This window comes from Trichosurus vulpecula, chromosome 3 (assembly GCF_011100635.1).
Source record: "Trichosurus vulpecula isolate mTriVul1 chromosome 3, mTriVul1.pri, whole genome shotgun sequence".
Lineage (NCBI taxonomy): Eukaryota > Metazoa > Chordata > Mammalia > Diprotodontia > Phalangeridae > Trichosurus > Trichosurus vulpecula.
Genome location: NC_050575.1, coordinates 200065862 through 200137950, shown reverse-complemented (window position 1 = coordinate 200137950; position 72089 = coordinate 200065862). Strand labels below are relative to the sequence as shown.

General features: G+C 42.0%; 1 protein-coding gene across 1 annotated transcript; it reads left to right on the top strand.

The window, feature by feature from the left end:
• Positions 1–30045: 30045 nt before the first annotated feature.
• Positions 30046–62019, top strand: LOC118845076 (somatomedin-B and thrombospondin type-1 domain-containing protein-like). Its single transcript, XM_036753104.1, has 5 exons — positions 30046–30304; positions 49774–49968; positions 55006–55084; positions 60729–60905; positions 61771–62019. The coding sequence occupies exons 1-5, from the start codon at positions 30073–30075 to the stop codon at positions 61886–61888; spliced, it is 801 nt and encodes a 266-aa protein (XP_036608999.1). The 5' UTR covers positions 30046–30072; the 3' UTR covers positions 61889–62019.
• Positions 62020–72089: the final 10070 nt, after the last annotated feature.

Here is a 72089-nt window from a genome sequence, read left to right as displayed (position 1 = left end):
AAAGCACAAAGTATGCTCATGCACACAGACACATACTACTGATAGAGACACATTCATTCACTTGCCCACACAAATATAAAGAGACATACACACAAACATAATAAATTCTACCACCTATTGTTCCCACTTCTACCCCCAAGGGCAAGAAGAACCGTTTAATTTCTTTTCTAAGCACTAGCTCTTCAGATATTTGAATATAACCATCATGTCTCCCCTCCCCCCAACCTCCCAAGCCTTCTATTCTTTTTTTTTTTTATTCAGAGAACTTTATCTGATAAAATGTTACAGAAGTCAGTGTGGATTTGTTGGCTCTTGCCGTTTTAAAAAATAAGTTAATTTATTTATTTTTAGTTTTCAACATTCACTTCCATAAGTTTTAAAATTTTCCCCCCTCTCTCCCTTCCATCTCCCCAAGACGGCGTGCAATCTGATATAGGCTCTACATATACATTTCTATTAAACATATTTTCACATTAATCATGTTGTATAGAAGAATTAGAATGAGTGGGAGGAGCCATGAGAAAGAAAAGCATAAAACAAAACAAAACATGAAGCCTTCTATTCTTTAGGCTAACATCTTCAGTTCCTTGTGGGCTTTTGGGTTCTCTACCAACTGTGGGATTTTGAGTTCCCTCGTTTTCCTGGTCTCCCTCTTCTGTACCCTCACCCACATGGTAACTTCCCTGGAAATGTGGCACCCAGAATGAGACATAATAGAAATAGTATGAGTTGCAGGGGCAGAAGGGCTAGAAGTATCCTGCTCTCTTATTCTGGCCACTAGCTGTCCATTATACATACAGAGTCATTTTCTTGTGTCCTCTAATAATTTCCTCTGTTTAACATTTCCTGAGTTCAAGTGAAAGCTTTTCAAAGCTTATATCTTCTGCTTTTGCTGTGGCCTCTATAGCACTAGCACAATTCTGGGCACATGGTGGGCATTTAATAAGTATGTGATATCCTATGAACAGGGGGCTGTCCCCAGTACAAAACCAAACTTTTCTAGGGTGTAGCACCTTTTTTGCTCCGGTCCTGAGCTATTGGGTTCAGGGTGGTATTGCCATTTAAGGAATGTGGTGACACATCACATAGGTAGGCAAGTGAGCGAAGGGACAGGAAGTAGGAGCATCCCATGACTGCCCAGAGTCAGAGAGGCAGCCAGTAAGCAGAGGAGGGTAAAACAAAAACAAAACCTTCCCCATTAAAAATAATATTTTATTTTCCCCCAATTACATATAAAAACAATTTTAACAACTTTTCTTTTTAGTTTGGAATTCCAAATTATATCCTTTCCCTCCTTCTTCCCTGAGAAGTAAGCAGTCTGATATAGGTTATACATGTGCAATCATATTAGTCATTTTGTGTGAGAAAACTAGAACAAAAAAAGAAAGTGAAAAATGGTATGCTTTGGTCTGTATTCAGATGACATTAGTTCTTCCTCTGGAAGAGGAAAGCATTTTTCATCTTGAGTCCTTTGGGATTGTCTTAGATCATTGTATTGCTGAGAATAGCTAAGTCATTCACAATTATTCATTGTTCAACATTGCTGTTACTGTGTACAATGTTTTCCTTGTTCTGTTCATTTCACTTTGTATCAGTTCTTATAAGTCTTTCCAGGTTTTTTTTTTTTCTGAAATCATCTTTTTTTATAGTATATAGTATTTTATTTTCTTCCCAGTTACATGTCCAGAAAATTTTTACAAGATTTTGAGTTCCAAATTTTTCACCCTCCCCTCCCCTTTTCTGAATATGGTAGGAAGTTTGATATAATGTCATGTAAAAATATTTCCATATCAATCACAGTTGTGAAAGAAGAAAGATAAAAAACACAAGAAAGAATAAAGTAAGTGAAAAAAATATGCTTCAATCTGCATTCAGGGTTCATCAGTTCTTTTTCTGGATGTGGCTAGCATTTTCCTTCCTGAGTCCTTTGTACTTGTCTTGGGTCATTGTGTTGCTGAGAAGAGCTGAATCATTCATAGTTGATTATCACACAATGTTGCTGATAGCATACTGAGTATGCTATTTTCCTGGTTCTGCTCATTTGACTTTGCAAATACAAGTCTTTCCAGGATTTTCTGGTCTGCCTTTTCATCATTTCTTATTGCATAATAGTATTCTATTGCATTCATATACCACAACTTGTTAAGCTATTCCCCAATTGATGGGCATCTCCTTAATTCCCTATTCTTAGACACCACATAAAGAGCTGCTATAAATATTTTTGTATAAATAGGTCCTTTTTCCTTTTTTTGATCTTTTTGGGATACAGTCCTAGTAGTAATATTGCTGGGTCGAAGGGTATATACCTTTTGTGCATATGCACAGTTTTATAGCCCTTTGGGCATAGTTCCAAATTGTTCTACAGGATGGTTGGATCAGTTCACAACTCCACCAACAATGCATTAGAGTCCCACGTTTCCCCACAACCCCTCCAACATTTATCATTTTCTTTTTTTATCACGTTAGTCAATCTGTTGGGTGTAAGATGGTAACTCAGAAAAGCCTTCTCCTTTTTGTGGGCACGATAATGTTCATAGGCTTCATCAGAATTAAGAGGCCATACCAGATAGTGCCCAGAGCACCAGGTTTGGAGTCAGAGGCTCTGGGATCAAATCTCAGCCCTACCCCCTGATACCAGTGTGACATTTGGAAAGTCACTTAACCCTTCTAGGCCTCTGAGGGGAAGGTGGATTAGATGAACACTAAGATCTCTTCCCGTTCTAGATCTTTGAGCTGGTGGAAGGGCTCTCAGAGATAATCAAGCACAATCCACTCATTCTACAGAGGAGGAAACTCAGGTCTTGACTGGGAAAGTGACTTGCGGGTCATTGTGTACTAAGCCAGAAAGAGATGCCCAGAGAGCCAAGTTGCACAAAGTTGTTAGCCTCACTCTCTCTTCCAGAATCATCAAAGTTCAGTGGCAAGACAAAAGTCAGGACAACTGAGGATGGCCTGGGATATAGTGGATGACATTGGCATCTTCCACATCTGACCAAGTGTAACAACAATGTTGCTAGCAGCTGTTGTGGAAGTAAAAGACCAACAACAGGAGCACACAGGAGGGCTGCTAGCACAGGTCCTTTGATCCGCTTTTCTAAGGAAAGTAACTTTAAGGGGTTAACAATCTCACTTTAGTTTAAACATCCATATATCATTCCCTTAGTTCAGGAGGAGAAACCAGCACCCTGAACTTCAGAGAGTATACAAACAGAAAATATAAATAGATCAACAAACAGGCTTTTGTCTGATCATAGCAACACATGCATAGTTATCAGAGAGAAAAGCACCACCATCTGGGTTTTCAAAGGGGGTGGGGAGGGGGCTCTTTCAACGGCTACCCAGAGTCTCGTCACCAACGTTCTTTCAATGAGTGTACCCTCAAAGGCAAAACGCTAACCTGTACACATGTATGTACACTTCTTCAGGGTCAAAGGGCGTCACAACCATGGGACTCAAACCCATGTGAACTAGGCCTTCCCTTGACCATAAGCAGGTCATCAAAGACTCCCAATTCAATCAAAGATTCCTTAGTGCTGAGAAGCACTCCAAAACAAAGACAACAGAAAGTCCACTTTGCTTGCCATTACATTTGAAAAGCAAGACTCATCAAAGGTACTTGATTACCTCAGCATTCCAAAAGAGAAAACAGTAAAAAAGTCCCACCCTAATTATCTTAACACCAAGGCCTAATGGCTCCATAAAACCTGCTTCAGCCACCTTCATAGCCTTTGGAACAAATTGTTCTCATCTACCCATTCCACTAGGGCAAGTCTTCACATGCTTGGGTTAGACATCCCCCAACTCAACAACAAGCTTGAGGTCTGTTGGTTATCCTCAACCAGGTTTAACCATCTGCTGAGATGGTTTACCAGAGTGTGGCTGCTGTACATGCTACAGTTTGAAGTCACAGGTGAGAGCTGGGTGAAAATCGCATACCAAATGTGGATGAGCAGCCTTGTAAAGGGCTCAGCAGGCCCTCCCACCAGAGCTGCTAGTCCTCCTTGAACACGCTGTACACCCTTAGACACTAGGGTATAAGCCGAGTAGTGACATATTAGAGGCCACACTCATGTGACTAGGGAGCTGGTACACATATTTAAAACCAACCAGATGACTAAATGCCAAGGAGTCAGAAAGTCAGGCCACTTGAGCTTAGGCAGTGTGTCAATACCTGGAAAAGATAGGATTCTTAGCCTGGTCTCAGGAGAGGCAAGCTAGAGCATCAGAGTCAGATGCCTGGTTAAATGATGTTGGACGTCTGGGGGCCCTGTCTTAAGCCCTGTGAAAAGTAGGCATTCGTAACAAGTACTTTGATGAGGCAAGTTGGAGAGCTCACCTCCTGCAGTACAGGTCAGCTAATTTTTGTGCATTTATTTCTTAGGCTAACTGTGTTATCTGTGAATTGACGTCTTGACTATATAATGTCAGAATTAGACAACTCATTTTTGTAGTACTTTTAGTTTTACAAAGAGCCCCCCAACCACAGCCCTGGGAGGTAGGTAATAATGAAAATAATATTAACATTTAATATTGATACAATGCTTCAGGGTTTACAGTATGCGATATTTTATAATATTACAATAATTTATAATATATGCATTGTGTCATCTGATGTGGAGTGCACAGTGTGTGTCCCCAACCACATGAAGACTTCCCTGGGCAGAATGGGCAGATGTGAACAATTTGTTCCAAAGGCTATGAAGGCGGCTGAAGCAGGTTTAGTGGAGTGCTTAGAGCTTGGTTAGACATTGAAGATGCCAAGATCATCCACTGCATCCTGAGCCAGCACCGGTCATCCTGACTTTTGTCTTGACGCTGAACTTTGATGACTTTGGAAGAGAGAGTGAGGCTGATGACCCGGATCAACTCTGACTCACTTAAATACAATTCATGGCCAAGTCAAGACATCACCCTGTGATGTTCCTGGTCCTCTTCTACAGGAAGGAAGAACAACAGTGATAATAGCAGCCATCTGATATGCAATCGAAGCCCAATTAATAAGTCTTAGAGCCAGGATTTGAACTCAGATATCCTGATAACAAGTCCAGAGCCCTTTCTACCACCCCAGTAGTTCTCAAATTTTTGGGGCTACCCACTGTGTTTCCAATTCCTTGGTACAACAAAAAATGCTACTATAGTATTTTTATATAAAAATGAGTACTTTCCCTCTTAAAATTTATATTATTAAAAATTATTGAGGAGCCCCTAGAAAATTTTTGTTTATATTTACTGCATCAGAAATTAAAATGTCTTAGAATTATTATGAAAATAGTTTTGACCTTGTGGACCCCCTGAAAGGGTATAGGGCCTCAGTACCACAGCTAGCAAAACCATAGGGTTTCTGTGGGATAGTTTAAACATTCAAGGGAAATACAGTAATACTTGACATCTGTTGAACACCAAGGTAGTTCACAATTCCAATAGTAGATCATGTTACCTTCCTTTTGATGATGTTCACAAATGTTTGAGATATGTTTTTGTATGCTTGTTCTTTTGACTATGCTGGTAATATCTCAAACTTTCGCATTTGCTACTTCATATCTTTTCAGTGCTGAGTTTTTAGTGGTTGCTGTGATAAAAAGCAATTACTATGTGAAAATCAATGTGGAACAGTAAATGAGGGTGATGGTGTCCAATCTGGTTCCAAAGTTGGAGAAGTTGTGTAATACCCAACAAGCACACACATCTCATTAGTAAGCAATTGTGGTAATTTAAGAAAGAATTAAAATATTTTTCTTTAAATTTATGTGTCTTAATCTTTCAAAAGGCTACTAAATTGTTAGGACACAAACGCTAAGTAAGTTGTTTGGACATGATTACCAAATAGACAGAACAGTTAAATATTTCTTTTGACCTAAGGGTGCTGCAAAAAAATTTCTGAGACACTATGGATGCTGTGAACTGAGAAAGAAGTTCTCTGGGCTACAGGATGGTTCCCAGACCACACTTTGAGAATCTATTATATTATACAGTATTGTCATATTAGAGCTAGAGAAGATCTTAAGACATAGAATATAGGATATCGGAATTATAGGGGACCTTGGAGATGACTTAATGCAGTTCCCTTATTTTGAAGATGAGGAAGATAAGGCCCAGAGTGGGGCAATGACTTGCCTGAGGTCACATGATATGCATATAACAACAAAAGCAACAAGAAGAGTGACATTCTTCTCAAGTGAAATTCTTTATTTTTCACAAAGTTTGCTACCATCTATTTTCTTATTTGATCCTTAAAACAACCTTGTAAGGGAGTCAAAACAAGTATTTTTATCCCTATTTGTTGGAATAACCCCCAGAAAACTGGGAATTTAAGAAATTAAGTGGTAAAAGCAAAGGGGTGAATCTTTGCAGCAAGTCTGTCTGATATCCAAGATATTAAAGAATTGATAAAAATACATAAGAACAAGAGGCATTCCCCAATAGCTAAATGGTCAAAAGTTATGAATAGGCACTTCTGAAAGGAAGAACAGCAAGCTATCAATAATCATATGAAAATTAGAACTTCAGTTTCCTTATCTGAGAGGGTTGGACTAGATGAGCTCCAAGATTTCTTCCAACTCTAATATCCTATACTGCGTATTTCAAGTCCCTTCTAGCTCTGCATTCTGTGTTCTGTGCTTCAAGTATAACAAGTACATTCTGCTGCACTCTCCTGGAGGCAAGGCAGTTTTTGCCCCTTGAAGTGCTAGGGATATTCTTGGAAATTTAGGGTATTTCTTCATAAATTTTGTGAGCTAGGATTATGTTCCTCCCCATTGTTAGGGTCCTGTAGGGATGTAGGATGTTCAGGAAAGACTAGTACCTCTGGTGTGAGGGCCCTTTTCAGAGCTGCTCATCCACCTTTGGTGTCCACCATTTACCCAACTCTTACCTGTGGCTCCAAGAAGTTGTGCTATGTGCAGTGACCACACCCCAGTAAACCATTTTGGCAGATGGGCTAAACCAGGTTGAAGGTAACTGAAAACTTCCCCTGGCCAAATGGACAGATGAGAACCATTTTTCCCAACAGCTGTGCAGATCACTGAAGCAGACATTGTAGAGTGCTTAGAGGTTGGTTAGACATCAAAGACACCAAGGACATTCACTATATCCTGAGCCATCACCAGTCATCTTGACTTTTGTCTTGTCACTGAACTTCAGTGACTTTGGAAGAGGTTGAGGCTGATGCCTTTGTGCAACTCTGCCTCCCTTAAATCCAATTTATGCCTGAGTCAAAAGACATTACCCATATCATTTTACCATTTTTACCTACCTCAGAATCCTGTGGTAACAGGCAAGTAATGAAGCAGCAGGTGCAGATACATTGGGAGCTGTAATCACAACCCTGCATACAGGCAGCCCAAGCCATAGGGTCATCTTCTCACTGGACTGAAGTAGCAGTGGAATCTGGCAGCCCCTTGGGTGTCTGAACACCTTTCTAAAGAACTGTACTGTTCACTTCCTGGCATGAAGGACTAGAAAAGGTGCACTAAATTTTGTCTGCTTCGCCCAATGCTGACCTGCTGTTTTAACAACCCAGCTAGCAGCTTCTGTGGGGGCGTAAGATCCCCCCCACAGCCGGCACCCAGGAGGCTGCCGGGACCCAGGAGGCTGCCGGAACCCAGGAGGCTGCTGGGACCCAGGACGCTGCCGAGACGCCGGGAAAGCACAGGTTCTTTTTATCTGCTTAAACAAGGAAAGCATGGTGAAGGGGTTGACCAGCTTACTTTAATCCAGCATTCAGTTAGCATACAGACAACATTCATTTAGTTCAGGGGAAAACGCCAGCATTCAGTTAGCATTCAGTTAGTTCAGGGGAGCAGAGAGACAAGCATCAAGAGATATACCAAATACAGATTCATTCACATACTTCAGGGGAAAAAGCCAGCACCCTGAGGTTCAAAACATTCATTTAGTTTGGGGGAAAACAAACTAGCATCCCGAACCTCAAAACCAAAATACAAACAAATTACAAATATCAACAGACAGACCCAATACAATTCATAGTTACCAACATCTGGGCTCAGCCCGAGAGCAAGGGCTGGCCCAGAGTCACGCTCCCCGCTGCTCCCACACCAACTGGAAGAGGAAAGAGAGCTCTTCAAGCTGTCTTCTCCCCTCTTATAGAGTTTTTGACATCATCAAGCACCACCTGAATGACCAGAGCCAATTGGTTCTTGAGCTGGCCCCTCCCCCTAGCGTAGACCAGGTTAACACCCAATAGGGTGTGGCTCTGGAGCTAACACCTCCCCTCAGCCAGCCGCATGACTCATCACACAGGAAGTTCTGATTCCTGGCATGGTCGCTGGACTTCCTGCCCCAGAAGAGCAAGCCACAGCATCCAGAGGCTCAATGAGGTAAGCTGAGCCACTCAAAGAAAACAAAGGCCATTCTGGTTACACCTGCTTGCTGTGATAGGCAGGGATCCCACCCTGTGGTTGAAACAAAAAATTGTACAAAAATTTTTGTGAAGATGATTCCACTCATCATCAATACATGGAATGTATGCATGCTTATGGACAACGTGAAATCCAGTAGATCTGAAAGATGAACAGCCCTTGTTGCAAGAGAACTCAGAAGGGATCGCATCCAAATAGCAGCCTTGAGTAAAACAAGGCTAGCAAACAAAGGCCAGCTCACCAAAGCCGCAGCTGGGAACACATTTTTCTGGAGTGGCTGCAGTGATGGGGAGTGCCATGAAGCTGGTGTTGGTTTTGCAATCAAAATTAATCTAGTCAACAAGCTTGTACGCCTTCCAAAAGGAGTGAATGACAGTCTCATGACAATATCATTGGCATTTTCAGGAAAAGTACCATGCTCCCATATGATGGAGCCACATTAATAAGTGATAAGGACATGATCCTGGAGAGATGGGCTGAACACTTCTGAGGTGTTCTCAAGACACCATCACCGCCTAATGCTGAAGCCACTGACTATATACCTCAGATTGAAGTCAATCCCTCTCTAGTCAAACTTGGTATTGAGGAAGAGGCTTTGAATGCTGTTAGGTTCCTCTTGCATGGCAAAGTGTCTGGTGCTGATTCTATTCCAGCTGAGATTTACAAGGCAGGGGGTCCACCACTCATATAAAAACTGGCGGAAATTTTTGAGGTTATATGGCAAGAGGAGGTTATTCCCCAAGAGTTCAAGGATGCCTCCATTGTCCATCTCCATAAAAAAGAAAGGGAAATAGGTCGTCTTGTGGCAATCATAGAGGTGTCTCTCTCTTGGTCACTGCTGGCAAGATTCTTACCAGAGTCCTCCTTAGGAGACTAATCCTTCACCTGGAAGATGGTCATCTACCTGAGAGCCAATGTGGCTTCAGAAAGGGCTGAGGAATGGTTGATAAAGTGTTTGCTGCTCAACAACTCCAAGAGAAATGCCAAAAGCAGAACAGAGGACTGTATATAACATTTCCTTGATCTAATAAAAGCCTTTGATGCTGTCAGTCATGAGGGCTTGTGGACAATTATGGCAAAATTTGGTTGTCCAGAGAAGTTCATTAGTATTGTCTGTCAGCTTCATGATGACGTGCTTGCATGGGTTCTGGATAATGGACAATGTTCTTGAGCTTTCCTGGTCACCAATGGAGTGAAGCAGGGCTGTGTGCTTGCTCCCATGCTTTTTAGCATGATGTTTTCAAGGATGTTGGATGCTTTCAGTGAGGATAAAAACAGCATCAAGGTCAGCCACTGCACTGATGGTAAATTATTTAACTTGAAAATGCTACAAGCCAAGACTAAAGTGGTGGGAGAGTTGGTGCATGATTTTTTGTTCATTGCTGATTGTGCACTCAATTCTCTCTCTGAGGCTGAGGTGCAAGAAAGTATGGATCGGCTGTCTGCTGCTTTTGCTAATTTTGGCCTAACAAGGAAGCAGAGGTTCTCTACCAGTCAGCACCATACCATCTATACATGGAACCATTGGTTATAGGAAGTGGAGAAATTTTAAATGCTGTTGGTAAGTTCATTTACCTTGGTTGTATACTTTCCAAGGATGTCCATATAGGTGATGAGGTTGACACATGCAGTGCCAGTGTTTGGGAGACTATGAGGGAAAGTGTGGGAGAGAAGAGGTATTAGACTGCCCACCAAACTGAAGGCCTACAGAGCCCTTGTGCTGACCTTAATGTTGTATGCCTGTAAAACCTGGACAATATACTGGTGCCATGCCAGGAAACTGAATCCCTCCCATTTGGATTGTCTTAGGAAGATTCTGAAGATCACCTGGAAAGAAAAGGTGCCAGACACTGAGGTCCTTTCTCAAGCTGAACTGATAAGCATTCAAACTCTACTGCAGAGAGCACAACTCCAATGGGCTGGCCATGTTGTTCAAATACCAAACATACATTTGCCTAAAAGACTATTTTACAGAGAACTCACACAGGGCAAGCTCTCACATGGAAGTCAGAGGAAGCAATACAAAGACACTCTCAAGGTCTCTCTGAAGAACTTTGGAATTGACTGTGAGACATGGGAGACACTGGCACAGAACCGCCCAGGATGGTGTGCCCTCATCAAAAAACACATTGTACTCTATGAGCAAAGCAGAATTTCGGTGGTTCAAAGGAAATATGCGGTGTGCAAATTTAGAGACATTTCCATTTCAAATGTTCATATGGACTACGTGTGCCTGATCTGTGGTAGAGTCTTCTGAGCTCATATTGATCTGATCAGCCACTGTTGGACCCCCAACATAGTTATGTCATTTTGGTCCTCTTTGAGAACAAAGGAAAATAACCAGCTTCCAGTAACCAGCTCCCTGGTTCTATTTTAATACTCAACATCAATTAACTTTAACAAAGAGATATTTGCTTTGAAGATATCATAAGAACAAAGTACAAACCTTTCCTCCCAGTACTTGGGACCACACTCTTAGCTTGGTTCTGACATAATGTTGATTCCACCAAGTTCATGTCTAAAGGTGGCACAGCTTCCAGATGAGTTTTTGCCTCAGTTCCCATTGGATTGGGTTCTAAAGGTCATTCCTTGTTGCTTGATGCTGCGCTACCTTCAGAACCAGATTCTAGAATTCCAGGATGCTGAGACTTTCTTTTGATCTTTGGAAAGTCACAAGATCCGAGGCTTTAATTCAGGAGTAGGGAACCTGCAGCCTCAAGGCCACATGTGGCCCTCTAAGTCCTTGGGTTCAGCCTTTTGACTGAGTCCAAGTTTTGCAGAACAAATCCTTTTATTAAGGTGATTTGTTCTATGAAGTTTGGATTCAGTCAAAGGGCTGCACTTGAGCACCTAGAGGGCCACAAGTAGCCTTGAGGCCTCAGGTTCTCCACCCCTGCAAGTCTAATCCCTTCTCCCAAATGGGCAAAGAATAAAAGCTGAGGACGAGGCCTGAGGCCGATTCCTCATGGGGCCACATCTTGGCCTTGGTGAGGGGCCTAAGATTTCTCCTCTCACAGTAATGTCTCTCACCAGAAGTCATGAATGAAGTAGACATCAGGCCAAAGATGACTCAGGGCTTTTGAATGCCTCTGCAGCCAGTTAAAAAGAGCCTCTCATTTGGTTTCCATGGTTATAGCCTATTGGAATCAGTTAATAGAATGTCTACTCATGCTTCCCAGTCTTTGCAAAACACTTCCACCTCACATGATCACAACTCTCCTGGAAGCAGGTTCCTTTCCACATGCAGAGATGCTAACCAAGGCACTCTTTACATATGCCAGACCCCTGTTATACAAGCAACCTCCCAGCTCTAGCATTCTGTCTTCTAAGGGCCCCTCCTTTTTCTGAAATTTTGTGTTCTAAGCTCCCTTCTGGCTCTGACATTCTTTGTCCTAAGGTCCTTAGAGCTCTGACATTCTGGGTTCTAAAGCTCCTCTGAGCTCTGACATTTGATGCTCTGAGCCTGGGGCCCTTCCTTGGTCTGAAATTTTACGTTCTAAGGGCCCTTTCTGCTTTGATATTTTATGTTCTCTATTCTGAGGTTCTTTCTGGTTCAGGAATTCTTGTTTTAAGGCTTCCCTCTGATCTGATGTCCCCTGTATCAAGTTCTCTTTCAGCTCTATGGTTCTAAAACAATGACTTCCCATCACTTTACCCAATACAGACCATCTGCCAAAAGGTAAAGTTCGATTTAATGTCCTTCATCTTCATCTTCATTCTTTGCCAATTCTCTGACCTTTCCAGGCATGCCTCATGTTGCATTTCTTACTAGAAGCTCAATAAAATACTTTGTGTTGTGTCCCTGAGACACACACTTTGGCATACACACACACACTCACACACTCTTTGAGGCATGCTTCACAACAGGTACATCGTAGCTCTCTAGGAGAGCTTAGCAACAGCACCTGCTTCATCATCTGCTTTCAAGCATTAAACAGGAGTTGAGGTCACTGCAAGCTAAGCAAACCCTGCATGCCAAGGACCTTAACTGTTGGCAGGTGGAGAGGGAAGAGGTTTCTTTCTGCACACTTTAGTACATGGGACAGGAAGCCAGAGGAGCATGGGTATTAGAATACTTGCTGAGTGAAGTTCAAGGCTTACTTTATTAAATGTTCAGGGGATATTAGGGAGCAACAGTGATTCTAACAACTTTGTAGTTCAGGTTTGGGAATCGTCAGAACATGATTTTTTTAAGAAGCAAATATTTGTTGCAGACCTTTAGGCTGCGTTTTTTCTTTTTTTAAAATAGTATTTAACTTTTTTCCAATTACATGTAAAGACAATTTTCAACATTCATTTTTTGAAAGATTTTGAGCTCCAAATTTTTCTCCCTTCTTTCTCTGCACCCCCCACCTTCCTGAGACAGCAAGCAACCTGATACAGGTCATACATGTACAATCATGTAGAACATATTTCTACATTAATCATGCTGTGAAAGAAGAAGCGGAACAAAAGGAAAAACGCTATGAAAAACAAAAAAAGTAAAAATAGTATGCTTCGATCTTAGGTTGCATTTTAAAATGTGTTAGCTTGCTTCTGCTAGATTTGTCCATCGGAACTGCAAATGGTGCTCTGCCAGGAACTTTTGACTTGTCCTGACTTAGCCTAAGGAGAAAACTGAGGTACAGGGAAGGGAAGAAACTGGCTCCATGCCAGATGGGCAAGAGGCAGAGCAGAGAACTGGACCCAGGAGTCCTGACTGCCAGCTCCATGGTCTGGCCATTAGTCAATTCTGTGGATGGGCAGAAGAGCATGTCCAATAACTCTAAGCTCCAATTGCTTGGTTAATCATTTTCACATTCATTATTAATGCTTGGTAATGAAAACCTGATCCGACAGAAGGCTGGCCTCAGACCTCATTTAAAGGAAAGACTGAACACAGTCCTTGAAACTGAAGAGGCCATTGTGGGGGGTGGAGGAGGGGAGGGAAAGAAATGGCAAAAGGGGAATGGGATCAACGAATTAGTTAAAAGGGATCTTAGAGAACAGTTAATCCGAATCTCCATACCCTCTTCCCATAGCGAATTAATCTCCTCCTACAACATCCTTCGCAGGTCTTTATGCTACTTAATAAATAATAAACATTCATAAGTGCGCATTTGTGGTTTTCTGGTGCTTTACACAAGTTGTCTCACTTGATTCTCACAACTACCTTGGGATGTAGGTGCTGTGATCACCCCCATTTTATAGATGAGGAAACAGAGGCTGAGAGGTGGTGAGTGCCCTGGGTTACACATTTCAATTTGGTCTTCCTGACTCTAAGTCCAATGCCTTAATCACTTTGCCACCTACTTGTTTCAGCCAGTGAGCAGGAACTGATTACCCTCCCCATTCCATAATTGGACAGTTTTGTTTCTTAGACATTCCTTGTGACAATGAGTCAAAATATGCCTATCATAACTTTTACCCACTAACCCAGCTCTCCCTGCTAGGGGTAACCAGAATGCATCTCATCCTCTACTTTCCAACAGCTAACCTAGTCAGTCAACACTATATTTTAACCTCCCACTATGCGCAGAGCTAGGTGGCAGCTTGGAGTAATAGATAGTTTGGCCTTGGAGTCAGGAAGACCTAGGCTCAAGACTTGCCTCTGACACATATTGTCTGTGTGACCTTGGGCAAGCCTCAATTTCTTGTTGCTTTAGGAAACTTTCTGTGAAAATAAATTGCAGAGCACATGGTGATTTCAGTTGGCAGAAGGAGTGTCCTCACTGGGAGTTCCCTCTACTCAGTTTTGGTCCAATGTGTAGAGTGGGCAGCTTTTAAGTCCTAAGGGGCCTTCTCGTACGAACATTCAATATTCTCTATTCTTTGTTCTGAGGACCCTAGCTTTGGGAGGCTTGATCTTACAGAGGTTTATTGTTGTGGGCTAGAGGTGGGTGGTAGGTAGATGGGATAGAAGAGAATTAAAGAAGAAGAAAAATCAAGATGGGCTTCCAGAGAGTGGGTGCTGGAAAACAGAGTTTGGGATGGAGGATAGACCTGGCCCTTATGGCTCTGTATTATTTGGGTTCTTCTCTTTGGAGTGAAGCAGCACTCTGGAGGTGGGCAAGGGACTCATGGAGGGAAAGAAGATGGCTTTCCTTGTGGATATGAAAAAAATTGAAGGACTCACATGCATACAGTTGATTCCCAGTAAAAAGAGAATTGGACCAGTCAGTGGTCATGAGACCTAGGTTCTACTGGCTCTGCCACTAACTAGCTGTGTGGCCTTGGAAAAGTTGTTTCCCTTGGTTGAGTCTTGTCCATCTCAGTAAAATGGTGGAGAGTCCCTTTTGGCTCTGACATTCTGTGTTCTAAGGCCCTTCCTAGCTCTGAGATTCTATAATTCAAATCATCTCCCCTTGCCACTCCCCACCCCCCCGCACTGAGAAACAGGAAAAGCAAGGGGTTGTTCTTTTTCATAAACTCTTCAATCCTGCCTTTTCTTTGACTGCTTTCGGATGTGAAACCATTTTAGCCAGATATCATATTGATCATAATGGGGCAGGGGAGGAGAAGGGAAAGAGGGGGAAGGAACCCACAACATGACTTTCTGGGACTCTTAGGGACAGCCCTACTCAGAGCCCTAAAGTAGGAAATTTGAGAACACAAACACTGCCTTTAAGGAGGCCAATGAAGTGGAGATGGGGCAAGTACCAACTGCGAACACGCAAGAAAACAAACTTGGAAATATTAACAAAAATTATGCATAGCTTTATAGAAGTGTCAAGGCATTTATTGGTTAGAGGGGTGAGGGTGGGAGCAATCACCAACCATAATCCCCTTCTCCCCTTCCCGGACCCTGGAAAAACTGCCCAGTGTGAGCCTGTGATGTCCTCAAGTCACCTCATGACGGATCCTTACCTCAGGACTCCAGTGTAGGTATATGCGAGGCTCAGGGCTCTGTTTGTCTCCAGACAGTGGTGACTCGAATAGGGAATTGCCAGCTGGTTTAATTACCCAGATGGGAAGTTGGCTGTGACAAAACCATCTCCTACAGGATTAATGACTGCATTATCTTCATGGGCAGTCATTTGTCTCAGAACAAACTTAGGAATGTGGATATAAGTTGGAAATAGAGTCTTGTATGCCAGAGAGTAGGGAGAACATTCTTTATTGTCTCACAAAGGAAATTCATTTCTACCCTTCCCCTCCTTTCCTGAGAATCTCAGGAAAATCTGACATAAATTCAGAAATCACTTTGTTTTTGCAGAAAGGACTTGGCTCTAGGTTTCTTTAAGCTGAATTTTGTCACTGTGAGGTTTTTACCATGTCAGGGAATTTGCATGGTTGACCAAGTCTTAGAAACCTTTAGCAAGTGACTTTAGACTGTGGTGGTAAAAGTAGAATGGAAAGGAAGAAAATAAGCATTTATTAAGCACCTACTAGGTTCCAGACACAGTGCTAAGTGCAGGGGATACAAAGAAAAAAAAAAGATAGTACCTGCCCTCAAGGAGCTCACAATCTAATATTAAAAGAAATTGAAAAGAGTGGGAAAGTGGGAGAGGAAGAGGACATTCCTAGAGGGGGAAATAATTAAGTTTCATTTCCTACCTGCAGCCAGTTAGGAATTGATGATGTGGCTTCCTTGGGATTCTTCCTTAAATAGAGGATCTGAAATGCCAATGTTTTCCTTCCACCCTTTCCAATCAGAGAGATGGAGGAGTCCAAGGAGAAAGGGGTACTGAGGAGGTGTGAGTTACAGAGCTAATGTGATCTTTCCAGAAAAATTTCTGAAAACAATGAAGAAGATGAAATGACTTTCCTAGGGTCATGTAGTTACTAAGCATTTGAAGCCAGATTTGAACTCAGGTTTTCCTGACTTAAGGCACAGGGCTCTATACACTGGGCCACTAGACTTGAAGGGAAGGGGAAGGGAGGTCACAAGTCTCGGGTTTAATCCACTGGTTCTGACAGTTATTGTGTGACTTTGGAAAAGTCACTCCTCTTCTTTGGGGCTCAGGTACTTTCACTGGAAGATGAATGAGATGAACTGGACAGGAGAGAGGCAATATAGTGTCATTGAAGGAACCCTAGATTTGCAGTCAAAAGACATGGGTTCAAATTCCACCTTTGACACTTACTACCTTTGTGACCTTGGGCAAGTCACCAACTTAACCTACTTGGGCCTCAATTTTCTCATCTGCAAAAATGGGGGGGGGTGTTGTACTAGATGGCCACTTAAGTCTTCTCCAGTTTTATGTCTATGATCTGTGATCGCTAAGATTTTTTTTTAATTCTTGCATTTCATATTGTAATACTCCATCCATTCATTTAATTTGATAAAATTTGACAAAGATTGATTAATCAACTTCTACATTCAAGGAACTGTGGTAGGCACTGTTGTCAAAGGTCCTTTCCAGTTCTGGCATTTTGGGGTCTAGGGTCTCTCAGCTCTCACATTTTATTTTCTAAGTTCTCTTAAGCGTTGACATTCTATGCTTCCAGGCTCCTTCCAGCTCTAACGTTTTAGAAGTCCTTGAGACTTCTCTGGACAGAATTGGAAGAAGTTAATTAGAGACTGATTTTTTTTTGGCCAAGGATGAGGAGAAAGGCAGCAGTGAAGCTGCGAACTATGCAAAGAGATGAGCAAAGACAGATGCCTCTTGGGGGAATCAGAGGGATTGGCTGCAAAATGAATTTGAGATTAGAGGAAACAGGTTCATTTCTTAGGGTCCAGGCAATATTTCCTAGAAGCTAAGGCATTCTGAGGCAGAATTTACATTAGCAGAGAAGTGTGGCTTGTTGGCTGCATTACCCATTGTTTTTCTAGATGTGAGCCAGTTTCTTACAGGAAACATTTATTTAAGAAAACAAGAGCCTTCAAAATTTCCATGCACTTAATAATATCAGGTGTTCTTAGCTCCTCTTCATCTTCTCTTCCAACAGGATTTCCAGCTTCCTTCCTTCCTTCACCACCACCACCACCACTACCACTGTGGCAGGTAATGACTGAGGAAAACAAAGGTTCCATCTTCTGAGTGTATCAATTTATTAAGCAATGCATGCCAGTTGCCTAACAAAGCATCACCAGACCTCCGCAGCTTAGTCCTGGACCCTGAATGTAGGGGGAGACACTTTTATACATTAAAAACAATTAAATAAGAACAATAAATTAAAAGAAAACAGCACAACATTAGGTAACCTGATTTCTAATTGGATGAAAGATTAGGGACTTTCTAGATTGGGAGAAAGAGAAAGTCAGAAAAGGAGATGTCTCACTCACCTCAAGTGTCTGTAAACAATCAAAGGAACAGGTGAATAATAACTGATTGATCAGTATTGATCTTATTTTCAGACATGAGACGTACAATTGTGAGAAAACTCCTTGAATTGATCTTTGGATCTGATTGGATTCTGGTCAGCATAACCTAAGTCCAGGCTATTTGTTTTTCCAATGAGATAGTTCACATTTTCTTCTATTTTTTTCAGTCTATTGACTTTAATTTAATGTCTTATGGAGTCATTACCTTCCACTTGGCCAATTCTGCTTTTTAATAATTTTTAATAATAATTTTAATATATAATAATATTTTAATAATTTTCTTCATTGAGGTTTTGTACCTCTTTTACCAAGCTGTTAATTCTCTTTTCATAATTTTCTTGAATTGTTCTAATTTCTTTCCCCAATTTTTCCTCTACTGCTCCTATTTGATTTTTAAATTAAAATTTTTTTGCTCTTTTATTCAGTCTCTTTCTTTAGCTCTTCTAGGAATTCTTGTTGAGCTTGTGTCAATCTGGATCTTTTCCCTTTGAGACTTTGCTTGTAGATGTTTTCAAGTCATTGTCCTTCTGAGTTTGTGTCTTGAGCTTCCCTGTCTCCATAGAAACTTTTAATTTATTTATTTTAGTAAACAGTATTTTATTTTTTCCAATTATATGTAAAGATAATTTTCAACACACACTTTTAAATAAGATGTTGAGTTCCAAATTTTTCTCCCTCTCTCCCATTTCCCCTCCCTTAGATAGCAAGCAATCTGCTATAGGTTATACATATGTGTAATCATGTTAAATATATTTCCACATTAGTCACGTCATGAAAAAAGGAACAGAACAATAGAGAAAAAACATGAGAAATGAGAAAAAAAGTGAAAATAATATGCTTCAATCTGCATTCAGACTCTATAGTTCTTTCTCTGGGTATGGATAGCATTTTCTGTCATGAATCTTTTGGAGTTGTCTTGGATCATTGTATTGCTGAGAAGAGCTAAGTCATTCAGAGTTGATAATTGAACAAGGATGCTTTTACTGCATAAAAGCTTATCTTGTTTCGGCTCACTTCCCTCAGCATCAGTTCATGTAAGTCTTTCCAGGTTTTTCTGAAATCCACTTGCTCCTCATTTCTTATAGCACAATAGTATTCCATTACATTCATGTACCACAACTTGTTCAGTCATTCCCCCCTTGAAGGGCATCTCCTCAATTTCCAATTTATGGAAACTTTTTATGGAAAGGTTCTTTTTTGGTTATTTGCTCATTTTTACACATTATTTCTTGACTTTAGACTTTGTTAGAGTTGGACTCTGTTCACCCTTGGGATGGGGATGGCTAGGCTAAGTTTCTGTGATTGATCTGGGACCCTGTAGATTTTTGATGCTTCCAAGGTGGTATGATTTGGGGAGAGTTCTGATCATTATCCTGGTCTTCATTCTGGTCCCTATCTAGGTAAGGCTTCTCTCCCTTGTGACTGAAGACCATAATCCTTCCTTTCCACTCTGAAACTTCAACCTGAAATTGAGTAATGGGTGAAGGAGCTGCCAAATGATACTTGGTTGTGTGTCAACTGCTACCACAGGGGTCCTCTGTAATATTTTTCTGAGCAAGAGTTTTGTCCCCCTACCACTCTTGGTACCACCACCACTACCGCTGCTGCTGCCACCACCTTCAGGTCCTAGAGCTGGTGTTTCTTCCTCTATGCATGCTTTTGGCCAGCCCTCACCCCAGTGTCCATAGTCAGATCTCTATTTCAGCCTTCGCACGCTGTCCTGGGATAGAAAAAGAGATGATGTGACTTTTTTGTTGTTATCCCACTCAGAATTTGATTTGAGGAATTTTTTATAACGTCGCCTACAAGGTTGGGTTGGGAGAACTCAGCAGAAATGCTCAATTCCCTCCACTATCCTGGCTTCACCTTCGTAACATGATTTTTTTTTCAACTTCTCTGTTGTAGTAACGCATTTCATAAAACACTCCCATCTACTTGCAAATTTCACTGCAAATCTTTTTGGAGGAAAATATTTAGTGAATTTAATCAACAATAGGGATTCATATGGTCAAAAGATATGAACAGGGTGGTCAAAGCATATGAAGTTTTCTAAAGAAGAAATCCAGGCTATGTATAGTCATATGAAAAAATGCTACAGCTCACTAATAATTAGAGAAAAAAAATGAAGGTGATTCTAGGTTTTACTCTTATACCCATCAGATTGCCAAAGTTGACAAAAAAGGAAAATGACAAGTGTTGGAGGGGCTGCGGAAAAATAAGCCCACCAAATTCACTCTTGTTCAGTCATGTCTAACTCTTTATGACCTCATTTGGAGTTTTCTTGGCAAAGATACTGGAGTGGTTTGCCATTTCCTTCTCCAGCTAATTTTACAGATGAGGAAACTGAGGTAAACAGGGTTAAGCGACTTGCCTAGGGTCATACAGCTAGGAAGTGTTTGAGACCGGATTTGAATTCAGGAAGATGAGTCTTCCTAACTCTATCCACTGCACCACACAGCTGCCCTAAAAATTCACTCTTAGTGGGACTATAAGTTAGTCCAACTATTCTGGAAAGCAGTTTGGAACTATGCCTACAAAGTTTCTAAATTGTGCATATCCTTTGACCCAATGATATTATGACTATGCCTACACTCCAAAGAGATAAAAGGAATAGAAAAATGTCCTATATGTACGAAATAGTTGTGGCACCTTTTGTTTTTGTAGTGGTTAAGTATTGGAAACCAAGGGGAGGGGCAGTTGCCCCTCAGTTGAAGAATGACCAAACAGATGATGGCACACGAATATAATGGAATTTTATGGTACTGTTACAAGAGATTAAAGAGACAGTTTCAGAAAAGCCTGGGAAGACTTGTATGCTGATGCAGAGTGAAGTGAGTGGTAATAGAACAACTTATATAATAACATCAACATTGTAAAAATGAACAATTTTGAAAGGATGAAGAACTCAGATCAATTCAGTGATCAGTCATTATTCTAGAGGATCAAGGATGAGGAAACCTACCTGCTTCCTGACAAAAAGGTGATAGACTAATATGCAGAATGTGGCAAACATGCTTGGATGTAGCCAATGTGAGAATTTGTTTTCCTTGACTATTCTTATTTGTCACAAAGATGTTGTTTTTCTTTTCTCTTTATTCCAGTGCTGGGGTGGGGAGGCAGGAGGGAGAAAACATAAATGGTTGAAAATTGAAAAACAATTTAATGCTTGCCGTCTCAAGGAGGCTGGGTGGGGAGGGAAGAAGGGAGAGAATTTGGAACTCAATGTTCTAAAAACAAATGTTTAAAAAATTGTTTTTACGTGCAACTGGGAAATAAGATATACAGGCAATGGGGTATAGAAATCTATCTCGCCCTACAGAAGGTAAGGGGAAAAGGGACAGGGGCGTAGAGTGGGGTAATAGAAAGGAGGGCAGATTAGGGAAAGCGGTGATCAGAATGCATGACATCTTGGGGTGGGGAGGAGGGTAGAGATGGGGAGAAAATTTATAACTCAAAATCGTGTGGAAATGAATTTTGAAAACTAAAAATAAATTTTAAAAAAATGAAGAAAAAAGAAAAACAATTTAAGAAATATTTACTCATATATACATTGTAGGCAACGGTCTCTGAAGATTCTGTTCCAAAGGTTAACTATCAAATGTGTGGGTGAGAAGAACCATCCCAGGTGCAGAAACTAACATTTTAATAAAACAATCCTTGTTTTAGCAAACTCTGGGCCAGGCAATGGCTTCTATTCCTAGGACCATTCCCTTCAGCCCTCAACAGCCAAGGCCAGAGGAAGGGAAGAGTTTAAGAACAGATTCAAAATGAACTGTTCAAGCCACTTCAGCAAGAGAAAATTATCACAGCGACTTGGAGAAAGATCAAAAGAGTCTGAAGCCCTGGGATGGGAAGCTGAGGACTTGGGGCACAAAGGAGGCACTTGTCTTCCCAGCTACCCTAATCCTGTACTGTTGGCCTATATCAGAAACAGCTGTCTCTGTCCCCTCTATCATTGTCTCCTGTTCTGTCTGCTGCATCTTCTTTGGTTAAGGGGAATGCCCACGATGCCTTTTCTAGGGGAGGTGGTGGGATCCATGGCAGTAGGACTGGTGTATACAGAGTAGTGGAGGATTAGATTAGACTCCCTGAGGGAGGGGCTGCCCCTCCCCAGGAATGATTTATATAAAAGCCACCCAGAGAACAATGAAAGTGAAGGCCAGTGGGATCCCAAGGTCTTTTTGAACCCTAGGTGAGTTCCTCCCTAGCCTGTCTTTACCCTGCTCCTTTCCCAAGGTTAATCTTGTGATGTCTGCCCAGGTTCTCTTCTTCCCCTCCCCTCTGCCGTCCCCAGGTGCCATATTCCTAGATATGGTTTTTATGTCTCTCACCCCACTCCCCAAACAGCTCATATTTATACAATACTTAACATGGTTCTAAAAACTTTTCTCTCTACTTCCTGGTGAGGTAGGTAGTATACATATTATTCCCATTTTACAGATGAGAAAACTAAGGCCCAGAGAAGTGAAATGACCTGCTGACAATTACATAGCTACTATAGGATGTCAGAGCTGAGATTCAAACCCACTTCTCAGGCATTTTAAGTTTTACATTCTTTCCACTATTCATCGATGACTCTCAAGTATGCTGCCTTATAAGAAGTGATGAGAAAATTGAGCATACACTCCCTCCCCGTCTTCTCCAACTTCCCCAGTTCTTCCTGGCACTGATAGGTTGGGTCTTTAGAGGGTGCCACCTGCCTACTACTACTACTACTACTACTACTACTACTATTACTACTACTACTACTGCTACTACTACTATCCTCAGGGGTCTCGGAGTAACCCTGAGGGGTTTGGGTTTCCTAGCATGGTTCCTAAGACTCCCCATTGATTATCAGTCAGACAATAAGCTTTCAGAAAGAGCTTTACTAACAAGATACGGCAAGGACAGATGGTAGAGAAACATTTTCCCCAAACCAGATGTGCGTTTTACACACACACACACACACACACACACACACACACACACACACAGAGTCTCAAAGACTTGAAGCCCTTTTCCCCTGCTTTGTGGAGGACTCATGAAATTGTCACTGGTGTTGCTCTTTTCTGGACTCTAAGAGTCAGGGGTTCTGAAGCTGCCTTTCCTCAGTTTCTGAAGCTGATGCTGCCATCACTACTGGTGCTCTGAGAACTGAACTGCTGGCTTTGATGGACACTGCTACAGACACTGATGAAACTGCAGATCTTTTGACTTCTTCAAGTTCACAAAGTCATCACCTGGGCAGTGGTGGGTGGGGGAGAGGAGGAGAGGAGAGAGAGAAAGAAAACTCTCTCTTCTTCTTGCTCCGCCTAGGGCAATTCCCTCTTAGGAATCCTTCACCATGGATTTTCCAGTCACCTCTTGATGAGGCTGGGGCTGGAATGAATGATTCTGAACTGGTTTGCCACGTTAGACATAGGTCCAAAGGTATGTCTGAGTCTTTTGTCCAATCACAGTAAATATCTATGTGTTGCCATCTGCTTTCATGTAGTGACTGAAAGTCCCTATGTTGCTTTCAAACTGATGAAATCCCAGGTTCCTCACTAAGTGCTCTGCTAGTTCCTGGTGAGGTTAAAGGTTAGATTTTAGGCTTAACCAACTAATATGCATTGAGCACCTACTCTGTGCTTAGGGATATTTTAGTTACTGTGAAAGATACAGTGAGACATAGTCTGTATTCTCCAGGAATTCACCCTAGTTAGGGAAATAAGATTCAGACACAGGAAACAGTCTCACACAAAAGTGTATCTTTAAATTCTAAGGGATATGGTAAGAGATGTGGGCTTTTAGAGCAGGAGGAGATCAATGAGGATTGCAGTAGTTGAAGAAATGGCTAGAAGAAGTTGGGACTTGAACTGGGTTTTAAAGAATGAGGAGAATTTGGAGATGCAAAGAGGAGGGGAGAAGGCTTTCTAGGCACGAATCATAGCATGAGCAAAGACGCAGAAGTAAGAATTTGGCTCGAATGTTTGTGGGATACTGAATGACTGATCTTATAAAATGGAGGATGTATGTTGGGAATAACTGGGAAATAAGTATTCAAACTCGTGCTTGAAACAACTTGGCTTACTTCCTCAACAATTTTCTGCCATTTCTAAGTAACAGAAGGATGTAGGAATACAGGGGGACAAGGACTAATTTTTAGGCCTTTTACAAAAAAGGGAGCTGTATGAGGTCATTAGTATTATTTGACAATGGAATGAAAATTTTTTTTTATTTGGTATTTTATTTTTCCCCAGTTAGGCAATGAAATTTTTAAAACAAAGGCCTGCTTCATGGGAATCACACCAGAAGAGGCTAGGTAGAGGACATAGAAAAGATGCCTAAGACATAGAAGAGATAGTGAGTTTGCAACAGTAGTTCATGGGGTCCAGGGCCACAAAGGCAGCATAAAAAGAATGGTTGATGACCGTTGGACTTCTGGATTTGCTTGGCAAATGGGCTAGAATGAGCACACTATCTCTATAAAAGTTGGGTTGGGATTCACTGTATCAAGTCCTCTCTTTGTGCCTTTGATATTAGGGTAATACCTGATAATCATCATTTGTATACAGCTTCTGAGTCTATCTGTTCCCTGGGTGAAAGTGGAATTGAGAACTAAGACTTTTACCAGCACAACTCATGCTGAGGAATGGAAATTTTAGGCCTTTATTGGAATGGTTGTACTCAGTCCCTTGGAAGTTTTAATACTATATCCTTTTATTTTCAGTTCTATTCAGTAAGCATATTCTAATCTATAATGGGAGTATATAGGTTTTTTTGAGTCACTCGAAGTTGGGAAGGAGGCAAAAATCTTAATGTGAATTGGGGGTCCAAGCCAAATAACTTATGGCAATCTTTATATTTTTTTTTAAATCTTTATATACTTTATTTTTACTTTTAATTTTTTTTTTTGCGGGGGGGAAGGCAGGGCAATTGGGGTTAAGTGACTTGCCCAAGGTAACACAGCTAGTAAGTGTGTCAAGTGTCCATGGCCATGTTTGAACTCAGGTCCTCCTGACTCCAGGGCAGGTGCTCTACTCACTGTGCCACTGAGTTGCCCCAATCTCTATATTTTCAATCTTAGGCTAAGCAAGCTGAGATAAAACCTGAGTCAAGGCAGTAGGAGACTGAAAGCCTCAGGAAATCCAGGTTGTTCTGTTCCCACCAACCTGGAGTAATGAACAGGGGGCCAGAGTGGAAGCTCTGGCAGCCTAAGTGAGGTCTTTCCTGCATTTGAGCAGAGGTCCCGGCAGTCAGTCCATATTTGCATGCTTTGAGAGGGACTGAAGGGGAGCTGGAGCAGGCTGAACTCCAATCACCACCTGGTGGCTTATGAAGAGATTACATTCTATCTCCACCCATTTTCTTTGCTACACTGTATCCAAGTAAGGCAGGGAATCCTGTGGAAAGAATTTTTGTACTGTACATAATGAGTTAAGTGGAATTAGGTTCCAAGAGTCTTTGTAGATATTGGTGAGGTTTAAAGAATATTGTTGGTAATAGGTGAGCAGTGGACCTGCCTCTAGTGTGACATGGCAGGTAAAGGAAAGCTTTTACTACCGTAGATAGCACTAATAGAGGCATAGTATCAAGAACACAGGAAGCGATAGTACCATTGTATTCTGCCCAGGTCAGAGTATATATGGAGCATTATGGTCAGATGCAGTCACCACATTTACAAAATATATATATTTATTTATTTGTAGTTTATAACATTCAGTTCCACAAGCTTTTGAGTTTTAAATTTTCTCCTCTTCCCTCTCCCCCCTGTAATATCAATTAAGTTGGGACTTTTTTTTTTTACTGTTTTAGAATGATAGATTAATTAAGTGTCTTTGTTTGAGCCTTACTAGGTGCAAAGCCCCAGGCCCAAACTCCTATCTACTAGGTGCTAAGCCTGTGTGGGCATGAAGCACTCAGGGTCCTAAGGGGAGGTGCTAAGACCAGAGCCAATAGTAGGAGCCTAAGTTCTGGTCGCTCAGGTGTTTGATGAGCTAAAGAGTATATAAAAAGAGAGAACAGAGCTATTTGCAGGGGCTCTCACTCACTGGAAGAATGTTGATGTGGAGACTCTGGGTAGCTGTAGTGCCTTCCAGCTTGTGAACTCAGGTGCTGATGCCTTCTTGGTAACTATGAATTGTATTTGGTCTGTTTATAATGTATCTTTTAATTTGCTTGTATTTGCTCTGAAGTTCAGGGTGCTGGCTTTTCCCCCTGAACTAAGTGAATGATATTTGTTTGCTGGATTGAAATAAGATTGTTAACCCTTTAATGCTACTTTCCTTAGTAAAGCAGATCAAAAGAACCCATGCTGGCAGCGTTTTTGTTGCTGGGCTTGTGTTGGTCTTTCACCCCCACAGCAGCTGCTAGCCGAATTGTTGCAACATCCCCCCTCCCCAAGGTGACATGCAATCTGATATAGGCTCTATGTATACATTCATATTAAACACTTTTTCACATTAGTCATGTTGTAAAGAAGAATTATAACCAATGGAATGAACCATGAGAAAGAAAAAGCAAAACAAAACAAAAAAGAGAGACAGCAAATAGTAGGCTTTGATCTGCACTCAGACTCTGTAATTCTTTCTCTGAATGTGGAAAGCATTTTCCATCATGAGCCTTTTGGAGTTGTCTTGGAACCTTGCATTGCTGAGAAGAGCCAAGTCTATCAAAGTTAGTCATCTCACAGTGTGGCTCTATTTGTGTACAATGTTCTGCTGGTTTTGCTTCCCTCACTTGGCATCAGTTCATATAGGTCTTTCCAGGTTTTTCTGAATTCTGCCTGCTCATTATTTCTTATAGCACAGTAGTATTCCATTGCATTCATATACAACAACTTGTTCAGCCATTCCCCAATTGATGGACATCCCCTCAATTTCCAGTTCTTGGCCACCACAAAAAGAGCTGCTATATAAATTTTTGTAAATGTGGGTCATTTTCCCATTTTATGCTCTGTTTGGGATATAGACCTAGAAGTGGTATTGCTGGGTCAAAGGGTATGCACATTTTTATAGCTCTTTGGGTATAATTTCAAATTGCTCTCCAGAATGGTTGGATCAGTTCACAACTCCACCAACAATGCATTAATGTTCCAATTTTCCCACATGTCCTCCAGCATTTATCATTTTCCTGTTTTGTCATGTTAGCCAATCTGACAGGACAGTCACTGCATTTTAGGAAGGCCACGGACAACCTCAGTAGGTCTGGTGGAGGGTGAACAGGAAGGTAATGGGACAGGAAACAATATGTGAATTGTTTGAAGAAACTGTGGGTCTTTAGTTTAGAGAAGGGGATACTTAAGGGGAAACATTATAACTGTGTTCCAGTATCTGAAGAGCTCTTACATGGATGAGGTATTGCACTTGTATTGCTTGGTCTCAGAGAATAGAGCTAGCATGCATGGTAAGAAGTTACAGGGAGGCAGATTTAGGCTCCATCTAGGGAAAACTTCCTAACAGTGTCCAAAAGTATAATGAACTGCTTCAGGAAGTAGTGGGTTCCCTGTCAGGGGAGGTGTTAAAGCAGAGGCTGGCTGACTACTTGTCAGTAGGCAGACTCTAAGATTGCTTCAACTTCTGAAATTCTGTAATTCTGCCTTCCCTTTGGTATATAGCATCTCCCATGTGCTCAGGTGACAGGGAGCGCCACCCAAACTGCAAGGCAAGAAGTAGGGGTGATCCTGTCTCTGCCTGCTGAAAGGATTGAGGAGAGTAGGCTTGTCTTTGTGCCTGTGAAAATGCTGCCTGCCAAATGCCCCCCTAACTCTAAGGCCCTCACAAAGGGGACTGATGAGGGAGATCAGCTGAGAACTGGGTCACCAGATGCTCCGATATCAAAAACCTGGTGGGATGATGAGGATGAAAGCAAGATAAGGACACCTAGAAGATTTTTAAGGAAGCCAAATGAGTCATCCTTTCAAGTGGATTCAATGGTCTGCTTTTCCTTTAGCCACTTTATAACTCACATCGACTAGCATTTTAAAGTTACTTTCTTGACAACAACCCTGTGAAGCAGATAGTATTTTACTCATGAGGTACTCATTGAGGTTCAGAAAATTTATGACTCGCCCATGGTCACACAGTTGCTAAGTATAGTGTGGCATCATGGAAAAGCAATGGGATCAAAGTCTTACAGTCGAGTCCTACTTGTGGCACCTTTAGTCCTACCTGTAGCTATGTGACCTTGGGTGAGTTACTTCACTTATCCCAGGCTTCAATTTCCATGTCTGTAAAATGAGGAATTTGGACCTTCCACTTCCAAATCTGGGATGCAATTATTTTTACGCCATTTTCTTTCATACAGAGGAGGAAACCAAGGACGAGACACCTCAGGAGATTCTTGCCTGGCTTACACTATTCGCTACAGAGTGGAATTGAATAGGAAGCTGGTTTGCCTTGTACCCTCTATCAGCTACTGAAGTCTGAAAGAGCCTCCTCATACAAGGGAGCTTCACCTGCATGGTGGTTTGATACTTTGCTCTTTGGAGGATTGTTGTGGATTGGGGGTATATTGATGCTCAGTAAATGCTGACTGATTGGGAGGAAGGAAGTTTTTCCCCATTCATAGATGTAAAGACAACTCGTGTGCCATGAAAGGATATCTTCTTTTCTCTCCTGGAGATTGATTTATTTTTTCAAGGAGCACAGTCTTTTTTAACATGTTTGCTTAAGCTAAAACTACTGTTTCAGTCAAGCTTCTTTCTCTGTCATTGTCCTGCCTTCCTAATTCTCCCCTCTCCCCCCATCATCTGGCCTGACTGGAGCTCTGAGTCTGTTAGGTATGAAAAAAGAAGGCATGGGAGGGGGAGTTGTCCTTAGAATCCAAGGCTGTCTCATTGGCAACCTACCACAGAAACTCTCATTACCCTTTTGTTTCCTGGATGAGCAGGGACAAAAAAAAATGTAGCTCAGTAAAGTCCTATCTGGAGCCTATCAGAAACCTCCTCTGCAGCTTCATTTCCCTCCCCAGGGCTGCTAGAGTTTATCTCCCTCAATTTGGCTAGGATTGATTAAGTCCTTCCTGCCTGAACCTCAGGGAATAAGAAAGCTCAGATTACTAACTGGTCCTACTTTCTATGCCAAGTCCCCAAGATATCCCAGGCTAGAAAATTGTTGGTGAGTGCCTGGGACTTCTTGAGGGGTGTGTGTGTGTATGTGTGTGCGTGTGTGTGTGTGTGTGTGTGTGTGTGTGTGCTCAAAGGTTGGGGAGCTGTTTAGGCTGGGGGACAGTTCAGAGCACTAAATAGGAGTGGGAAGGGAAGAATAGAATATTGAACTGGGAAAATATGTGGATGGAAGTGGAGGGGATAGCAGGTGTTCCTGTGTGTGTGTGTGTGTGTGTGTGTGTGTGTGTGTGTGTGTGTGTGTGTGTGTGAAGGACATTACAGCAGGAGAGTTTTAGGTGACAGATTTGGTTTGGGTTTCTGTATTAGGGTGAGGTTTTGGAGCTGAGAGAAAGGAGGGAATGGGAACCAAAATGGAGTGCCTGCTGGAACTGGAAAAGTGTGGTGGGTTGTAGTCTGTTTCTACACTTGTCAAATGAGCAGGTTAGTCTAGATCAGTGGTTCTTAATTTCTGTCCCATGAACTTGCTTAAAAAAACCAAACAAACCCAAATACAAACAAACAAAAAATCCTACAACATTTTGATAATGGTATTTCAATAGATTTAGTTTCCTTTGTAATCTCATTCTTTTATTTTATGTATTATTTTGTTAAGGGGCCCACAGGCTTCCTGAGATTGCCAAAGTGGCCCATGACACTTTGGAACCCCTGGACTAGGGTCCCCAAGGTCTCTTTCAATCCTAGTATTTTATGACTCTTCATGGGAAAGGCTGAATGGTGTAGTGGAGAGAAAGCCATCTTGGGACTGAGGAAGAGCTAGTCAAGTCCTGCCTCTGACACATACTGCCTAAGTGACTTTATCTATGCTTCAGGCAACTTGTCAAAGTCTAGAATTTGTCGGTCAGGTGCTAGCTACATCACTTTAGGTAGACTCCTCATCAGGAGTTGTTTTACAGTTTAAGCCAATGAAATCGCAGGTTCTGATTTAAAAAAAAAAAAGTATGAATCTGGGAGACGTCGGTGCCACTTTCTAGCTGTGTGTCCTTAGACAAATACCTTCCGCACTCTGGGCTTCAGTAAAACGCGAGGGTAAATGAGCTCTAAAAGCTTCTGTGATTCCGGGATTTCTGGCAGATGAGGTGGCCACCCACCCCGTTCCAATTCCTTGCAGGTTATTCCTTTTGGGTGGAAGTAGAAGATGTGAAGGGGAGGGAGAGTGAGGGGAAGCATGGGGGTTTCTGAGTGCGGGACTGCCACAACGGACCTGGACCCAGGGAGGGGCGGGTGACATGCGGATAGTTTGACTTGGGTTCCAGCCCAGGGAGGAAACCTGTGGCCCCGCCTGACTGACTCTCCCCTCCCTTCCCCCTCCCCATCCTTCCCTAGGACTGCCTGGCAGGCGTAGGAGTCCACCGGACATGGCCCACGGTGCCGTACTGGCCTGGGCCTGGGCCCTGGCTCTGGGAGCGGTCCCACCGATCCAAGCAGGCTGTGCCGAGCTCGGTCGCTGCTGTCCGGGCCGGGACCTGACGTGCGTCTCCCTGGGCTGGACAGCGGCAGGTCTCTCTCTGGGCCCCCAGCCCTGCTACTGCGACCAGGCATGCAGCGCAGTGGGGGACTGCTGCCGGGATTATGGGAGTGCCTGTCCAGGTGGGAGCCAGATGAAGATGAGCAGAGAGGGTGGGCGTGGGCGGTCCACAGGGATTCAGGGGAGGAGCGGGACAAGCAGTGAGCCTGGGATAGGAGTGCCGGAGCAGCGAAGATCTTAGAGTGGGGTTCGGAACTGCAGAGGGGCTCGGGAGTGGGGAGAGGAGGGAAAGCAGGAGTCTAGATCGAGATCTGGAATTGACCTAAGAGGTGATCTAGTTCAATTCCACTCATTTGGCGGATGAGGGAACTGAGGCCCAAGAAGGTGAACCTACTTGCCCCAAAGTCATGGGGTGGGGTGAGGCTATAAAAGGGTCAGTGGAAGTGGAGAGGGGGGGGGTCCGGGACCAGGCCTGGGGTAGAGGGGCCTTAGTTAGGAATAGGACTATGAAAGATTAGAGGTTAGGACTGGCGGAGGGGGGAGAATCTCTGGACCTGGCATGGAGTTAGGGACTTCAGGCAGGGGCAGGAAAAACCAAAAGGGACTGAGGGATTTGTAAAGGGATGCTTGAGGAACTGACTGGGACAACAGATAGGAGAGGGTCATGACGTCTGGGACCCGGACAGGGCCACTGGTCTAACTCTTTCCCTCCCTCAGAGGGCCATCATGGTGGTGTCTGGAGTTATTGGCCAGTGACAGTACACCTTCCTAAGTGACTTGGAATACTAGGACTCAAACCATCACCATCCCTGTATTACCTTTATTTAAAACCACTATCATCATTACCACTACCATTATTTGCATTAATAATGAGTGTTCATGGAGTATGATTTAAATGAATGCTTATTCGGCTTGTTGGAGATGCAGAACTTCTTTAGGATAAGAGGTTATTTTACCTCCCTCCCCTTAAAAGAAATGAGGCAGACTCACAGAAAGTTGAGGCACGGAGGAGATGCTTTCATTCTTAGCCCTTAGAGATGCTGTCTCTGCTGTTTTTCCATTTCTTTCCAATGTGAGAATTTTCATCTTTACCTGATTAGGGCTTGGCTGGACTTGGAATGGTGATGGCTTTTCTCTACTTTTAATGCTGACTATATATCATGCTGTAGTGGTAAGAATCCTAGATGAAGAGTCAGAAGATCAGATTCTGGCTCTGATTCTACCTCTGACTCCCTGTGTGATATTAGAAATCAGTATCCTTCCCATTTCTGAGCCTCATTTTCTCCATCTGTAAAATGAAGGGATTGGACTAGATGAGCACTAAGACCCAGCTTTGACACTCTAGCCTTGAGATAAGAGTCAGGAGACCTAAATTCTAGCCCTGGTGTTGTCCCTGATTCACTGTATGTTGGACAAGTCACTTTCTCTTGGTGAATATTAGGTTTATCTCCTGTAAAACGAGGGGGTTGAACTAAATGATTTCTAGGATTCCCTAAAGCGCTGACATAACATAATTCTAAGGTATTAACATAATAAGGTTACCTTTTCTGGAGACACTTTCATTTTACAAGAGGGCACAAGTTCTTAACTAAAGAACTAAGGGAATTACCAGTGTTAGTCATCTGTGGGTGGAAGTATTTTTTGTTGGGTGAGGAGGACGCAGGGGTGGGAGGGAATTTCATTCCATGTTAAATCACACTAAAGGTACTAGATGTGTACTGGTACATCCATCTCTTCTCTGAATATTATGAAACCACTAGACACTGGCCACTTCTAGGCTGTACTTGGAAAAACATATGTCTAGAGCAGCAGGACTGTTTTGCACCTCTACACATCTGGTACCTGCACCTAACTGGCACATGCCTGCAATCATTCCACACATACCTGCCAGGGTGGATCCTCAGAGACTCAAGAGCATCACAATTTCTTCTGCCTGGCATTCATATATGCATTTCACAGGTAAGAGAACTGAGGCACAGTTTCAGGGACATGCCTGTGGCCTGAGGGATTCTGGACAGGGGCAGTGCCAGAGAGAAGCCATTCTATAGTTTCAAGTTGTTTCCATTTTCATTTTCTATGTCCTACAGTCTCTTCTAGCACTCATATCCATGTTATATGCTCTGAGGTTCCTTCCAACTTTGACATTCTGTACTCTAACGTCCTTCCAGCTCTAACATTCTACAGTCCAAGGCCCCTTCCAGTGTAACATGCTTCTATGTGTTGTTATTCACTGGTAGAAAGGGAGGGCCGTGGGGCCCTAGGAGGGGGAGATGGGCAGAAAGGACCAGTGGTTACATTGTTTGAGGAGCCAGGGAAATGTTCCCACACTCCCGACCCAGAGCCCAAAAAACCAGTTGATGTTATCAACATTTCATCATTCTCTAGAGTATAAAGAGCTCAGACCAGGGTGGCAGGAAATGGGCAAGAGGGTGCGTGAGAGGGGGGTGATAAAGATGATTCCTTGTGTTCATCAAAGCTTCTGTTCCCTTTGTTTGCCCCATTTTAGGTCCTGCTTTATACGGTAGGTACCAAAGGACTATGGAACCAGAAACCAGCTTTCTGATTATGGGCTGGCACATCTCCATCTGCTTAGAAACAAATCCCAGATTCAGCAGAAATTATTTTAGGTGCCCAAGGCCAAAGAACTGAAAATTTTGTGAGTTCTGGAATTAAGGAAATTATGATTCAAAAATCTCCTATTTATAGTATTGGGGAATTCTATTCAATTTATAGAATCAAAGCATTACAGCTAGATGGCAGCTTAGAACATAGAATGTTAGAATTAGAAGAGGCTTAAAAAGTAGAGAATGTGAGAGTTAGAAATAGCCCTAGAACAAAGAATATTGGAACTAAAAGGGATCTTAGATAGAATATAAAATGTCAGAGCTAGAAGAGATTTTAGAAATCACCTAATCTAACCCCACTTTGTTTTACAAAGAAAAAGCTGAGACTCAGAGTGGGGAAGGTCACAGAGAGAGTGAGTAAAAGAGCTGGAATTAAAAGCTAGGTGGTTTGATTATGAATCCAGCGCCCTCTCCACCATATATGTCTTTATGAATCACCTACCCTTTCCAGGCACTGTGTTAGATGTGAAGTGAGGATGAAAGTGCCATGGGGATCTATCTGCCCTCCCTGATGTGCCAGGCTCCCACATGTGCCATGTGCCCTGTCTGGCTAGGCAGACTACAGACTTCTCAGCATCAACTTCTTCCAGCTATTCCCAGGTTCTAAGATTACTTATTTCTTGTGTCTCTGCCTCTGCCCATTGGCAACTTCCTTCTCTTGTTTGATTTGGCTGTTGGTAACAAATCACTTAAGCTGTATATTGTAGTAACCAAAAGTTTTATTAGGAAAATCATGCTAATATCAAGTGGTAGCAAGCAGATAACTCAAAAGACATTCACCACAGATAGCCTAAAATCGCAGCATCAACTTAAAAGGTCATTTTTTTCTCCCTCCCATGACTCTAGCACTCAAATTTGGTGTTCTAAGTGTCCAAGCTCCCCTAGTGGAGCTACTCAAAAAGGTTCTCAATCTAGAGGAAAAGGGGAGAGGGCTACGACCTGCCAAAAACACTACTTACAAATGTTGTTTCATGATTGAAGTCCTAGATGGTTTTGTAGCCACCTCATTGTTTTTTTAATTCCATTGACAGACAGCTTTGTCTTTTGATGGCACAAGACACAAAATAAGATTTTAACATAAAAGATAAAAGTTTCACAAGCTCTGAGGTAAATATCGATCTCAAAAAGAGTCTCCTTGTGCTTTTAGGAAACAGAAGGAAAGGGGAGGAGGGAATGAAAATTGCTAGCTCTGGCCTGAACAGATTTTTAGTGATGTAGGTCCTATCCTGAACATAACACATGTTTAGTTCATTTATACTGCCTTGGCTCAGTACTGTCCACTTTTCATGGGGATATTGTCACACTTGACAATGTTCCTTCTACCTCCCTGGATCCCCCTACCCTTCCTCTTTTTGCTCCCACAAGGCCAAAAGGTAAAACGAAGTAGTTTGGGAGTCAAGGGCATCTCTCTGCACAAGCGGATGCAGTAGCCACCTCATTTTGTTCAAATGGGCTAGATCTTGGGTCCCATCAATATCTCCATTGTTTGGAACAGGTGGACTCTCGAATTAGATTGCTCTGGTCTATTCCAGGAATAGGAGAGATGAGTGTCACACTCTACCCAGCTCAGGGTGAGATATAGAGGACTCACACTGGCATATGACCACAGTCATTTTTTCTTCTCACCATGACATTCTCCATTCTTTTTACCTTCTGGCTTCAGAGGTAGGAATGTGGGTCGATGCCTCATACCTGGCTTCCTGGGATGTCGCTTTTAGAACTTTCTCCCAGTGAATACCCTCTCCTCTCCAAAGCCCTCTTTGGGCAGAATGTGTCCTTTGTCTGCCCTGACATGTCTTTCCCCAAACCCTCTTGAGTGGTATCCTTTCTTTATGTCTCTGAGGATAGGTAGGTGGCTCAGTGAGAAAGAGCACCAGACTTGGAGTCAGGAAGACCTGAGTTCCAATCCCACCTTGGATGGTCTGTATGATCCTGGGCAAGTCACTTAACCTTAGTTTCCTCATCTACAAAAATATTAGCACCTATTTCACTGGGTTGTGAGGATCAAATGAGATTACGTATATAAGATGACTTGGAAACCTTAAAGTGCTATGTATATGCTAGCTACTACACTATTTCTTTCTTCAATAAAAATTTTCAGACCCTGAAAAATTCTGTGGGGGTACCACACATTACAAACACACATAAATTAGCTTATGATGTTGTTGTTATTCAGTCGTGTCTGACTCTTTGTGACTCGATTTGGGGTTTTCTTGGCAAATATACTGGAGTGATTTGCCATTTCCTTCTCCAGCTCATTTTACAGATGAGGAAATCGAGGCAAACATGGTTAAGTGACTTGCCCAGGGTCACACAGCTACTAAATATTTAGAGAAGGATTTGAACTCAGGAAGATGAGTCTTCCTGACTCCAGACCCAGTGCTCTACCCACTGTGCCACCTTGCTACCCATTATACCTTGAGCAACTTTAAATTAAGATTGCCCAAGGGGCAATACAAAAAGAGTTTGAAAACTTTCCTCTAGTTTGGCTGATGGTCAGTCAGTATCTCAGACTCTCATCCGTACTCTCATGTCTGTGATAGCAGTCTCTCCCAGTCTCTCAGATCACCTTTAACCCATTCTGGTATTATTTTAGCTTCAGACTCATGCCCTACAGGACACGAGGATTCATCTGCATTCCTGTTCTTATTTCCTGGCTGATAGTACAGCCTGAACTCAGTTGGCTAGTGCTTCTGCCCATCTCTGGCAGATAGCATCCAATTTGGCACAGTCACAATATACATATTCTTAGAACTTATTAGCAAAAACCTACTTCAAACCAAAGAATGCCAAAATGTGTATGGGATAATGAGTCTCCCTCTCAGTAAATTCCTAACTAGAAAATGCAATCAGCTTTTGATGCCTATTTATTGGAGGAGGCACCAACACTCTCTTAGTTCAGGTTGGATGTTAGGACGAAACATGGCACTATCAAGGCATTGAAACGTTAACAAGGGGAAGTTTACTTTGCTCTAACATGGCAAGGATATGCAACAAGGGGGCTTCTCTGGACATGACCTCCCTTGTCTCCATATGGGAAAGTTCCTGGTCATCAGGGTAGGATATAGTGAAGTATGACATCATGCCTTGTGTGGTCTTCAGAAACGCATCAAGTCCAAGGAACCCTGCTCCTTTTGGCTGGTGCTTTTTATGCCCTTAACATGATGGGGAAGGTGCATCAGGGAAGCCAGGGGACAGCTTTATCTCCTTTTAGGAAAAATTAATTCATGTTTCAGGAGGAAAGAAGGAAGAGTGGTCTGAACCCATGTTGTGGGGAAGTGCTGGTAGATGTTCTTACCACACCATTATTCTTCTGGGATAAGATTGCTCACAAACCTTCCAGGTTAGCATCAGTGTGTAACACAATTTGATTTGAGAAGCTAGGACCAGTGCACATGTAAACTAGTCCCTAAAAACTCATTTATATTTCTTGTCATAGTGACCTCCAAATGGTGCCAAAGGGGTGCCATTTTGTGTCTAGTTCTTCTCAACCATCCACCTACAAGTGAACTCATTGAGAGACTTAGCTATGGTGGCAATTTTCTGATAGTAGACAACAAATCCTAAAACATGTCTAAGTTCTTGAAGATTCTAGGCATAGGGGACAGCCTGTGCAAAAACATGGAAGCAGTGTTTTGAGTTCAGGGAACCAAACATGTACTCTATATTGTGCATGAAGGTGACTAACATGTAATAAGTTGGTAATAAAGTAGTCTGAAGTTAGATTGTGAAGGACTTTAAATGTCAAACTGAGTTTGTTTTTTATCCTAAAGGCAATAGGGAGCCCCCAAAATTTTGGAACAAGGGGTCGTCAACCTTAGACTTGTGCTTTAGGAAGAAAATTTTGCCAAATGTGTGGAGGATGGATTAGAGAGAGAGTGAGACTGGAGGCTGGGAGTCCAATAAGGAGGCTATTGCACTAGTTCAGGTAAGAAGTGATGAGGTGGCCACATGAATGGAAAGAAAGGGATGGGTACCAAGGGCTGTCATAGAGGTAAAATCAACAAGTGTTGATATGGGGGATGAGGGAGAGAGAAGAGTTGACTGTTAAGCTGAGTTATTGGAATGATGGTTGTACCCCAGATAGAACCTGAGAAGTTTGGAGGAGGGATTAAAAAAAAAGGCTCTTGTCTTTGTATAGTGAGTACCTTGTCTTTGCACTGAGCAAAGTCTTTGAGCAGATACCTCACTTCATCTTCTATCCATCTCCCCCTCCCCAGGAAGGTTTTAACATTTCTTGCCAAGCTCTTGTCTTCCATAGGGGGTCTAGCAACTAATTTCCAGACATCCTCTTCAACTTTTATCTCTCTGGGGACACTGGAGTGTTCTGCTGTATCAGGTAATTGTCAAGAGTACAGACATTGTTCCAGCCTCTTTTTGGAGCACTCTAGCCAGAATAGCTTTATCATAGTATTTGGTGTATAACCCTGAAACTAACAGTGTTTGATGCAATTCCACTGCCACTAAGATACACAACTTTCTTTTTTTTAACTTCGATTTTTATTTTTTCAATTAACAAGTATTTTTTTCTCCCACTTACCTCCCCTCCTAGCCACTGAAAAAAAGAGGAAAAAAACAAAACCTATGTAACAATTATGCATAGTCATGCAAAATAAATTTCCACTTTGGCCAAGTCTAAAAATATGTGTCTTATTCACACAGAGGCAGCTAAATGGTGTGGTGGATAGAGCGTTAGAGCTGGAGTCAAGATGAACTGAGTTCAAATTCAGCCTCATACATCCACTAGCTGTGTGAACCGTGGACAAGACACTTAACTTCTATTTGCCTTAGTTTCCTCATCTGTAAAGTGGGATAATAATAGCATCTACTTCCTAAGGTTGTGAAGATCAAATGAGATGACATTTGTAAAGCAATTAGAACAATTCTTGAAACCTAGTACGCAGTAATAGAAATATTGTTTTATGAACAACTTTGAGTGAACAAGTTATTTTGTCTATTATAAATACCCAAGTTAACTGTAAAGGACATATGAAGAAAGATGCTGTCTGCATCCAGAGAAATATATACCAATTTATGTCTAATGGTAGCCATCACTAGGGAGGGGGGAGGGAAGAAAAAAAAGAAATTTACATGATAATTTTGTTGTATATTTGAAGGTAATAGTAAATTGTGCACAGTAGATTTACAGTTTCATGTACAAGTATCTTTTTATTGTACTATGTTATGGTAATGCTTGTTTTATTCCATAAATGAAAAATAAAAAAGAAACCTAGTCGACAGTATATAAATGTTAGCTATTATGGTTTTTGTTGTTATTGTCATCCTGCATAGTTAGTCCATCACTTCTTTATCAGTAAGGGGGTAACATTCTTTACCATTAGTACTCTGTAATCATTAAGACTTTCAAAATTTTGTTTTTACAATGTGGATATTCTTGTATAAATTGTTCTCCTGGTTCTGTTCGCTTCATTTTGCATCATTTCATACAAGCCTTCCCAGGTTTTTCTGAAGCTGTCTCTCTCATTTTTTCTCATAACGCAGTTGTATTTTATTACATTCATATACCATAATTTGTCCAGCCATTCCTTGGTTGATGGGCGCTCCATTAGACACCAAAAGAGTTGCTACAAATATATGTAGAAAAATATGTGATCTTTGTACACATAAGATTGTTTCCTCTTTTTAAAAAAAATCTCTTTGGGATTATAAACTTAGTAGTGGTTATACACAGTTTAGTAACTTTTGGGACATATTTTCAAACTGCTTTTCAGATTTTCTGTCCCAGTTTGCAGTTGTTGTTTTCCTGTAGGCCTTCCAACATTTGTCATTTTCCTTTTTTTTGAATCAACTTTGGTAGTCTGATGGGAGCACACCAACTTTACAGTGGTTGCCCAGTCATGATCCTAGTCTACCCCGGGCTCAATCATAGTGAACCAAATGATGCAACAGTGATAAACAATAGCACCAGTGCAATAGCAGGTAATTATATACATATATATCCATATATATGTATGTATTTATTTATATATACATTCATATAAAGATATATTTGCCCAGGACAGTGATTTCATAGGTGTCAGAAATACCCAGTATGGAAACTACCTCCAGTGATATTGACCAATCACTTGTGTATAACTTAAAATCTTAAACAGTTGTTTAGAGGGTGAGGATTAAACATCTTCCCCTTGATTATACAAGCTAGTAAGTGTCACAAGGAGGCTTGAGACCAGGTCTTCTGAGTGCAAGGATACTCTCCTTCTACTGAACCGTGCTGCCTTTAAATAACAACTGTCTTTTATATGGCATTTTAAGATTTGCCAACGGCTTTGCCTCTGTTATCTTGTTTGATCCTCATAGCAGCCCTGTGGACTAGATGTTGTTATCTCCGTTTTGTAGATGATATAACTGAGAGGGAGAGAGGCAGAGTGATTTGTCAAGGCTCATACAGCCGGTCAATATCTGAGGTATGTTTCAATTCCTGATCTTCTTGACTTTAGGTCCCACACGTTATCTATTATACTATACCACAATATTAAAGGTATACCTGGTCTATTCAGGAAGGGTCCCAATTGGAAACAATAATTTAAAAGGACGACACTTTGAGCTGCCAGTCATACTCTGGAGAAATGACCCCACAAAAATGTTCAGGGGATACTAATCCAACATTCATCCAAACTTACAGACTTACAGATAAAATATCCACACATTTCAAAAAATGGGGGAAAATCCCGCAAGTTACCTCCACATAAAACAGGGTTTTCCCTACCCAAGGCGACAGGCTCCCACTTCTGACATCTCTGTCTGTGTGGGGCAGACTATAGTCTTCCCAACATTACCTTCTTTCTACTATTCCCAAGATTAGGGGTTATTTCTTACTTGTGGCTATTTCCCTTATCTGTTGACAAGTCTTTTCTCCTGGGTTGATCCACATGTGGTTAACCAAAACAGTCTAGAAACAGCGGGTGACTTTAAAAGGCTTTTGCTGCAGGTAACCTAAAATGGTAACATGTGTCATGAATAATGATCACGATAGCTAACATTTGTAGGGTGCTTTGAGGCCTGCCAAGTGCTTTCCATCTATTTTCACATTTAGTTCTCATGCCCTTGAGGGGTAAGTGCTATTATTATGTTTATTTTATAGATGAGGAAACTGAGGCTGAGAGGTTAAGTGACAGTGTCTTCTTGACTCCGATTCCAGTGATTTATCTACAACTTACAAAGTTAGGGTTTTCTCTTTTCCTTTTCCTCCTTCCCCACTCCATCACTTGAACAACCGGGGAGCTGAGAATCCAGGGTGTTCTAGTCAAGTCTCTCTGTCAGAATAGCTCTAAGTCTAGGGGGAAAACATTGTTTTTGGGGGGAATAGAAATTGTTGTAAACATTGCCCGCAAGCACTGAAGGTGCTGCCCCCTTCAGCATCCTTTTATGTGTTGTTTTCCTCAGCATAATATAGCTTGTGAGGCACAGACTTTGCTTTGTGCTACACTCATCTGACCAGAGCAGAGGGTTAAAAGTAAAGACTTTTGGAAGATAAAGTTGTAGAGGCCAAATCACTGATTGTGAGATCTGGGAGGGACCTTAGATCAGAGAATGTCAGAGCTGGGAGAGACCTTTAAAACAAGGAATGGAGGAGCTGGCATGGGTCTTTGTAATCATATAGTTCAACTCACTCATTTTACAGGTGAGCCAACTGAGGCCCAGAGATTTGCACAAAGCTACATAGTGGCAGATGCAGGACTAAGCTCTCCTGAGCTCCAATTAACTCAGGTGGCATGGTGTTACCTGGGTAACCTGGGCAGGCTGGCTTGCTTTAACTCGAGGTGTTCAGGTGCTGTTGCTGTTAAGTTTAAGTTAGTGTTTTCTACTAGGAAAACAGCATAGTAATATACATTGTATATATAGGATATACACAGTGTAAGTGAATATTATATATAAATTATATATAGATATACTATAATTTTCTGAAATGCTGCCACCTCATGGTGTATTTTTGCTATGATATGTTCCATTCCCTGAGCACTTCGTGAAGAAATTTTTACACAGTTAATAGTTTCATTTTTCCCTTAGCAGGTGTGTAGATAAATTTGGGGTGAATTTCCATTTTGAAATCAGGTTTCTTCCCCTCAGTAATAACTACCTCTTGCTATAAGAGGATAATTATATTAGAATAGATTCTGTTAGGGAGTGACTTCTCTATAATATTAGACATTAGGACAATCCTCTCCTTCTGCCTCACCTAGGTTTTCATGACACTGCTTGGTTGTGGTTTTCATTTTATCCAAGGGATTTGTATTTGTCAGTCTACTTTGTAGATATATCATCCATGTCCTTCATATTTGTGAATGTGCCTCAGAGTTTTATCCTGGGTTATTTTCTTTTTCTTTCTCTTTACTCTTTCTCAGTGATCTCCTTAGCTTCCATGAATTTAACTCTCTACGTTAACTCTCACACCTCCATAGCCAGTTCATACATCTCCCTGACTATTTTCTGGACATTTCCATCTGGATGTTCCATGGCATCAAATCCAAAGCAGAACTTATTCTATTGTTCCCTAAGCCCTGCCATCCTCACTTTCCTGTTTCTCTCAAGGATACCACCATTCTTCCAGTTACCCAGGTGTGAAATTTAGGAGCCACGCTCAACTTTCTACTCTCATTCACCCCTCCATATCCAATTAGTTTTGAAGTATTGATTCTACCTCCTTAGCATCTCTCAAATTCTTTCTTTCTTTGTTTCTTTGTTTCTTTCTTCCTTCCTTCCTTCTTTCCTTCCATCCTTCCTTCCTTCCTTCCTTTCTTTCCTCTTTCTTTCTTTCTTTCTTTCTTTCTTTTTATCCCTCCTTCCTCCCTCCCTTCTTTCCTTTCCTTTCTTTTCTTTTTCTTTCTCTCTCTCTTTCACTCCCTCCCTCCCTCCTTCCGTTCCTTCCTTCCTTCTTTCCTTTCTTTCTCTCTCTCACTCCCTTCCTCCTTCCCTGCCTCCTTCCCTTCCTGCCTTCCTTTCTTTCTTCCTTCCTTCCTTCCTTCCTTCTTTCCTTCCTTCCTTCCTTCCTTCCTTCCTTTCTTTTCTTTCTTTGTTTCTTCTTTCTTTCTTTCTTCCTTCCTTTCTTTCTTTCTTTCTTTCTTTCTTTCTCTCTCCCTTCCTCCTCCCCTCCCTCCTTCCCTTTCTTTCTTTCTCTCTCTCACTCCCTCCCTCCTTCCCTTCCTTCTTGCCTTCCTTCCTTCCTTCCTTTCTCTCACAGGCCAGGTGCTCACTCCCTCTTACCTGGGTTATTAGTAACTTCCTAAATGGTCTCCCTGGCTCTCCCCTCTCTACTCTATTCTCCACACAGCTGTCAAATTGATATTCTTAAAACATGGTTTTGATCATGTCACTCTCCTACTCAAGAGTTTAAATGGTTTCCTATTGCCTATGGGATAAAATGCAAACTTTTTGTTTGCCATATAAAGCCCATCACATTCTGGCTTCAGTCTATTTTTCCAGGTAGATTACATATTGTTCTGCTTCACACTCTTTGCATCAGGCAAAGTGGCCTACTTCCCTTTTTCTATCTCCTGATTCCTTTTCTTTTCATGCCTAGAAAGCTCTTTGTCCTCACCTCTGTCTCCTGGGATCCTTGGCTACCTTTCAAGGCTTGATTTCAGTGCCACCTCATTCAAGGGGCCCTTCCTGCTTCCCATAGATGCTAGCAGATAAGACAGAGGATCACAAGTCCATAGATTTCGAGTGGGAATGGACCTCAGAGATCACTTAGTACTGTCCCTTCATTTTAGTGAGGTTCAAAGATTTAAAGAAACTTGCCCAAGGTCACTCAGCCAGTACATGGAAGAGTCAAGATTCTAGCTCAGGTTCTGTGGCTCCAAGTCCATTGTTTTCCACAGTACTACACAACTCCTATTCTGCTGAAGTCTCAGTTTCCTTGTTGTTTTTTCCTTTTTATTAATTAATTTATTTTTGGATTTCAACATTCACTTCCACAAGATTTTGAGTTCCAAATTTTCTCCCCCTCTCTTCCTTCCCCCACCTCAAGATGGTGTGCATTCTGATGGCCTCTTTCCCACTCTGCCCTCCCTTCTATCACCCCTCTCCCCTTCTCTTATCCCCTTCCCTTCTATTTTCCTGTAGGGCAAGATCGATTTCTATATGCCATTGCCAGTATATCTTATTTCCTAGTTCCATGTAAAAACAATTTTTAACATTCGCTTTTTAAAACTTTGAGTTCCAAATTTTCTCCCTTCCGTCCACCTCACCCACCCTCATTGAGAAGGCAAGCAATTCGATATAGGTTATACATGTGTAGTCATGTAAAACACTTCTATAATAGTCATGTTGTGAAAAAACAACTGTATTTCCCTCCATCCTATCCCGTCCCCCAGTTTCCTTGTTTTTTATGTCAGAGACTTGAACTAGATGATCTCCAAGGCACCCTTCAGCCCGAAAACTGTGTGTCTGTTTGTGAACTTAAGCTTGGTTCAGAATCTTTGACTGTTAGAGAGACAGCACGACATAGTGGAAAGAACATTGTATCTGCAACCTGGAAATCTGGGTTTGCCTCCTGCCTCCACCACTAAGTAGCTATGTTACCTTGGACAAATCACTTAACTGCTTTCTGGGCCTCAGCTTTTTCCTCTCAAATGACTGGCATTACTTTTCCATTAGAACTATTCTGGGGAAAATAGTTTCTAAACCTTAAATACTATAGAGCTATGACTATTGTTCTTATCCAGAAGGTGTGTTAGAGGCCATCCAATTCTTTCTCCTAATTTTACTAAGTATAGAAATGGAGAAACTGAGGCCCCAAGGGGGAAGGGGAGTTATTCAAGGTCACAGAGTAGGCACAGCCAAGACTAAGAACCCGGATCTTGTGACTTACAGTCTAGAGCTCCTTCTGCTACCCTTGGATGATGCCATTTACCATGCTAATAGCTGCAGCCCACTGAGCAATAAAGCCGCTCCCATGGAAATCTTTGAAAATTGCCCTAATTTTGGAAGCTCGACAAACGAATAAATGCTGAGGTGCCCAGGCTGCAGACAGCCAAGGCTGAGAAAGAGCAGCACCTCAGGTGTGTGTGCCTTCATCCTCATTAACGGTCATTGAGTTGACTATTACACAGATAATCAGAATATGTATGTCCCTTGGGAGTTTTTACCTAGGAAATAAAATTAAAAATTGGGTTTTGGTGTGAGGAGTAAAATATTTGGACCGGGAGTCTGAAGTTATGAGTTTTAATCCCTGCTCTCTCACTAGTGTCTGTATAACCTTTGGCAAGTGACTTGGCCTCAGTTTCTATATCTGTAAAATGAGGAATTTGGAGTAGATTAGCTCCAAGATACTTTTTACCAATAATGATGATAATGATAATTCGCATTTCTCTAACACTTTAGGATATAGAAAACAGTCTCCGTTCAGCTCTAGCATTCTGATTAGATGCAGTGGAATGAGCACTGGACCTAGACTCAGGAGACCTGAGTTCGGGTTCTGATTCTGCCACTTAACAGCTGCGTGAATTTAGCCAAATCTCTTCCCCTCTCTGAGTCTCCATGTTCTTATCTATAACATGGGAGTAAGAATAGAACATTGTAAAGCTACCTCCCTCACAGAATTGTTGTAAGGAAATTGGTTTGTAAAACACTATATGAATACAGCAGTGATAATGATGGTGATGGTTTGTTTATAATTCTCATCTTGTAGAAGAGGAAACAAAGGATTTCCTCACCAACCCCAGCAGCAATGCACCTTCTTATTTGGAAGCTGCAAGAAGATAAGCACATATCTGGACTGGGGTCTAGAAATCTCCCAGCAGCACTGGGGCTGAAAAGTTTAGAGCCTACAGACTGTGCTATCAGTTTAGGACCCAGCATTTGCAAATATTTCTCTTAGAGCATTTTGTTTGGAAAGATGGAAGGAAATCAGCACTTACTAAGTACCTACTATATGCCAGGCACTCTGCTTACCACTTTATAAATATCTCACAACAGTCCTGGGAGGTAGGTGCTGTTATTATCCACATTTTACAGGGCGGGGGGAAGGGGGAAACTGAGGCAGATGGTGGTTAAGTGACTTGCCCAGGCTTATACAGATAGTGCCTGAGGCTGGATTTGAGCTCATGTCTTTCTGGCTTGAGGACTAGTGTTCCATTCACTGTACCTCCATGAGGCAGCAAGGGTGCTCACCAAAGCAAGGTTCATTTTACCCTGTGATTTATTTCTGTAACCTTGATGCCCTAAGGAGGATATATTTCCTGTGATGTAAGGGAGAGACAAAGGAAGAAAGAGATACATGGGAGAGGGGCCTGACTGAGGTCAGAAGAAACTGGATGATGACTGCCTATCAGTATGATTTTCTTACCTGATTTACTTATAATTTTGTGTATTTATGCTTATATTAGATGTCCAATATAGGAGGCAGCTATGTGTGGCTTAGTGGGTAGAGCACTAGGCCTGGAGTCAGGAAGACCTGAGTTCAAATCTGCTTTTAGACACTCACTAGCTGTGTGACCCTGGGCAAGTCACTTATTCTCTGTTTGCCTTAATCCACTGGAGAAGGAAATGGCAAACCACTCCAGTATCTTTGCCCAGAAACAGCAAATGGCATCACAAACAGTTGGACCTGATTGAAAAACAAACATCTAATACAAGCATATAGCATATTATATTCATACCATAGTTATAGTTTTAGCAATATCCATGATCCAAAGATGAAAACTTTCAGGAAATAGCACTGACTGAATCGCCAGGAGAACTGAGTCTGACTCAGAGCCTCCCCTTGGCCACTCATTCAATGTGTATTCTGGAGTACTTCTCCCTCCTACGGATCTGAGGTTCCCTATTTGTAGAATGTATTGAGGGGGAAAAGGAAGATCACTATTGGCCTAATCGATCTCTAAAATCCCTTCCAACTTCGATGTTCAGAATGAGTCTTGTGAGCTAGAGCTTGGCTAATGAAAACTATGCCATTAGAAGACTGGCTGAAGAAAATGGTGATGTTTACCCTGGGGAAGAGAAGGCTCAAAGGAAACATGAAACATTCTAATTTGTCCTCATCAGTTCCAAATCTAGTGATATTCTGCACTGCCTTAAGTGGTTTCCCTGTTACTAAAGGCCTCAAAATAATAATGATAAAAATAATAATAAAAATAGTTAGCATTTGTATAGTACTTTAAAGATTGTAAAACACTATAAATATTATCTCATTTGGTCCTCACGACAACCCTGAAGGTAAATACTAATATTATCCCTACTTTACAGATGAAGAAACTGAGGCAAAAAGGGTTAAATGACTTGTTCAGGGTCAGACAGTAAGTGACTGAGTCCAGCTCTGAACTCATGAAGATGAGTCTTCCTGAATCCAAGTCCAATACTGTATCCACTGCACCACCTAGCTGCCCCATTAACTTGCCCAGGGTCACACAGCTAGTAAGTGTCTAAAGCTGGATTTGAACTCAGGTCTTCCTGACTCCAGGCAGCTATGTGGTACAGTACATAGAGCACTGGGCCTGAAGTCCGGAGGATTTGAGTGTGTCTTATTAGTGTTCCTATTTTTCCACATCCCCTTCAACATTTGTCATTTTTCTTTTCTGTCATATTTACCAATCTGATAGGTGCGAGGTGGTACCTCAGAGTTGCTTTAATGTACATTTCTTTAATCATCAATGATTTAGAGCATTTTTTCATATGACTAGAGATAGCTTTGATTTCTTCATCTGAAAACTGCTTGTTCATATCCTTTGACAAATTTTTTGATCAATTGGGAAATGATTTGTATTCTTATAAATTTGACTCAGTTCTCCATATATCTGAGAAATGAAGTCTTGTTCAGAGAAGCTTGCTGTAAAATTCTCCCCCTGCAACCCCCAAATTTCTGCTTTCCTTCTAATCTTGGCTGCATTGGTTTTGTTTGTGCAAAACCTTTTAAATTTGATGTAATTAGGCTGCAATACCATTTGGTGCATATATGTTTAGTATTGATATTACTTCATTGTCTATGGTACCTTTTAGCAAAATGTAGTTTCCCTGCTAATCTCTTTTAATTAGATCTATTTTTCTTTTGGTTTGTCTGAGATCATGATTGTAACCCCTGCTTTTCTTTTTAACTTCAGCTGAAGCATGATATACTCTACTCCAGCCCCTTACCTTTTTTCTGTGTGTGCCTCTCTGCTTCAAGTGAGTTTCTTATAAACAACATATTTTAGGATTCTGGCTTTTAATCCATTGTGCTATCTGCTTCCATTTTATGGGTGAGTTCAGCCCATTCACATTTACAGTTATGATTGCTAATTGTATATTTCTATCCACCCTACTCCTCCCCTCTCCAATTTATCTCTCTCTCTTCTTTCACCTTGTCCTTCCTCAAAAGTGTTTTGCTTCTGATAACTGCCTCCCCCAATCCACCCTCCCTTCTATCAACCTCCCCTCATCTTATTCACTTCCCCTCCTACTTCACTGTAGGGTAAGTTATATTTCTATACCCAATTGAATGTGGGTATTATTCCCTCTTTGAACCAATTCCAATGAGAGTAAGGTTCAAGTATTGCCTGTCACGTATCCCAGTCCCCATCTTCTGCTCCACTATAATAGCCCTTTTGCACTCCTTTTATGTGAGATAATTTACCCTATTCTATCTCTCATTTTTCCCTTCTTCCAAGGCACCCCTCCTTCTCACCCTTTAATTTTTTTTATATCATCCCATCATGGTCAATTCACATGTCTATGTATACTCCTTCTAACTTTCCTAATAATGATAAAGTTATTAGGAGTTTTAAGTGTCATCATCCCATGTAGGAATGTAAACAGTTTAACCTGATTGAATCTCTTGTGATTTCTCTTTCCTGTTTACCTTTTTATGAATCTCTTGAGTCTTTTATTTGAAAGTCAAATTTTCTATTCAGCTCTTGTCTTTTTCATCAGGAATGCTTGAAAGTCCTCTATTTCATTAGACATCTATTTTTCCTGCTGAAGGATTATACTCAGTTTTGCTGTGTAAGTGATTCTTGGTTGTAATCCTAGCTCCTTTGCTCTCCAGAATATCATATTCCAAGCTCTCTGATCCTTTAATGTAGAAGCTGCTAAATTTTGTGTTATCCTGACTGTGGCTCAATGACATTTGAATTGTTTATTTTTGCAGTATTTTCTCTTGACTTGGGAGCTCTGGAATTAGGCTATAATATTCCTGAGAGTTTTCATTTTGGGATCTCTTTCAGGAGGTGACTGATGGATTCTTTCAATTTCTATTTTACTCTGTGGTTCAGGGCAGTTTTCCTTGATAATTTCTTGAAATATTATGTCTAGGGTCTTTTCTTTTTGAATCGTGGCTTTCGGGTAGTCCAATAATTATTAAATTATCTCTTCTCATTCTATTTTCCAGTTCAGTTATTTTTCCAATGAGATATTCCACATTTTCTTGTTTTTTTATTCATTTGATTTGATTTGATTGTTTTTTGATGTCTCATGAAGTCATTAGCCTCCACTTGATCAATTCTAATATTTAAGGAATTATTTTCTTTAGTGAGCTTTTGTACCTCCTTTTCCATTTGGCTAATTCTGCTTTTTGAGGAGGTTTTTTGTACCTCTTTTTCTATTTGGCCAATTCTGCTTTTTAAGGTGCTCTTCTCTTACAGTGGATTTTTGTACCTCTTTTATTATTTGGCCTATTCTGTTTTTGAAGGGGTTATTTTCTTCAGTATTTTTTTGTTCCTCCTTTACCAAGTTGTAGACTCTTTTTTTTCATAATTTTCTTGCATTGCTCTTTTTCTTTTCCCAATTTTTCCTCTACTTCTCTTATTTAATTTTTAAAATTCCTTTTGAGTTCTCTCAGGAATTTTTTTTTTGGGTCCAAGACCAATTCACATTTTTCTTTGAAGCTTTGCATATAGCTGTTTTGACATTGTCTTCTTCTCAGTTTGTGTTTTGGTCTTCCCTGTTACCATAATTAACCTTCTATTGTCAAGGTTTTTTTTGTTGTTTGCTCATTTTCCAGTCCATTTCTTCTAGCCTAAAATATAAGCTTTTAACTCTATATTAAATTTGGGTTCTGTTCTTGGGGAGAAGGGGGCACTGTCCCAAACTTCAGGTTTTTTGTGCTGCTGTTTTCAGAGCTAGTTTTGATGGTGTGTGAGTTTTCAGTTCTTTCAAGGTGGTATGACCTAAGCAGAGGTGTGGTCATTCTTCTCCTGACTTATGCTTAGGTCTGTGAGTGACCAAAAGCATTCTTTTCCACCCTAAAACTGACCAGGGTCCCTGCTCCTGTTGGTGATCCTTCTCTCCCTGGGACTTTGACCCAGAACTAAATATGGGCAATGCGACAGAGTCCTGTTCCCAGGGCCCTTGTAATCTTCTTCTGACCAGTTATCCAACCCTCTCACAGTCTGTGGGCTGAGAGCTCTGGTGATTCAGACAGTCACCCCCAAGGCCTGCTGCTGGCTTGTTGGGGTGGGGGTCTGCATTAGACTGTGTCTCACTTTCACCCTAGTGAGACAGACCTTTCTTGCCAACCTCCTAAATTGTCTTGGGCTGGAAAATTGTTTCATCCTATCCTTTTGTTGGTTCTGCCATTTTGAGGCATTATTTTAACATTGCTTGAAGGGGAATTTGGGAGAGCTCAGGTGAGTGTCTGATTTTACTCCCATTCCACCTGTTTAGGTATGTTTAGACTATATGACCTCTGAGGACCTTTCCAACTGAGATTTTGTGTTTCATAGGTGATAATAATGATAATCAATGCTTTATTGTCTTATTTTATTGTATTTATGCTTTATCTCATTTGATCATCTCAACATTCTTGTGAGATATACATCATTATGCCTAATTTACAGATGGGAAAACAGTGACATAGAGTTTAAATGACTTGCCTGATCAGTTAGTAGTGGAGGGATGACTTGGAGCTCAGTGTTTTTTTCCATCACAACATATTCCTCTCTGGGGCTTAATTTGGCTCAGATGTCAGAAAAAGGTCTGGAAAGGTCTGGAAGGGCTGGGAGAGTCACCGCATGAAACTCTGTTTGTTCTTACAGCTGTGACCTGCTCAGTGTCAGAGTGGAGTGACTGGAGTCGGTGTGTCGAGCCTTGCACTGTCACTTTTCGAGTTCGGAGGAGACAAGTCTTAAGAGAGCCAAGGAATGGCGGTGGCCCCTGCCCCACACTGGAAGAGAGGGCTGGTTGTGTGGAATATTGGAGCCATCAGGGAGTGGAGTGCCAACAGGCCCTGAGTGAGTGCCAGAAATGAGCCAAAGGGACAAGGTAGAAAGTCAAATCTTTTCTGAAACAGCAAGTTGGGGAAACTTTCAAAAAGCCCCAAATGCCAGAGGAGATAGAATGGTATAGTGGCTACCAACCTCCCTGGGCTTCCTTTAAATCTCAACTAAAATGCTGCCTTCTACAGAAAGCCTTCCCTAACTCTTTTTAATTCCAGTGCTTTTTTTCTTTTAATTATTTCCTATTTATCCTCTATAGGTCTTGCTTTCTATGTATTTATTTGCTTGTTGTCTCCCCTATTAAAAATGTAAAGCCGATCACAGCAACACACCTGAGGACTGCTGCTGTGAATAACTTTAAGGGTCTAATCCCATAGTATGATGAACTCTCTATTCAGAAGTAAACATTGTTAAATAAACCAAATCATAACATTCATAGCAACATTGTTAAGCAAAATGCATCATTCAATATATATCTCATAACACTCAACATGTCATATGACACATGGCATATCTCATTGCATTCAGTAGCATTCCCCAAAATACTTGTTTACACAGCAGGGGGTCCCAGGCCAGGGTCTTCCCTAGCACAACATAGCATCCTTAAGGGGTGGCAGAAAATACAAACACCATCTACCCCTAGGTCACAGTAAGTTAGAATCTCTTCAATCAATATAAAGTGTCCAAGGAAAGTCCTCTTTCATCTTGACTCGAGGCTGACTTCCAAACCCCATGATAACTTCTCTGTTAGCTGACCACTTCCAGCTCTTGCCTGGATTCACATGCAGGCAGCTATCTGCTCCTGCTGCTGCTCCTGCTCCTGTCTCAGCTCACTGGTACTGCTCCACTCCAAGTTCCTCCTGCTCCTGCTTGACAGCAGGCTCCAGGGGGCTCCTGCCCACAGCTTCTGTTTCTGGCAAAGCAAAGCTTAATAGGGCTACAACAATATTTATACACATTACTAGCACCATCATCTCAATTCACTCATAAAGACCAAAAGACAGAGCTTCTGTCTGAGAGATTGACACAGATCAACAGACAGAACTTCTGTCTGAGAAATTAACACAGACCAACAGACAGGGCCTCTGTCTGAGAAATTAACACAGACCAACAGACAGGGCCTCTGTCTGAGAAATTAACACAGACCAACAGACAGAGTGCCGACCTCACAAACATTCTTTCTGTTAGGCTTCCCCACAAGCAAGTTCCCTTAGCCTGCTCATGCTTGCTTCTCTCTCTCAGTCCTGCTTCTCTCTCTCAGCTCTGCTTCTGTATCCTTCCAAGCAATATATACTATTTCCAGACAAAGACTCTTGATTCAATCAAAGCTCCTTGAAGGCAGGGACTGTCCTTTGCTCCTTTTTGTATCCTCAGCCCTCAGCACAGTGCCTGACACATAGTAGGCACTTAATAAATGTTTATTTGTTAATTTATGGCTAGTGAATAGAGTGATAGACTTGCAGTCAGGAAGACCTGGGTTCAGATCTTACCTTAGACGTGAAATAGCTGTGTGACCCTGTTCAAGTCACTTACCCTTTCACCCTGTTTTCTCATTTGAAAAATAGAGGTAGAAATAGCACTTCTCTCACAGGATCATTAATAAGGATAGTTTGCATTTACATAGTATTTTACTTATCTTATCTCTTGATCTTCACAATAAGCCTGTGAAGTAGATGTTATTATCATCCACATTTTAAACAGGAGGAAACTGAGGAGGAGATAGGTTAAATGACTTGCCTAGGATCACATAGTGAGCAAGTGTCTGAATCAGGATTTGAACTCAGATCTTCTTGACTCTCAGTCTAGCTCTTGATACATTTCACCACTTGCCTTGCTGCTACAGTGAGGATCAAGTGAAATAATAATAGATGCAAAGCATTTGGCACATTTTAAAGCACTCTGTAAAAGTGAGTCATTGTTATTAACATTATCGCTAACCCTGAGGGCACATAGGATTTTAGACTTGGAAAGATTCCCTACAATATAGCGTTATAGAGCACAAACAGACCTTATAACATAGAACATAGAATTATAGTGCTGGAAGGGCCCTTGGGAAAGACTGATCCAGTCTCTCATTTTATACATGTGGAAACTGAGGCCCAAGGTGGGAAATGAGGAGAGTAAATGGCAGAACTGGGACTCAAACCCATGCCCTCTGACTCCAAGTGCAGAGGTGGTTCCATTATAAGATAGATCTGGAGGGTGAGGGTTGGCAGATGAATCTCTAGAATCTCAGTTCCAATACCTTCTAGTCTTACCTGGCCCAATCAAATTTTGAAGTTTTCAAAACAAAAGTCTTTATTCAGAGCCAAGAAGACCTGGCTTCAGTCCTAGCTCTGTCATGGACTGCCTGTGTAACCTGGGTAAGCATTTCATCTTTTAGGGGTCTAAGTAACTCACTAAGACCTTACATTCCAAAGAAGGTGCTGCCCTGCATTGTAGAAGGAATGTCCTCATCTGGGAATGCTATGCGGTCTATACTAATGAAATCCTATGCCTTTCCAAAAGGTTTTCAGCGTTCACCCTGTTTCATTCTGTCCTGTTTTGGGGTTTGAATTCTGGTGCACTTGTTACCACCCGGGACAGTCTTCTCTTTTCTAGGCCTTAATTTCTTCCTCTGTAAGAAGAGGACCATTAAAATAGAGTGGTGGTGTCAAACTCAAATAGAAGCATAAACAACTAAACTGTACACAAGAATCCCTTCCAGCAGCATATTGACTTAGAAAACCACAGATGAACATAATCTATGTTCTATTGCATTTTTATTCTTTAGTTAAATATTTCCCAATGACATTTTAATCTGGCTCACTCAAGAGGGTTGTTGGCCAGGTAGGCTGTGTGTTTGACACCTCTGACCTAGATATTATCCAAGGAACATACTAGCTTCAAATACTATGATCCTATCCCCTTTTCAGTCCTGCTTCACCTACCCTCCAGCCTAATTCCAAGAATAGGAGTAGAATTCTCACTCTGGGAGTTTCAAATCTTGTCCTGACAAGTGGGACCAAAGTGGAATACTGGATCATGGGGCAATAGCTAGCCATGCAAGATACACATGAATGATCTGCTCCCCTTCATACAACCTGTATTCCAATCAAACTGGATGGCTTGCTATACCCTGATCAGTCCTGCCCTCTTCCATGCTGTATTGATACCCACCCTGGTGACTAGAATGGATTTCCTCCCTTCCCCAAATCTTAGGGTTGGAAGCAAGGGTGTGCAGTAAATGTTTAACAACCCACTCTCTGAAAATAATGCTGCTTTATTAAAATGTTGCTTTACAATACTCAGGACATAGTTTTAGTTTAATTGGCTTTATTAACATTTTATTTATCACTTCCTTAAACTGAGACAATCAGCAAAACAAAAAATCAAGCTCTGATTTGTGGTATTTGCTGATTTCTGATGTGCAAATGGTCACACTGAAAATTTAACAGTCAGCTCTCAGAAGCCTGGTAGAGGCTTGCTCTAACACACCTCTGGTTGGAAAGAAAATCACAAGTCATTTAGTCCAATTCTTCTTACCTGAACAGAAATTCTCTGCACAACATCCTGGGCAAGAGGTCATCCAACCTTCCCTCCACCGTATCTCCATCTGTTGGCATCCTTTATGCCTGAGAGAGCTAAATATAGGTCCGTAACCCTAAAATGAGATCACTTTGAATGTAAGAAAAAATTATATATAAATTGAAAAATGATACCGATTGTAGGCTGAATTTAGGTTTCATACAAGGCAGATTGGGGACAACAGTATGGCCTAAATTCAGCCTTCTCTGGTCATTGTGACTCACTTTTGTTATTAAGTAGTAGAAAGAAGCAGGAGAGACCACAGCTACAAATGTCTATGAAACACCTACTGTGTGCTGGGAGCGGCACAAAATTTAGACATAATACAGTTGCTGCCCTTGTGGTATTCACAGTATTGTGTGGTAGAATTAGCACTGGGTTTATGTGACCTTTAGGCAAATCACTTAACTTCTGGGCCTTGGTTTATGAGATTCTAAAATGAGAGGTTGGACCAGACTATCTTTTAAGTTCTCTTCCAATTCTAACAATCAATGTTGTTCTAAGGTCTAGGTCCACTCTAACCCTTCTATGACATGTGGGGTTCTAAGGTCCCCTCTACAAAATCTTTTTCCTTTCTTAATTTAATTTATTTTTCTTTGTCACACTTTAGATTCCAAACTGTCTACCTCCCTCTCTCCCCACCCTGCACTAGAGAAGGTCAGCATCTGACGCAGATTTATAAATGTATGTAAAACCATACTATGCATACTTCTATTTATCAGTTCTTTCCTGGAGGTGGATAGCATCTTCCTTCATAGGTCCTTTGTTGTTGATTTGCATATTTGCAGTATTCATAATAACTTGGTCATCCACAGTTGTTCTTTGAACAATATTGCTCTTTCTATATACAACGTTCTCATGGTTCAGCTCATTTCACTCTTCATTATTTCATGCAAGTCTTTCCATGTTTTTCTTAAATCAGACTGCTCATCATTTCTTCCGCACAGTAATATTCCATTGCAATCATATACCACAACTTGTTTAGCCATTCCCCAATTAATGGACATTCTCTTAGTTTCCATTTAGCATTAAATCTTTGTGACCCAATGAGCTAACCATAAAAACCAAACTCTACTGCAGAGAAATTGTGGGCAGGGCAGGGAAGCCCTGGAATTGTCTTTCTTATAGACACTCCTTCTTCTGATTGCCGCCTTGGGTCTTCTACCCAGCGCAGCACCTGTGATGTACTGCAGCCACTGTGAGCTTTTGGAAGAATTCATCAACCTCTTATGAATTGGCTGTCAGTTCTTTTCTCTCCTCCTCCTCTCTCTTCCACAACTGTCCTGATCAAAAACCTGCTTGTTGGTGGGAGGAATGGTGAGCCTAGGTTTTCAGAGCAACTGAAGGATTATTTTTTCCAATAGATTGAATGCAACATTGGACCAGCCTCGGTTCTCCTGCGGATGACTCTCTGTTGTGTCTCCAGGAGCCCTGGCTGGGGGCAGTTACTCACTTAGTCCTGTTCTCTCTCTCTGGCCCCCACAGTCCCAGCTCTCATAACTACTGGGGCCTTCCGGAATGGGAGGAAAAAGAGGGCCGTGGCTCATGAGAGAAAGTCAGCTGGGTAAGTAGGATGAGAATGGGGACCTGGAAAATGTCTCCTGGGGCTAAACTTGGGGCATGTCACTTCCTTTCTGAGTTTTAGTTTCCCATTTGTGAAATGGTGAATGATAATCCCTGCCTTGTCTACTACATGGAGTTGCTCTGAGGATGAAATAAAGTAATATGTGGAAAGTGCATTTAAAACCCAAAATCCCTGTGTAAATGTAGGTTACTTCAAAAAATCCACCATTTTACTGGTCTGGACACTTCCTCTACCAGCCCAGATCTCAACCCCTTTGCACCAAAGTGCAAACAGTTTACATAGGTTACTATGGACAAAACACTCACCCCTTGATGGCCAATCTTCAGGTAGTAAGTCTTTCCATAATTAGCTAGGCTGGGCCTTGAGGGACAGACAAACATGGCAGGTCCATCAGTGGGCTCATGCTCAAAGACTTTCCATCTTGGTTGGTCTTGCCAAAACTCATACTCCACTGGCAAAAGCTTCAAGATCCAGGGGTCATGAACTCCCTATGAAGATGAACCATCGGAGGAGGTCTGTGAAGGACGGTAAATGTCAGTTGAAAGAACAGCAAGAAAAACAGTGACCAACTTTTGTCTTGTTATTGATCTCTCGAAAATCTTTCCAGGGCTCCTTGTTCTCTACTGAATCAAATCTAGTCTCCTCCATAATGGAAAGTGTGCCAGACTGGAGATACAGGAAAACTGGGTTTGGATCTCAGCTCTGATATTTACTAGCTTTGGGACTAGGGGCTAATCAATTCTCTCAGCCTCAATTTCCTCATCTGTAAAGTGGAGATAATAGCACCTGTCCCATTGAGTTGCTGTGAAGATCATATGAGACAATATATGTAATTACTATTACTATCGTCATTGTAATTGTTATCATATTCCAAGTCCCTTCCAGCTCTGACACTCATTCCACAATGTGAAAGCCATTTATATGTGCTTGTTTGTGGTTGTTGTCATGCCCATTCTTTCTACGAGGGCCCTGAAGTGAAAAGAGAATATCGATGAGTGGAGTCAGGCCCTATTAACTGATAATAATCCATCCTCATGGGATTTAGAGTTTACAAAGTTCTTCATCTGCAAAATGGGAATAGAAATACTTGCACATCTTCCTTGAGAAGGTTGTTGTAAGGTAAGTGTATGGATGACTTTCAAGTGCTATGGAGATACCAGGGATTGTTATTGTTAGCCACTTTTTAGGTGGTGCAGTGGATAGAGTGTTTGGCCTGGAGTCAGGAAGACTGAAATTCAAATCCCTCCTCAGACACTTACTCTGGGCAGATCACTTAGTCCCTGCCTCAGTTTCTCCAGCTGTAAAATGGGGATGATAACAGTACCTACCTCCCAGGTTTGATGGGATAATGATTGTCATGTGCTTAGCACAGTGTCAGGCACACAGCAAACACTATGTAAACGTGAAGTGTTACTATCATTATTGTTTCTGATTTCAGGAAAAGAAAGTATTCTGCTAATGAGGCATAGTGAGAAAAATATTCTTCATTCATTAATCCATCCAAAGAGCATTTATTTAGTGCCTGTTATATGCCAAACAAGTGCTGTGCTGGGGACTGGGAGTACAAAGAAAAAAATGAAACTGTCCTTGCTCTCAAGGAGCTTGCCTTCTATTGGGGGAAGCAATATGTGCTTAGGGCACTAAATACAACATATGCACAATGTCATTTCCCTAAGAGTGCTAGCTGGTAAGTTTTTGTTAAGAAAATATGCTCATTCTTTTTTTTAAGTTAATTTATTTATTTCTCATTTTCAACATTTACTTTCATAAGTTTTAAATTTTTCCCCCTCTCTCCCTCTCCCTCTCCCTCCCCAAGATGGCCTGCAATCTGATATAAGCTCTACATGTACATTCCTATTAAACATATTTTCACATTAGTCATGTTGTATAGAAGAACTATAGTGAATGGGAGAGACCATGAGAAAGAAAAAAACAAAACAAAACAAAAAGAAAATAGTCTGCTTCGCTCTGCATTTAGACTCCATAGTTCTTTCTCCAGATGTGGATGGCATTTTCCATCATGAGTCCTTTGGAATTGTTTTAGGTCCTTGCATTGTTTGAGAAGAGCGAAGTCTATCAAAATCAGTCATCAAAGACTGTGGGTGTTACTGTGTACAATGTTTTCTTGGTTCTGCCTACTTCTCTCAGTATCAGTTCATAAAAATCTTTCCAGGTTTTTCTCAAGTCCACCTGTTCATCATTTCTTATAGCACAATAGTATTCCATTACATTTATATACCACAACTTGTTGAGCCATTCCCCAGTTGAAAGGCATCCCCTTGATTTCCAGCTCTTGGCCAACAGAAAAAGAGCTGCTATAAATATTTTTGTACATGTGGGTCCTTTTCCCATTTTTATGCTCTCTTTGGGACACAGCCCTAGAAGTGGTATTGCTGGGTCAAAGGGTATGCATATTTTTATAGCCCTTTGGGCATAGTTCTGAAATACTCTACAGAATGGTTGGATCAGATCACAGCTCCACCAACAATGCATTAGTGTTCCAACTTTCCCACATCTTCTCCAACATTTATCAGAAATATGCTCATTATTTAGGTGTATAATGGGTATTACTTTTCTTGCCTTCTTAGTGGGTAGGGGAGGAGGCGAAAAGAAGGGGAGAATTTGGAACTGAAAATAAAAGTAAAAAAAGAGAAATATGGTCACTGTAGAGCCTTCAGTGTTCTCTGTTCTTATTTCTCACTGCTTCCCAACATGTGTGACCATAGATCTAGTAACAGTTTACATTTCTAAAGGAAAATCCCTTTTTTCTGCTGAATGACCTTCTGGACTAAATGGTGCATTTTAAAAGTGAGAAAAGGAGAGGAAGCAACTTACCCCAGGATTCACCCAAAAGTAAATAATCCAACCATAATCCAACCCAAGTTCTCTGACTCCAAATTTTAGCAATCCCTGCCTCCTCTTGGTTTCACAAGAGGAAATTAAAGCCCAGGGAGGAGAAATTACTTGACCAAGGTCACACAGTGAGTTAAGACATAAGATGAGAGCTGACTTCCAGCCTTTATACTGTGCTGTGTTATTTTTCCCCTGAAAAAAGAGGTTATTTGCTCTCTGGAGAGGGGTTCTTTGCTGGCTTTGGGAGGGTGAATTTGAATTTCCTTTAGTTCAGTGCTCTGTATCAGAGGTATCAAATCCATGGCCAACAGACCACCTGCTGTCCAAAATCCTCTTGGGTGTTCCTGAACCAGATTAAAATGCAAGTGGAAAATATTTGACAAAGCAAACTGAAATACATAGAACACAGTCCGCAGGGATCTTTATGTATGGTTTAATGGCCTCTATTTCTGTTTGTGTTTGACACCAGAGCAGACTGGGCCAATCCTGGGAACCTTGTCGCCACCCGAGCCCAAAGACTTTGAAAAGGGCTGAAAAACTACAGCTCCATTGATTGTTTCTGAGATCCTTAGAGGCTGCTGCCACTAGAGGGCACCAAATGCACACGGTCACAGGTGCATTGGTGGGGAGGGCAGTTTCCTTCTCTCCCCAGCAGGGGGCGATATTGCTAGCCTTTCCTCTCCTCCATCCGCCACCCCCCCCCACCCCAATAGTTCTTCACAAAGTTGAAGGCAAATAGAATTTCTGTAAATTGAATTACTTTTAGGTGCCTTAGGACAGCTTCTTGGATAAAGGAATCCAGTGGAAATTTTTTTTTTTTTGCATTAAAGCATCCTTTTAAAATTGAATCATCACTCCCCTAACTGGAAATTTTTGTATGGCAAAGTTACTGAAAGCAGGGCAAACCCGTGTTTTCTTGGGTCAATGATTCCATTTTTTAAATGGTGAAGCCCAAGAAACAATGGTTAGTGACCAACAGTGTGCATTCTTTTTGTGTGACAGCTCAAGTTTCTCAGTGGCAATGAATGGTAGTGATCTCATATGGGTTGTAGGGTTCGGTCGCTGTTGGTTAAGTCACAGAAATAAACATTTTTTTTTTTGAGAATGGAGTCTCCCCATGAAAATTGCTGTGGATGCTGTGGGCTGGTAGTAGAGTCCACCTCAAAAGGAGTGTAACTTGGTGAGAAAAGCATGGGATATGGAGTCAGAGGAGCTGGGTTCAAATCATGACTTTACTACTTTAAAATAACAACAGCTGGCAGTTATATATTGCTTGAAAGGTTGCAAAGTGCTTTGCATAAATCATCTCATTTGATATTCAAAGCGACCCTGTGAGGAACATGCTATAGATACTGGTATCACCATTTTCCAGGTGAGGCAACTGAGGCTCAGAGCGATGAAGCCACTTCCCCACAGCCACGCAGCTAGTACATGGCAGAGCTAGGATTCAAACCTGATCTTTCCCGACTCTGGGTATAGTCCTCTTTTCATTACACCACCCTCTCTTTTGGTTCAATGGCTCTCGATTTTTTATCTGTAAAAAGAGGTTAGACTGAATCATCGCTCAGAGTCCCGACCAGTTCTAAACCCCATGCTCTTAGCAGTTGTGAGCTGTTTTACCATCCAACTCTCTATTGAATAAATGGGTGGAGGACGAGACCCTCTGGCTGAAAGTGTCAACCCTAACATTACACAATTAAGCTTTATCTCTTTGACACTTTTGAGTCTTAAGTCTTGAAAATGTAAATAGGATTAGACTTAGGGGAAGAGGAAACATCTTAAAACCATTATCAGTCAACATCCTTTAGACTAAGACCCAGAGATGAAGCTCTAGTTCCACTGCTGCTACTATGCATAAATTTGGGCAAATAATTTTCCCTTTTATTTGGGCCTCAGTTTACCCACGTGTAAAATCGACGGTTTGGACTAGCAATCCCTTCCAACTCTTAACATTCTCTACCCTATGCCTAGAATTGGAGGTTGCTAGGTGGCACAGTAGACAGCGCTGAACTTCAAATCAGGAAGACTTGAGTTCAAATCCTGTCTCAGACACTAGTTGTATGATCGTGTTAAGTGGACAAATCACTTCAGCTCTTTCAGCCTCAGTTCTCTCATCTGAAAAATGGGGATGATAATATCACCTAATTTACAGGGTTGTTGTGAGGGTCAAACAAGATAATACGTAAAGCATTTTTCTTACCTTAAAGTGCTATGGAAATGCTAGCTTATTATTACAATGTCCTAAGATCTTTTCCATTTCTAATGTTTCAAGTTCTAGGGTACTTTCTAGCTCTGACATTCTACATTCTATGTTATCAGTCAATCAACAAGCCTTTATTAAGCTCCTGCTACATGTTCCAGGCACTTGCTAGACCCTGGAAATACAAATACAAAAGTGAAAGCATCCCTGCCCTCAGGGGCAGGTGGTTGGGAGAAATACAACATGTTCACAGTTATAGGGTCCCTTTTGCTTCTCTCATTATGTGTTCTGTGTTCTGTGTACCCCTTCCTATTCTGGGTCCATGGGGAGCAGTTAATACTAACCTTAGCAGGGATTAATAGGAAAAGGGACACAAGATTAGGTTGTTTGTGGGGGACATCGACACAGACAGGTGGGAGGAAGGGGCCCCAATGGGGAAGTAGGAGCATAACAGAGATTTTTTTTTTTGCTCTGGTTGGTGGGCTGGAGGTGGGAATGGTCTCAGAATTTACTCCATTATTGCTAGTAAATATAGTTGTGTGTATATGTGTTTCCATATGTTGGCCACAGGTACTGTGTCACGTTCCAGCTTGTGACCATCGCTGTGGCCTGCCTTCAGACAAGGGCCCCCTTCACTCAGTGGATGAGGTACCTCACCCAAGGGCACACGGTCTGTGTGTTGTGTGAGCCGCCTGCCCTGGATATGAGAAGCCTTCGGTGCTATGGGGATGGTGAAGGATCTAGAGGGTGAGAGTCTGGACTTAGGCACTGGGTGGTGTGTGTGTGTGTGTGTGTGTGTGTGTGTGTGTGTGTGTGTGTGATGCTGGAGAAGTCACCCCTCTCGATTTATAGTGAGCTAGATAAAAGGAGGCTACTAGACGGTTGAACCAAGGCCTATGGATTAAAGTTACAGAAAGTCAAATATTGGCTCACTATTAGCAAGAGCTGATGTTTAGTGCTGTGACTTGTGAAATGACCTTTCCCTGGCTGTCCAACTGATGCTTCATGTCTACCTGTCTGGGAAGTTGTAGGGGGTACTCCTCTTTTAGGTGAGAGATTGGAGTTTCACCTGTCTGACCTTCCCTGGGCCTCAGTGTCTTCACCTGTAAAATGAGGGAGTTGGACTCTGTGGTTTCCGAGGTTTTTTCCAGCCCTAGGGCTAGGATCCCAAGGTTCCTTCCATCTCTGAGAGTCTATGTTCTAACATTGGATGATTACAAAGTTCTAAGATTCTAGATTCTAAACCCCTTTTCAGTTCTGATATTTTATGTTCTAAGGGTATTTCCAGCTCTAACATTCTGTGTTCTTTTTCCTAAGGTTGCTTCCAGCTTGGACTAATTCTTTTTTGTTTTGTTTCTGTGACTTCTCTGACATTCTAGTTCTAACATTCTTTATTCTGAGGTTCTTTCCATCTCGGATGTTCTTTGCTTTTTCATTCTGTGATTCTGAAATTCAGACTCTTTGTTGGTTTATTTCCAACCTCTTCAGCGTTGGGAGATGTAGATCCTATGAAATGAATCCAGACGGCCTTGTGGTGACCCTGTGGACGGTTGGACCAACATGCAGGTGCTGCCCCCTTGAAGGTTTATGTTCTGTGCTTTGTTCGTTGCAGGGATCAGCTGCTTCAGTGGCAGGCTGTTGGCAATCCCAGCTGTAGAGGGACCTGGAAGAGATTTCAGCAGCTGGAAGCCTGTTCCTGCCCTGCTGTCCACAGCTTCCTGTTTGTCTAGGGGGCATGAACTTGTGCTATCTACCTACAGAGGCCTCTGAGCTTTGGGGTGCTGGTGGATGGTACCCTCTTCTAACCTTGCCCTCCTCAAGACTCCTCAAGCACCCCTTGTCTTACATTCTTCCGGTCATGTGAAGGTCCTTCTTCTCCCTCCTCCACCAGTCCTAAAAACACTGGAAATCTCCACCCCCACCTCTTTCCATTTTCTTTGGTTTGTTTTTTTCTTTCTCTTTTCCTTATACCAATGTGGCCTGAAACATTACTGTAGAGAATAAAGATGTTTTGGAGAAACTAGAGCTCAGCAATTTTTTTTTTGTCTAATAGACTTAGAAGAAAACCAGACTTAGTAGTAATGTTGGCCCTTAGCAAAGTCCTTCATCTTAACTGGGGCATGCCGAGTATGAGTGTGAATGAGTGAATGGAAGGGCCAAGATCTTTTAGCTGCCCTGGTGCCTCCAGCCTGCTTGTCTGACACCCATCAGAGCCAAGCTGACACTTGATTTCAGATAGAAGGTCAGGATCCTACAAGGACTTACTAACAAGATGGATCGCAGTGACCAATGCTGATGAGAGATGGATAGTATATCTAGAGTAAGGACAGGATGTCCTTACAGATTGGCTTTCTTGGGTCCCCAATACACCACCGAAATGATGCTTATTTTTGGTGTAGAGGTCCCCATTTCCATTTGAATCTGATACCACTGCTTTAAGAGATGAATATGCAGGGGCAGCAAGGTGGCACAGTGAGTAGAGAACCGGCCCTGGAGTCAGGAAGACCTGAGTTCAAATCCAGCCTTGGATGCTTGACACATGTACTAGCTGTGTGACCTTGGGCAAGTCACTTAACCCCAATTGCTCTGCCAAGAAAAAAAACACAACAACAAAAAAGAGATGAATATGGGAGAGAAGAGGCCATTCTAGGCACAGGAGGATGGCATGAAGCCAGAAGAGGAAAGGACAAGATTGGGGAGTAGAAAGTAGTTCAGTTTGGCTGGAATTGAGAGAACAGGAAGGGAAGTAGCATGGGACAAGACTAGAGAGCTAAATCAATCCGAGTCAGACGAGGGAGGGTCTGGAATGTGCGAGATCAGTCCTACTTTATTCTGTAGGTGATAACAAACACAAACACTAAAGGTTTTTGTACAAAGTGGCATGATTGATTTATGGGAGTGCATTAGCGCACTTACCTGGGAAGGGGTGTAAAGGATAGATCTGACAGTGAAGACTGGAGGCTGAAGGCAAAGAGACTAATCACGAAGCTACTATAGTCATTTAGGCAAGAGGAGATGAGGCCTTAACAAGGGTGACTAAAGTGGGTTGAGAGGAGGCAATCTCCCTGAATCTTGGAGCCTCAGGAATAGCTTTGTCCCATAAGACTCATCCTCAGCCATTCCCTATCCCAGTCTCCACCTTTGTGTCTCGCCTCTTTGAGAGCCCAGCTCTACTGTTTCCTCCTTATGCAATTTTCCCCCCACCCTACCTGCCTGCCTTTCCTCCCTGCCCCATGGCTTCAAGGCCTAAGTATGTATTGAACTTCTGCTGTATACAGGACCTCTGTGGAGTTAACGGTGAATAAGATGTAGTCCCTGCCTTCAAAGAGTTTATAGTCCAGCCAAGGAAATTGTTTATAGAAAGATTTTTTAAAAAAGATTTCAATGTAAAATGGACATTTTTCAGTGACTAGGCCCTTTGTTCTATTGTTATTAATTAATTAATTCATTTATTTAAATGTTTCCTGATTACATTGGTTGAGGCTCTGCCATGGGGCACATGAAGCCTCATGTTAGACACCTCTGTCTTACTTAAAGCTCCTTCAGGGTGCCTTCCTTGATTTCCCCCGTGTAAGCAATCTCACCCTTCCTTGAATATCACTAATAGTTTTGCTTTTCCGTTTCCTATGCGTTTATCCTCATCTTCACTGTATCATAGTTAGATGTGTATTTGTACTTTCTGCTATTAGATATAAGCTCCTTGAGTGCTGGGGTCACGTTCATCTTTGTATCCTCAATTCTGAGCACAGGGCCTCTATCATAGTAGGTTTGCATTGGATTGGATTGGCATTCAAAAGGAGGCCAGTAGTTTAAGGCCAAAGGAGATAGCTGTATTGAATTATACCTGGCCATCTACTGAAGATTGATAAGGCTAGTTCCCCAGACCAGCAGGCAGAGAAGATATCTGAATAATCTGGGGAAGGCAGCTTTCCCAGGGTTTCCCAGGTGGCTTGGAGAGAATGCACACCTTGGCCATGTCCAGTATCACCACTGTCTAGGTCTGCTGGAGGAGCGAGTGTGGGCGGGTATTTTCAGAGAGACAGCCCTAAGGGCTGTATCATTGTAGAATCAGGCAGAACATGTTGCTTGTTAATTACTGGCTCTTAATTACTGGCTGGGGATTATAGTCCTCAGGTAGTCATGGTCTGTCATGCCCTGAGGAGGTGGCAACAGCAGCAGCAGCCCAGGCAGCATCACTTTCTGCCCCAGAATTCATCTCAGCATTAGACCCTGTTGCCCTGGTCTAGTGTGGATCCATGAAAGGACAATTGCCAGAGTCTCTTGCGTTCTAAGGTTCCTCTCAGCTCTAACATTCTGTTTTATATTTTAATGTATTTTCTAGACCTATCAGTCCAAGTTCTAAGACTTCTTTCTGTTCTGACCTTCTCTATTCTAGTTGTAAGGTCCCTCCTAGCTCTGCTACTCTCTGTTTTAAGGTCCTCTCCAGCTCTGACGTCCCATCTTCTAAGGTCTCTCCTAATTCTGACGTTCCTTCTTCTAAGATCCCTCTCAGCTCTGACATCCCATCTTCTAAGGTCCTTTCTAGCTCTGACATCCCATTTTCTAAGGTCTCATTTAGCTCTGACATCCCATCTTCTAAGATCCCTCCTAGTTCTGACACCCCAACTTCTAAGGTCTCTTCAAGTTCTGCCATCCCATCTCCTAAGGTCCCTTCTAGCTCTGACAGTCTCTGATTCTATCTATGAACGCATGATGATTCAATCTAGCCAGTGGTACCATTCAGGTTTGTAGGATCCGAACTCCTTGTGATGGATCTGCTACTTTTGCAAATTTCTGAGCTAGCTGTCAGACACCAGACCGTCCCTCCCTGCCTCACGTACAGTACAGCATGTGATGAGAGATCAGGACCTGATGGTTTCCTTGTACATTACAAGCATGCACAGTCTATAATTGGCTCCAAGTGAAATGATCTCATCTCTGAGTACCAAAGAGGGAGTGGCAGGGCTGGGGGGATGGTGGCTTGTAGCTTGCTTTGCTGCATCTAACATAATTTGTGACTAACATATCTTTGTGAGGGAGAGAGAGAGAGAGAGAGAGAGAGAAAGAAAGAAAGAAAGAAAGAAAGAAAGAAAGAAAGAGACTCTGCTCTCTGGAAGGCAGCTTAAAAGTTCCAAGAATGGTCTATTAATAAGTAACGAGGCTCCAGTGTGTTGGGTTTGGGAAGGAGGCGTTCTGGCAGGGTCCAAGGCCCTTCTGATACCTTAGAGACATGGAATGCGGTCCCACTGCATCTTGAAACTTGAAACTCTAACCCCAAATGATTAATTCTCCCAAACCCTGCTACCAAATCTAGCAGAGGGAGATGAGTGTTTGACCAATCCTTTAGGAGGTTGACCATTTATGGATTCTTGATCAAGTTATGTGGTCAGTTCCTACTCTGCCAGCGACCAGCTCAGCTCTGCTAAATGCCCATACATTAATTTTACAATATATCTCTTAATCATCTCCAAAAAGCTTGTCACGGCACCATCTGTGCAGCATTCGTCATTGCTGCATTACATAAGAGTCAAGACATTTTTAAAGAATGCAGCTACATTTAGGAATTGGAGCGCAGGAGATCTTGGAGACCGTCACTCACGAGGCTCCTGAGCTCTGGGAGATCACTGTTCATTCCCATGGGGTTAGATTCCTAGGGTTCTTTGGAAGTGATCCAAGAGTCAGTCACCCCTGCATGGGGGTTCAGTCTCCCTCTTGGCTTTCTTTCCCTCTTCCGCCCTCCCCCTCTTTTCTTCCCTCACCCCATTGTCTGCTCCCTCTCTCTTATTTTTCTTCTCTTTCTTTGCTCTTACCTCTGTTTCCAATTGGCTTTCTTCTGTCTGTTTTCTTCTCCTGTTACTCCCATCTCAATTTCCTCTTCAACCTTTTGCCCATTTCTGTTTTGCCTTTCTCTTCTTTAACCCCTTGTGCTTCCTCTCCTGGTCCCTCTCTTCATTATCTCCTATCCCCCTTCTTCCTTCTCCCTTTAGACACAGATTCATAGAGTGTCCCAGCTGGAAGGGACTTTTGAATCTAGAAAGTGCTAGAAGGGATTTCAGAACATAGAAAATCACCCTTGGAATGATCTTAGAACATACAAGGTGTCCCTAAAGTCTGGACACACAGGAAATCTCATTAACATCTCATTAACCATGTCACCAAAGACTCTGTGTTGTTCAGTGACTTCTTTTTCTGCGGTACGCTAAAGGAGGAGGTGTACTCAATGAAAATCACAGATGCAACATACTTGATTGAATGCATAAAGAATGAATGTGCTAAAATTGACAGCAACGTGGAGTTATTGCATCGAGATCACGTGAATCTTGCAAAGCGCATCAGCCTTTGCATCACAAATGATGGAAATTATATTGAAGATGTTATTTGTTAATAGTCCAATTAAATAAAATGTTGTTGAAAATTTCATTCATTTCATTTCTTGAAAATATGCCTTTTTGCCTATGTGTCTAGACTTTAGGAACACCCTGTAGAATGTCAGAACTGGAAGACACTCTTGATGTTATTGTTTCCAGCTATTTCATTTCAAAAAATGAGGGAACCGAAGCCCAAAGAAAGGCAACGACTTTTCTGAGGTCGCATAGCTAGCGAGTGGCTGGCCTGGGACTGGCTTCCATGTCTCATAACTTCTCGTTTACTGTTATGTTTAATCATCCTCGTCCCCTTGTCTGCCTTCTGTCCTCTGCCTAATGGCTTTCTTTTCTCCATCCTTTCTCTCCCTTCTTCTGCTCCCTTTCCCCCATTCCTTTGTCTTCCCACATCTTTTCTCTTATCTCGCTGACTCTCCATTTCTCTCTCCTCCCACATTCTGTCTTCCCTCTCTCCCCTACTTCCCTTTCTCTGGAAGACGAAGCGGTCCAATAATTTGAGATCCAGGTCTAAGGGCTGTGACAGTGAGACTTACAGTCTTTTCTGGGCCTGAGAATCTGGACCAGCATGAAATTATCTGGGCAGCTGTTTTCGTATACCTTCTCCTGCCAATCTCAAAGATATTTCAGAATGGAGTTAAATTACTGTCTCTCTCCTATGCCATTAGCCTTTCCATCTATAGTCTCTCTCTTCAGGACAGAACTTGAGCCTTCTTGGTAGTTGCAGGGATCAAAATGGACAAAGTTCTTTGCCCTCTGACTTAAGTGATACCAGCTTGAATAAACATGAGGCAGCAGGAGACAGCTGCCTTTAGGCATGGATATTCTCTTTTTAAAGGTCCATTCCAGCTCTCAGAGATCTGTGTTCTGTGCTCCAAGGCCACTTCTGGGGCTGCCATTCTATGTTTGATGTTCCAAGGACCTTTGAAGATCTGGCATTCTATATTGTATGTTCTAAAATCGCTTTCACCTCCAACGTTCTATATTCTAAGAATTCTTCCAGCTCTGACATTCTATGTTCTAAGTTCCCTTCTAGTTTTGTCAATTAATGTTTCTGCAAATTGACTCAGTTTGGCTATTAAGATTTATGGGATTGGAGTCACTTTTGTGGATCTACACATTTTTGACTAGATGTCAAATATCAACCTATCCCTTTCCATCTCTCTTGGGGGGCAGCAGCTATCTCCAGGCCTTTTGGTCTTCTCTTGGCCATGCAATTTGACTTCACAAAACAGTGATCACCCCAATCACCTCTCTGTTCAACGTGTCAGTTTTATCTCTCCTTTATTTCTGTGGGCACTATGCTCCAAACATACCTGCTGACAGTGGTCTTTTTCCATGTCCTTCCTTAAAAAAATACATTTCACTGATGTAATTTGTCTTTATACTTCATTCATTTCCCATCCCCCCTCTAAACTGAGCCCTCCCGCTTGACAAAGAAAAGCAACAAAGCAAAAAGAACTGATACAAAAATCTTGACTTTATTTATGTCTCTATCTATCCAAGTCTATCCTTGTAGGCCCCTACCTCTCTGCCATGAAGGAGAAGGTACGTTTTCTTGTCTCTTCTCCAGGACCTTCCGTCTTGGAATATAGCTTCCTTTAGTGAGCTCTTCCTTTGTATTCTTGGAAGCATTGTGCGTGTTGTTTTCATGGTTCTCCCTACTTCTCCCCATCTTTCTCTGAGGTCCTCATAGCTGTCATTCTTTGCTGCACCATAGCATTTTTCAGTTATTCCTCAAATCGATGGGCACCTACTTTGTTTTTTAGTTTTTCCTACTATAAAGAGTGTTTACTGTGAATATACTGCTATGTGGTTGACCTTTGTTTCTGACTCTGACTTCATGTCCTTTCTTTTGATTGGAATTCTTCTCTTCTTACTGAGATCCTTTGCACCCTGCAAGTCCAGCTCAAGGTCTGTATCTTTCAGGAAGCCTCTCCTGCCCCTCACTAGCCCATGCTGATCTTTTCTTTCTCTGAACTTCTACACCTCTTATCTGTCTGTATTGCTCTTTAGAGCATGTGGCCTTTTATCATGTTATTTTTTCGTGCTTATGTGTCTTAAATCCTCAAGAAGGTTGAGCTCCTGGAGGTCAGAGATGACATTTTATATTTCTCCGTCTCCTCTGCTGGACCTAAGATTGTTCATAGATTGACTGAGGCATGGAACTTCACAACCTTAGATGCTAATATATGGGGCGGGGGGGTGGTGGTGGTGAATAAAGTGGTGTGCTGGTAAATGTTTAACAACTGGCGCTCCGATATTATTCACTTTGTCTCTATCACTTGCTTAAGTCTGGACAATAAATCAAACCCTGACTTATCATGTTTGCCAGTGTAAATGTGCATACTGATAATTTAACTTAGTATGAGCTGGCACACCCCTGGATAGACTAGAAGGAGCTGGTGGCATAGTAGATAGATCACTGGGCCTGGAGTCAGGAAGATCTGAGTTCAAATCTAGCTTCGGACAATTATTAGCTGTGTGACTGCGGACAAGTAACCTCTCTCTGCATCACTTTCCTCAACTGTAAAACGGATATCATAGGAGCACCTACCTCCCAGGATTGTTGGGAGGATCAGATGAAATAATACTTGTAAAACACAGCACAGTGCCTGGCATAGAATGGACACCATATAAATGCTTATTCCCTTCCTGCATGAGATGGTGGTGTTGGAGGAGAAGCACCTCGCTATTCATAGGTGAATAGAATGTCACAGATAGAAGGGCCTTTGGACAGAGAGCGCCAGAGCTGGAAGGGGCCTTAGAATGTAGAATGTCAGACCTCTGAACATAGAAGGTCAAAGCTGGGAAATGACTTTAAGAATCACCCAGTTTACTCTTTCCTCATCTCATTTTTTAAGTAAAGAAACCGAGAAGTAAAGGGACTTATCCAAGGTCAAACAATGATTTAGTGGCTGAGCTGGGATTAAAAACACAGGTCTCTGGACTCCTGGTCTGGTACTCCTTGCATGATGTCCTTCTGCTTGTTCTCTCTACTCCTTGCAGCTCCTTTGATATAGACAGAGGCCAGACTTGCCAGGTGAGGGGCAACCGAATCTTGAATCCACACCACTGTCTAGAATGGGTTCCTGCGGGAGCCCCAGGCTCATCTTGGAGTGAGCGCAGGGTGAGCAGAGCTGAAAGGAGGCCCAGGACTGTAAACAAGCCAGCCAGCTGGGTGCTATGGCCCTGAACCAGGGACTGTTTACGAGAGATGACAGCTGTTCCCATGGCAACCTTCTGGGCCTTTCACCAGCCAATGTCAACACGAGGAACAGCTGCCTTCCTGGACCCTGGCAGCCAGAGCCCATGGGGTATCTTGGGAGTTACCCTGTCAGAGCCTGTCCCTTCTTCTTACCCTAAGGCCTTACCCTGTGGCCTCTAGTGTGTGGGGAGTGGTCTTCTGGAGAGCTAGCCTTGAAGGGAGGAAAATACCCAAACTCAAAGGTCAAATCTCAGCTGGGGTCACTGAGAGGGAGATAAATGAAGTTCTAGGCAGTGGTTGTCCCCGTGGGTGGTCTTGGGATGGGGGGGTATAGAAGGGGAGTGTTGTCAATTCTCCTGGGGTGTTATGGGAGGGGAAGGGCTTTGTCTGGGCCACTGGAGTAGGTCATGTTCCCGAGAGCTGCCTGAGGTTTGATGTATGTGTATTTCTACAAGTTTGTGTGTGTGTGCGTGCGTGTGTGTGTGTGTGCGCTTGTGTGCGTATACAGCACTTTATCCACTGCACCCCTAGTTGCCTCATTAGAGGCTATAGCTCTATGATCTTCAGTTTCCTCATCTATAAAATGGGCACGTTAATATTTGTTCTATCGTATAAAGTATGATAGAAATATGTGCTATTGTTCTAATTATACATGTGCACGCACACACACATATACACAGAGTGGATAGAGAGCTGGGTCTGGAGTCAGATGGACTTGGGTTCAAACCCGACCTTGGGCTCTTCCTAGCCATGTGATCCTGGCCAAGTTGCTTAGCCTTTGTTTGCCTTAGTTTCTTCGTTTGCAAGATGCAGATAATAATAGCGCCTACATTCCAGGGTAATTGTGGGATCAAATAAGATAATAATTACTTAGCACAGTGCCTTGCACATAGGAAGGGCTATATAGATATTTATTATTATTATTATTATTATTATTATTATTATATGGGCTTATATAGATAAGAAGATGTGTGTCCATGACTGCCAGTAGGGAGGATAGCCTCCTGAGGGGGTTAGTTGTTTTCCCAGGATGCCAAGTGATTGGTCATTTTTGGAGGCTTAGGATCCATCAGCTTCTTCCTTCAGGACTTGGGGCACATAGTGCAATCTTCTCTGGGGTAGTCCCAGGCTAGTGTCTTTTAAAAACATTATTTTATTTTTCTCAATTACACAAAAAACCAATTTTTAATATTTGTTTTTTTAAAATTTTGTGTTCCGAAATCCCTCCCTCCCTTTCTTTCCCTTGAGAAGGCAAGAACGTTGATATAGATTATACATGTGCAGTTATGCAAAACTTATTTCCAAATATATTGCAAAAGAAAACACAGACCAAAAAAAACCCCCAAGAAAAATAAAGTTAAAAAAAGTATGATTCGATTTGCATTCAGATTCCATCAGTTCTTTCTCTGGGGGTGGCTAGCCCAGGCTAGTATCTTGAATGAGTCAGGACAGTGAGAGGCGAGCTGGAGGGAGATGGTACCTGACCTCTTTCCCGTCATGGAGAGATGGGCCCACTTGGCCCCCTCTCTCATTTGACTTTTCCACTGTTGTCCTAAAACACGTCATCTCTGCCCCCCGCCCCGCCACCGGGGTCTGGCTGGCTTCTAGCTCCCCTCCCTCCCAGATTCCCTTCTGAAACAGAGTGGAGGGGAAAGTTATTTTTCGTGTGCCAGAAGATAAGGTCTCCTTCAGCTAGAATTGAGGAGACGCAGAGATCAGAGTGGGTGCTGGCCAGCTGAGAGTGATGGGCTGTTTGTACCTTAGGGACATAGCCTCATGCTGGAGAATTGGGTTGGACTTCTGCCATGTTCAGGATCTTCTTTGGTCCTTCTTAATCCAGCTGCTAAGGCTGAATGCACAGAAGGAGTAAGGGACCTCAGTTTCTTCATCTATAAAATAAAGATGTGGGATTAAATAATAATGATAGCTAGCATCTGTATAGCACTTGCTACATGCCAGGAACTGCACTAAGCACTTTGTAATTATTATGTCATTTGAGCTTCACAACAACCCTGGGAAGTAGGCGATATTATCCCCATTTTACAGATGGGAAAACTGAGTCTGAGGCTGGATTTGAACTCAAGTCTTCCTGACTCTAGTGCTCTATCCACTTCACCACCTTGCTGCCCGGGTCCCTTAGATGGCCTCTCAGGTTCCTTCCAGTTCTGAAAATGTTTCATCTTCCAAGATCCCTCCTAGCTCTAAATTCCACGTTCTATTTTCTTTTCTAATTCTGACATTTGATGTTTTGTTACTGTTTCACGAGCTCCTTCCCTTCAAGAGTTCCATAGTGTTGAAAATTTCAGAATGGAGGTTGAAATGGTAGTGAGCCCGTCAAATGTT

Bases quoted from the DNA above. Each gene is read 5' to 3' on its own strand.
- LOC118845076 (XM_036753104.1), top strand. From the start codon at position 30,073: ATGGCCCACGGTGCCGTACTGGCCTGGGCCTGGGCCCTGGCTCTGGGA. The intron at 30,305-49,773 runs GTGGGAGCCAGA...TTGTTCTTACAG, and splicing joins TTATGGGAGTGCCTGTCCAG to CTGTGACCTGCTCAGTGTCA. The intron at 60,906-61,770 runs GTGAGAGTCTGG...TGTTCGTTGCAG, and splicing joins GATGGTGAAGGATCTAGAGG to GGATCAGCTGCTTCAGTGGC.